This window comes from Ailuropoda melanoleuca, chromosome 20 (assembly GCF_002007445.2).
Source record: "Ailuropoda melanoleuca isolate Jingjing chromosome 20, ASM200744v2, whole genome shotgun sequence".
NCBI lineage: Eukaryota > Metazoa > Chordata > Mammalia > Carnivora > Ursidae > Ailuropoda > Ailuropoda melanoleuca.
The window spans coordinates 26,287,106-26,349,057 of record NC_048237.1 but is presented as its reverse complement, the minus strand read 5'-3'; the positions used below and the strand labels follow the sequence as shown (position 1 = coordinate 26,349,057).

The 61,952-nt window shown below is 39.2% G+C and overlaps 1 protein-coding gene, 1 long non-coding RNA gene and 1 other non-coding gene across 4 annotated transcripts; 1 reads left to right on the top strand and 2 right to left on the bottom strand.

Moving 5' to 3' along the window:
- Positions 1-2,540: 2,540 nt before the first annotated feature.
- On the bottom strand, positions 2,541-17,616 carry TMX1 (thioredoxin related transmembrane protein 1). Of its 2 annotated transcripts, none has more exons than XM_002930393.4 (8): positions 17,376-17,615; positions 14,279-14,394; positions 12,652-12,697; positions 10,035-10,163; positions 8,031-8,076; positions 7,829-7,930; positions 7,424-7,490; positions 2,541-4,305 (listed from the first exon to the last, which is right to left on the bottom strand). In XM_002930393.4, exons 1-8 carry the CDS (start codon positions 17,525-17,527, stop codon positions 4,127-4,129), a joined length of 837 nt encoding a protein of 278 aa, XP_002930439.1. In that variant the 5' UTR covers positions 17,528-17,615; the 3' UTR covers positions 2,541-4,126. The 2 variants fall into 2 exon arrangements, with proteins under 2 accessions (XP_002930439.1, XP_034504355.1); XM_034648464.1 differs by lacking the exon at positions 2,541-4,305 and adding an exon at positions 4,320-6,855 and having other exon boundaries at positions 17,376-17,616.
- LOC117797337 lies at positions 14,045-14,178 on the bottom strand. Its single transcript, XR_004622267.1, has one exon. It is a non-coding gene; the product is annotated as a small nucleolar RNA SNORA70 (small nucleolar RNA).
- Positions 17,617-17,832: 216 nt separating the features above from the next.
- On the top strand, positions 17,833-32,566 carry LOC117797219. The gene is made up of 3 exons (XR_004622134.1): positions 17,833-17,915; positions 18,637-18,739; positions 32,273-32,566. It is a non-coding gene; the product is annotated as an uncharacterized LOC117797219 (long non-coding RNA).
- Positions 32,567-61,952: the final 29,386 nt, after the last annotated feature.

Below are 61,952 nucleotides of genomic sequence, written 5' to 3'. Positions count from 1 at the left end.
TTAAACCTTGCTCATTCAGGGTTTACAGATTATTGAATGGATGATTAGAAGTGTGACATTGTTGAGTTTTTTAAAAAGNTTTAAAAAACCAAACTAATTCTTTGAAAATGTTAAAAGTATAATATGTTTTTTTAAATTCGAGGAGTTGGTCTTAGGGCAAGCACATGAAGGCCCAGGGGGCCCGGGAAAAGGCTGTTATTACTGAGTATGTTCAGATCTACTTAGGAAACAAGTATGACTTCTATTCCACTTATTTTCAGAAAGAACTTGTGTCAGTTAAAAGTACCACACAAAATAGTGCAGCTCGGAGGAAAACAAAACAAGCAGCAGAGAAAGAGCCACCACCCCCAGGGGCAAAGAACACAGGCCACAGAGGCTAAGCTCAGGCCCATTTGCAGTCTGGAGACAACCAGTCTGAGTTGTCAAAACACAACCAAAATAGGTGTAAAAATAATGTCACACACAGCCAAGTGGGTAAAAAGGATAGACAGAGCTGATTTCATTAATACTGATATTACCAGCATTTGTAATTAATGAGTTGAAAGAAACAATCATTGAAAGAAAGGATATATTTTAGATCTGTTCAAGTATATAATTTGACCTTACTACTTATATATTATCAAAGTTCCAATTTAAATGTATTGTTCTAGTTTTAATGGTTTTAAAACAAATGCAAAAGTTGCTAGATATACAATACAAATCTAAATCTACAAGATACTTAAAATTTTACTTTTACAATTATAAAATTACTTAGTAGGACCACTCAAATTCCACCCCAAGTCAATTATTTTATTAATAAAAGAGCCTTATCAAAAGTAATTTGTTTTTTTAATTCATACCTCAATAAAACTGGAAAAAATAATTTATTGAAAGACTTCTACCTAATCTTGTGATGGATCAGAATATCCTGTAACACTAAAATGAGTAAAATGTTTATTTCAATGTTAATCTCATAATATAAGTGCATCCACTATTTCTGTGATGCGCTCGGCTGAATAAGGATACAACCAACTTGACAGAAAATTGCTTTCAAAAGCATCATTTACAAACGAAACCGGACTACTTTCTCATACCACACATAAAAAATAAACTCTAAACGGATTCAAGACCTAAATGTAAGACCTGAAAACATAAAACTTCTAGAAGAAAACATAGGCAGTAATTTCTCTGACATTGGCTTTAGCAACATTTTCTAGATGTTTCCTCAGACAAGGGAAACCAAAGCAAAAATAAACTATTGGAACCATATCAAAAAAAAAAAGCTTTTGCACAGCGAAGGAAACCATCGACAAAATGAAAAGGCAACCTACTGAATGGAAGGAGATACCTGCAAATGATCTAACCAGTAATGGGCTAATTTCCAAAATATATAAAGAATTATACAAGTCGACACCAAAAACACCCAAACAATCCGATTAAAATGGGCAGAGGACCTGACCAGACAATTTTCCAAAGACAACATCCAGAGGCCAACAGACACATGAAAAGATGCTCAACATCACTCATCCTCAGGGAAAGGCAAATCAACACCACAATGATGTATCACCTCACACCTGTCAGAAGGGCTAGACTCAAGAGATAACAAATGTTGGCAGGAATGTGGAGAAAAAAGAACCCTGGTGAATGGAAGCTCTCATTCCATACACAGGACTCTTCATTGTAACTCTTGTCATTCTTGCTGATTATCTAGGTGGTATGTGGGAGAACTGCATTTCCATGGGAGTGATCAGATTTACACTTCCAGGGTAGCACTGAGTAATTAGTGGGAGTGGGAGTGGGAGCAGCGGGGCGCAGAGTTCTCCAGGATGCTGATATTGCACCTTAACCTCTCCTAAGCTGCCATATGGAGCACCCTTAGCCCAATAATGGAAACAAAGGGGTCTGTTAAAGGCAAAATCATCCTGTATAGTTTCCGTGCACTACTGGTGTGAAAGAAATTGATCATTCAGATGTCTAGAGTGACTGAAGAGTCACTGGAGAGATGCAGGAGTCCTGATGAAATACAAGATCTGTTGTTTTTTTTTTTTTAAAAGATTTTATTTATTTATTTGACAGAGAGAGAGACAGATGTGAGAGAGGGAACACAAGCAGGGGGAGTGGGAGAGGAAGCAGCAGGCTCACAGTGGAGGAGCCTGATGTGGGGCTCGATCCCATAATGCCGGGATCACGCCCTGAGCCGAAGGCAGACGCTCAACTGCTGTGCCACCCAGGTGCCCCCATCTGTTTTCTGAAATATCATGGCTCTACCTACTCGGGCTACTTTCAATTTTCTATGTATATAGTATTTTCTAAATCACTTAGAAACTTAAAATCTATGTCGTGTATACCAGAATACTAGAAAACAGCATGGCTGATTAATGAATACTATTTTCCTCTATCATCTCAAGTAACAGAAAAAGATGTGTATGACTCTAGCCTTTTGACTGTACAGATCAAGAACACACACAGTGACACAATTATTCATCTGAACATCGTTAAATACAAAGTAATTAAGCTTTTCTAAATATGCAACCAGAAAACACACTTGTATCCAGCTCTGGTGAAGTGCTTAGAAAAGTTTATTTTGTGCTTAGACTATTTTCCTAAAGCATCACAAAATTATTATACATCCAAAACTCTTCAATGGCAGAATATTTAATATTCTAAAGGCAAGGCCTTTCAAGAAAACTGTTGTACATTATGGTACTGTATAAGTCTAATGGATTCACACAGCAGCAGAATCTAGACAAAGGGGACATTACAGAAACTGTCTATTACATAAAGGACAAATGATTCACTCTGAGTTACGGTTTTTCCCCTTCTCAGAGATAACACAGTTCTTACTGCCACCCAGCACCCTTCCCCACTTTTGCTGTAAGGTGAAAAAAACTGTCTCTAACTCTCTGAGGAGTAAAAACTTCTTACATGTCCCATCCTGCTGATGCCCACCTGTGAAATACTACACAGTAAAAAGTACAGCAGAATACGGATTGTGTGTGTTCAAAAATGTAAGAATGCTATGATTTTTAAACATCAAGCATATACAGACCTTGTAAAATTAATTAAGAATTTCCTGTGTGAGGATGAATATACACTGAAAACGTACACTATAAGATACTTTCTCCTGAGTAAAATACTAACTTTATTTTATATCAAATTAAGTTTCTATGAACTTTCATAATTTAAAATATCAAGGCTTTTCCACAACATCAAATAAAAATCAGGAATGTTCACCTTCATATCCAAAAGAAAAAAAAAGTTCAAGCAGAGGTTCAACAGAATGATATAAAATCTGAAATGAATGGCCAAAATTTAAGTGATCAGTAGACAGCTCTTCAATTTTAAGGATTCCTCAGTAAACTTCGGTTTGAAAAAACAAAAAGGGACTATTTATTAAAGAATGAAAAACACTTCCAGAAAATTATCCAATTTGGAAAAAAAAAAAATGTAACCCATAGTTAAGTACAAATCATACAGTGAACAGAGGGGAACAAAAAAGGTAACTGACCTTTACAGGAATCAAGACTATACCATGGACTTATATAAAAACTTACTAAATCAGTAGCATATCCTGTATTATCACATGTAGAAAACTGTAATTAAGCAAGGTAGTTCTTATTAGTTGCATAATCTAAAAATATGAAGAAATTTTGGACTATATCTCTAAAATGACCAGAGTTGTCACTGAAATACACACTTCTTGAGACAATGGGCAGAAAGTTCCCATTTATGGGAAATATGTTTTTTTCACACAGTGAAACTGAGAAAAATTATATCAAATGAGAAATCTTTTTCTCCAAAGTAATCTCCTTAAATACCTCAATAATGCAATATTTGGGAATGTAATTTTTCAACTAAGAAAACTTGAAACAGATTACTAAACAAACACACTCAAATCTTATTGCTTGGCACCAGATTTTTCAAAAATTAAAGAATTGCTTAAGCCATCATACTGCCATTCTTATATCCTATTTCAAACGTTTTTACGTAGTGCTACTTTTATTTTCTGAAGGTAGTCTGTTCAATCTAATGATAATCTAGACTGAACCCTGCAATGTACAAGCATGTCACAGTTCACTTCAAACCAAAAGAAATGATCAATCTTCTCTTTTTGCCAAAATAATATTATGATATTAATAAAAATTAACTAGGATTTATCTGTGGCCAATGAAGGACCCACAGGACGTTGTCTTATGGCATTCTGTGCAAAGTCTTTCTTTGTTCGTTCTTTACTTCCTGCTTCCTCTTCTGAAACATCTTCTTCATCAGCCTCTTGTTCCTCCTCCACTTTTTGCAAAGGTTGAGAAGATTCTGGTAATAATTTTTCTTAAAGATAAAGACCAGAGGGAATTAAGAGGTACGAACTTCCAGTTACAAAATAAACGAGTCACTGAGATGAAAAGTACAGCATAAGGAATATAGTCAGTAATACTGTAATAATATCGTATGGCAACAGACAACATTCAGGCTGAGCATTTAAAAAAAAAAAAAAAGATCAAGACCAAAAATGGGGCTTTTTTGTTGCTGTAATAGATTTGCACTAGAATAAAATCAAGACACAATTCATACGCCCATAAACTGCTTTGCCACTTATTTATCAATCATAAGGTCAGATTTCCAAAAGGAAAAAGTTATCTTTAAGAGTGACGATATAAAAGTGAAAATTGGTTAGAAAGATCCATTTTACTTACCAAATTTATATAATTACCTGCCTGTTTATAAACTGAACTGAAATTAATAAACGAAAATTAATGCTGTGAATGAGGATGCTGTAAGAAAATACACTGCATTCAACAGAACCATTTTAATTTGCTATTAAATCTTCCAGTAAACAAGTACAACAGAAACAAACTCCAACACTACCCTTGTTTCAGTTCCCAGGTGAACAGGAATCAGACATTTACAACTGAAGGTTATATTCCTACCCAGGTTGTTTCCAAAGAGTTTCACAAATGTTCTTCCTTACATATATAATTTTATTAAGACATAATTACAAATAATAAAATGTACAAATCTTAAGTGTACAGCTCAATGAATTTTAACTCTGTCCACACATAAACACCCTTTCCATTTTTTTAACAAGGCCTACTGATAACTTAAACTTGGAACACACCGCGTTACTGAGAGATACAGAACATAGAATTGGGCCAACGAGCTTCAGCCTGTTCAGTGATCCTAGACTGCCCCTAACCTCAGGCAATCCAGAAGAGAGTAGGGAGACGCGAGGATGCAAGGCAGAAGAAAACACTGGAAGCAACTACCACGTAGCTGTAGACAATATGTCGTTCGGTCTGGCACCCCTCTTTCTGTTGGGTTCCCTGTACCACATCCCACGTAGCTGTGGACAACCTGTCGTTCGGTCTAGCACCCCTCTTTCTGTTGGGTTCCCTGTACCACATCCCATGTAGCTGTGGACAATCTGTCGTTCAGTCTGGCACCCCTCTTTCTGTTGGGTTCCCTGTACCACATCCCACGTAGCTGTGGACAACCTGTCGTTCGGTCTGGCACCCCTCTTTCTGTTGGATTCCCTGTACCACATCCCACGTAGCTGTGGACAACCTGTCGTGTGGTCTGGCACCCCTCTTTCTGTTGGGTTCCCTGTACCACATCCCACGTAGCTGTGGACAACCTCGTTCGGTCTGGCACCCCTCTTTCTGTTGGGTTCCCTGTACCACATCCCACGTAGCTGTGGGGAGCACTGGAGTTCACAGCAGTGGTTCTCCTCCAGGGGGTGACTGCTGCTCACTCCACCACCCCAGCCAAAGAACAGTCAGCAATGTCTGGAGACATTTTTGGCTGTCACAACTAAGAGGAGCGGTGTTACTGCCAGGCAGTGGGAAGCTGCCAAACACCCAACAATGTAGGAAAGACAGTCTGTCACAATTAAGAATTAACCGGCCCGAAGGTGAGAAGTGTCCAGGTTGAGAAACGGCAGTTTACAGTGACTACACCAAACAAGTGAGCTCTCTACACCAGTGGAGTGCACCAGAATCTTTCTAAAAGATAGATTGGTGCAGGGGAAAGTGTATTTCCTTCTTACTCTGGATTGTGACGTACAGCTTTCTTATCACTTTATGCTAAGGACTAGAAGGAGCCAAAGATGGCTTTCCAAGCTATAGCATGGAAAACTAAGCAGTTCGGAAACACAACACCTTAACATGTGAGCCCTAGGATCCAGCCATCTCTGCCCTCAGACGTCCTCACTACCTGAAGCAATAAACTTCTATTTCGCTTAAAGCTGGACTGAGTTGGGTCTTTCCCTAGCAACTCAACATCTAAGCTAAATACATCTTGGAAAACGCAGATCACGTGGCCTGCTATAGAAGGGGTGGTAACCCATTCAAGTATGGGTTACTATCAGTCGTGCCACAGATTACTTAAGAGACAAATTTGTTGTTAATGTTTTTCAAATCATGTAAATATTAAACGTACATTCAGCAACTTTTAAATTGTCTTTTAAGTAATCTGTGCTTGCATTTTTTTCCCTACAGGTCAGTGGCTCTTGTTGGATAAAATGATTCCTTCCCCTGTATATGTCCTTTTCAGTATTGATGTAATGATCTAAGAAATGAGAAGATAACCTGTTATCAGCAATCTCCACTGAGTTCCTTTCACGAGTTCTGACCTCAACATATCCTAAGTCATGAAAGGCAGCACAATGAAAATGTCATGCCAACAGTCTAATTTAGGCTCTATTCTCCACTCTGTCACTTCTGTGTGACCCTGGAAAAAATAGTTCATCTCTCTGAGCCTTTCTTTCCTCGACCACAAAATGGAAGAGTATCACTTATGACATCTAGAGTGTTACGGAAATGTGAATGGGATGGCACAAAGTGAAAGTTCTTTATAAACAGCAAACAGGAGGGCTTCCATAACCTGCAATTTTCAAGATTAAATGCATGTTTGAGAGGCAATTATACTAAGACAGACACCAGTGAATACTTAATTATATAAACTCATCTGGTAGTACAGTGTCAATGCCACTCCTAAATCAGCTATGGGAATTACTTTTCCCAATATCCTACCATAAAAACTTAGACTTGGCTAGCATACGAAGAAAATTCTTCAAATGTGGTCACTATAATAATGAATGACTTCAAGAGCAGAACATATTCAACTTCTGATTTAAGTAAACTCAAATGGATCCAGGAACATGATGGTTCACATAAAATGACATCAGATCAATGTCATTAAATACCTACAAGTTATATGCAATGTTAAAATTCTCCACACTACAAAAACCAAGAAAATAACTATGCTCCAAAATCCACCAGGTTGTCATTCTTAAATGAAATAAATATCCCTCTACCCCTTTCAAAATAACCTACTATTCCACATTTAGAAAGCTAAGCTGGAAGGGGAACCTATTACATGTGTGATTGCATTCACAGAAATGAACAGAATTACAGTGAATAAAAAAATAAACACTAAAAAATATACTTACTGGAAGGGTATGGCTGTGGTCTGCGCCTTTTTGAAGGAAAAAGGCAATCTGCCACAAATATCATACACTGCAAAAATAAACACAAGAAATCTGAATGTAGGGGCGCCTGGGGGGCACGGCGCTTAAGCTTCTGCCTTCGGCTCAGGGCGTGATCCCGGCATTGTGGGATCGAGCCCCACATCAGGCTCTTCCGCTATGAGCCTGCTTCTTCCTCTCCCACTCCCCCTGCTTGTGTTCCCCCTCTCGCTAGCTGTCTCTATCTCTGTGGAGTAAATAAATAAAATCTTAAAAAAAAAAAAAAAAAAAAAGAAATCTGAATGTATATGAAAGAACTAGTGTAACTATATTAAATTATCGGATGTAAAAGTTTTTTTCCCCTAGTACTCTGAAAAATGAAATACTTACAAGTCCTAGTAACAGTCCTGAAAGCAGAGTTGCTAAAGCAAAAACTGTATATGATCCCCAAACTGGTAATCCAAGGTCTTCAATAAAATAGTTATGGCAAGTCTAAAATCAAAAGAAAAAAAATAAATTAAAAACCTCATTGTTTAAAATAAACGGGTAGTGTCAAAAATATTTAAAATAGAAATAAAACTTTAGCCCATACCCGGATCCACATAGATAGCTGAAAGAGGGCAGACATACTACTCATCCTGAAAGAAAGGAGAGAGGACTGAAAAACTGAGTAAGACACACAACTCTGAAGTAAAATGTGCTATATCTTCTAGTTTTCAGTCTACAATTTCCCCAATGTGACAGATTTTATTACTGGTATTAATCAAGATTAGTGATACATCACTGATTTCAAGAAGTCTTGTTAATGAAAATTAAAGTTTTGAATTGCTGTCACTATGTGATGTCCTCATAAATAAAACCCTTGGTAACTTTTTCCTTTTCCCTACTGCTTTGATATTAGCCTTTTACCTTTCACCTGATGATTTCTCTAATATACTCTGAATAACAGCTTATAAGCTCTATAGAACCAGTTAAAGTCAAGTGTACTATAAGCAAATGGCAACTCTTATTGACCCTTAAAATTCTCCAAAGAATGAGCAGAGATGGGAGCCTGAAGGAAGAACTGAGAGCACTTGTTGAATTGATCCTTCCCACCTAAGAATTACCCTTTTGAATTAAAATTTAATAAAACTTACAATAGCATTAGTTTGATATAGTTTAATGATATACAAACAAATTACACAGGAAATAAATACTAAGGAATAATATAAATAATTATTATTTTAACATACACCCAATAGTTTAGACGGGCAGTTAGAAAAAAGGCATGCTCCAGAACTAAAAAGGGTTTGTGGGTTCCCAACTGTTTCCCCTCTAGCTCAAGCGCTGCCACCAACACACAAACTAATTCACACCTAAGCCAAAGTTCATGAACTCAGGATGACCTAATTCATTGCCCATCATTGGGTGGGTGAATGTACTAACACTGGAAGTAGCTCTTATTCAGACCGCCAATACGAAAGGCATGGACTGCTGAACCCCTGAGGACTCAACAAAGACTTACAAGCAACTCCTTCTTCTGCTGGAGAGGGGAGAAGTTATTTATGCGACTTCAACTTAATAAAAATCAGACGTATTTTCAGTTTAACATAGAAAGGTGGTTCAATCATGTTACTTCTGTTGTTTAAATTGCAAAATGGGAACAGGAACAAGAACTGAAACGTAAAGCACTGTGTAGCCTCACTACAGTCAGCACTAATTAGGCTCTATCAGGAATATTAAGTGCCTTATCTGGGTTGGCATGGTGGTTCAGCAGACGGAATCCTGACAGATACAGGACAATTCCATTCAGACATTTTCACAGGAAGAGAGGTTAAGGGAAAGGTGCTAAAGACAAAATTCTATTTCAAAATACCGCTTACGGCTGACCTTTCCTCCACTCCCAGAATCCACAGTATTTTTAGCTCTTATACCATTGGTGTAACAACCCTACATTCTCCAAGAGCAAGTGTGGTGAGGAGACAGGAAGAGATAGCTTAGCCACACCAGGATGAGTCCATGGGGACCTCAGCAAAACTCAGTATTTCCAGATGGCTCTCAAATGACCTGTGAGGCCTTACACCCCCGGAGCTAGCAGGAAATATGCTAGCCATCTCCAATCCTCACTACTCCATATATCTAGCTATATATAAAGCCCAGTTGTTACTCATGCCATTAAGGTCACTGTTCAACCATACCATTCAACCAAAAAACTATCAGATGGGTAGAATAATTCAATCACATTAAGAAGTGAAATCTAAAGGTAGCCAGAGGAGGTATATGTCTGAGGCTTCTCATTCAAATATTAAGCTCAAATGATAACTTTACCCTTATATTGCTCATGAAGATTGATTCGTTTTTGATGATAGAAATGACCATGATCTACAGAGCTAAAATATTCCTGAAAAGGTTTTCAATTCTAGTGAATGCCTCCTTCTAGCTTGACAAGAATCAAAATATCTGACTTAGAAGAAAAAGTCAACCTAAAAATATCACAGTAAATATGAATGTACCTTAAGGGTCCAAGAATTAAAATCCAGTATAAATGCTTTATTTCCACAAAATTAATTGGTCCAATTAATTCTGAAATAAGTAAAAGAAAAATCCTCATACTTACAGAACAGAACCTGGACCAAACCATGATGAAACAGGTTCAATACTCTTCCACTCTTTCTCACTTATAAAGTTTATGAAGTCCTTCTTAGTCCTTGGGCCCTGATAGCGCCTAAATTCACCACCTTTACAACTAAAAAGGGTCAGAATCACACATTAAACGGAACCAGATAAATAAATTATGTATTTGTTTTGCTATTTCTTAAACCTCATTTTACAGTCAATCCTTACATTCAAAATCATTAGTAATGCATAAGTAACAAATTATACTAATTGCCTACTCAACATCTTAGATCCAAATTTGTTTAAACAATGGGGTTATAAACAATCATAAGCCTTAAGACTGTTATTACCTTTACAAATAATATAACAATGAAACACAGGAGTTATACGTCAATTTTAACTCAATAAATGTGTAATGCACATATCAAAAGAATAACGACATGAAAAGTCACTAGAATAGTGTCTGGCACTTATTAATTATTAGCTATTTTTAAGCTACATAGGTTAAAAATTTAAGACATTTTTCTGGTATTTTCAGTCCTAATCACATCATCTTAACCATGCTACTTTGAACTGCTAGAGGTATCTGGTCGGATTTCCTTTCCTCCTATTTCAGTGATTCTATTTTACAATCTACTTTGCATTCTTCCTGACCAACCCCTCCCTACCTCCCATTCCCAACGTATGGAGTTCTCATAGGTTCAAAAATGCTCTGTCTGCTCCCACATCTTCACTATTTTCAAACTACCCTCAATAATACTGCCAGTCTAATCCCATATAATACTTCTATTTTTACTGCTTAAGTACAAACACTTTCAAGAGCTTCCTACTACCTATAGTAGGGTTAGAGGATCCTTTAGCCATCCAGAGCCAAAGACCACAAGAAAGCCCCCACTCAAAAAAAAAAAAAAACAACGTTTTTGTAAAGGCAATGGCATTTGAGCTGTTTTTCAAGAATAGGTAGGAGTTCAACGGGCCAAAGATCGGGCATGATCAACAAGTGAGTTAAAAAAAGGACAGGAAATTCCATATAAGCTCAGAGGATGTTAAGAAGTGAGAAGGAAAATGAGAGACACAATCAGAACCAGGTAAGGGGCATGTGGAGAAAAAGATTGAGTGAAAAGGGACAGTCCTACTTATGGTGACAGAGAATATGCATACGAATAGACACAAAGGGAGTAGGGATGAATACAAAGGTAGAGAGAGGAGCGCCTGGGTGGCTCAGTCCTTAAGCATCTGCCTTCTCTGCCTTCGCCTCAGGGCGTGATCCCGGTGTTCTGGGATCCAGCCCCACATCAGGCTCCTCCGCTGGAAGCCTGCTTCTTCCTCTCCCACTCCCCCTGCTTGTGTTCCCTCTCTCACTGGCTGTCTCTATCTCTGTCAAATAAATAAATACAATCTTTAACGACAACAACAAAAAAACCCCAAAGGTAGAGGGAAATAGACATAAACATGAAAAAAAAAAAAAAAAGAAACAAAGAAAAGCAAGATACGGACACACAAAAAATTGCCAGGTTGCTTCCAAACTTTAAATGAGAAGTACCTCCTGGCATTCAACCCACCAGCTAGATGAACTTTAAGGTATAGGGCAGGTACAGGCCTACCTCAGAGATATCACGGTACCACCCCAGTAAAACAATTATCACAATAAAGAAAGTCACAAGACTTTGGTTTCGAGTACATGAAAATATTTACTACACTGTAGTCTGTTACCTATGCAGTAGCATTATGTCTAAAAAAATTTACATACCTTCATTTAAAAATATTTTATTGCAAAAAAATGTAAACCAACATCTGAGCTTTCAGCAAGTTGTAATCACTTATTATGGGCCACCATAAGAAACAGAGTATTGAAAAAGTTTGAAATACTGCAAGAATTACCAAAATGTGACACAGAGACACAAAGTGAGCAAATGCTGTTGGAAAAATGGTGGATTCGCTTGACACAAGGTTGCCACAAACCTTCAATCTGTAAAAAACTGCAGTATCCGGGAAGCACAATAAAATGAGGTGTACCTGTACAGATCTGAGATTTCCTATCCCCAGTTTAGAAGATAAATTCAAACTAAAAGACCTGATACTGAAGACTACGCAGTCTTGCTCATTCTGACTTAGCACTCAATCATTTCACCTGCTACTGTCCAAAGACTGCGCTACAGCCCTCTCTTAGCTAATTTTTGAACATACCATATCCCTATTTATGACTGTTAGTGAGATTATTCCAAGGATGAAGCACTTACTTCTGCACTCTTCTGAAAATCCAGGGTTGTGTTTACATCCCCATATTCTCCAGGAACCACCCTAGCCCAGTGATTTTTCCCTTACCAAACTTTCTACAGACTTAACACTTTAACTCTGGGCTCATAATCATTTAGCATGCTATATGGTATCACACTATTTCATGTGAACACCACCCTCCAAAATAATTACAAAGCTCTGAGACCAGGGGCTGTTTCATATCTCATCCATCTACCGAAAGACACCTAGGAAAACGCAAAAAGCAAAATAAGTCTTACTGAATATAACATTTTTTAAGCATGATCCAGGCCAGAGGCCTAGTATTCTGATTATACTATGCTGCATTCTTCTCCATAACTACAGAGTATTTAAATACTTACTGATAAATAGTAGGAAGAGCAGTTATGATAAATCGTCCACTCAGCCCTAAAAATGATAAAGATTAGAAATAAATACAAGAAAGAACACACAGCAGGTTTTATATGAGCCAACAATCACCACTTAAAAGTTGATTCTGGAATTATTTAAATACTAATAGGGAAAGCATATGAAATCATACCTAAAAATAGCTGAGCTCTGTAGCAAACAATGAAAAAAACCCCAGTTATGTAGTGAAAGCAACTTTTAAAAAATCAACCCTATTGCACATTATCTCAACTAAAAGTATGTAAAAGCTTGAATACTGAAGATATCTGTGAAAATATATTTATATATATTAGCATTTGATCAATTATACCACTGTATGATAAGACTATTAGCAATGAGTAATGGGGCAGCACACTATAACAGTAGTCTTAGAAAGGTCTTAAAATCATATGAAATTGCATTTGACATTCAAAAGACAAAGGCAGAGTCTAATGTGTTGTTAAAAATGGAAAATATTTTGAACCTTTCATAAGATGAGCAATAACAAAAACAACATTATTAACCATGTGTTAGGCAATAATATAACTAAGGGTTATTCTCTCTATGCCTCAGTTTTCTTATCTGTAAAATGGGGGATATTACCTATCTCATAGGGTTATAGGATTGTATAGGATAAATGCAAAACACCTGGAGCAATATCTGTACTAGGTAAACACTCAATAAATATTAGCTATTATTACTATCTGGGGTGGGAACGGAGTCAACATTCCAGATTTATTGTGACCAAGAACAAGTAAGATGAGGCTGGTCTATGGGGCGCCTGGGTGGCACAGCGGTTGAGCATCTGCCTTCGGCTCAGGGCGTAATCCCGGCGTTGTAGGATCGAACCCCACGTCAGGCTCCTCTGCTATGAGCCTGCTTCTTCCTCTCCCACTCCCCCCTGCTTGTGTTCCCTCTCTCGCTGGCTGTCTCTATCTCTGTCGAATAAATAAATAAAATTTTAAAAAAAAAAAAAAAAAAAAAAGATGAGGCTGGTCGAAGAAAGGAGCATCCTTAAGAACAGGCCTGCCACTTATTCAGGGGGCCAAGTCAGGAGTATATGTGACCCCACAACTATGAGGTCTTTGTATTAAAAGCATGTCCTCAAATTACAAGTATTAAATCTGAAAGCCAATTAAGAGACTGGGATCACTCGTCAGGGAATGTGCCCTTGGCTCTATAAAGAACCTCAACTACATGTTCCTTATTCTGAAGCTTGGTACGGATGCAAATGATGGCTTGGCCAATGTCCATCTAAACCACATTATTCTAGGACTTCTCAAAGGCATTTTACATGCTAGTCTGGGGTCTGGGATACAAAGGAAAAAAAGATCAGAGGCAGTTAAATGGGCAAGAATGGGGAGAGGGCAATGTCTCCAAGGTCCCTCAGAGCAACACATAAAAGGAATGAGCTGCATATACAACCATGGAATCTGCTTTCTGCAGCCACAGCACAAGGATCCCTCATCGGAGAGGTGGATGAGTCAGCTTACATACCACAGTTATGTTTTCAAAACATAATGAAAGGCAGTTAAGACCAAATGATGTGGCAAACAGGATGAACATATGAAGCCAATCTGCAAAGACTAACCACAGACTTACCTGGCTGCTCTGTGACATCTACTTTTGCAACATTAACCTCAAGGTCTTCTCCCCATTCAGCAAAACTTTCCCATTCTGGTTGAAGATTCTGACAAGCAGGACACCACGGAGCATAACTAAGAAACAGAATATTTAAAAACTTAAAGCAATCTAATATGACCATATGGAGATAAAAATTCTAAGTATATAATTTATGAAGAATATCTTATACTAAAAACAAAATAGCAAAATGATTAATTTTGTGAAGATGAAAAAGCTTTAACTGTGGGTCTAACATTCTGGAAATGAAAACTAAACTAACTGATAACGCTAATCACAGAAAAGTAATTCTGAGAGTAAGTTCTTAAGACACAAAAATAAGTTCGTAAGTTCACATGCAAAACAGCTCTTTAAAAACCTTTGAATTTCTCGGGGTGCCTGGGTGGCTCAGTCGGTTAAGCACCTGTCTTTGGCTCAGGTCATGATCCCAGGGTCCTGAGATGGAGCCCCAAGTCAAGATCCCTGCTCAGCAGCGGGGAGCAGCCTTCTCCCTCTGCCCCTTCCCCCACATGTGCACTCTCTCTCTCTCTCAATAAATAAATAAAGTCTTTGAATGTCTCCAAAAATATGTGGCCACCAGAAACCTCAAAATCAAATCCGGAGTTCACCAGTTTTAATATTTGCACTACAGGAGTCACAAATGAGAAAAATAGGAAGTGCCCAGGGCTGAGGTGAACAAGGAAATGCATGCCCTACTTCAGAGGGGAACCATCACTCAGCAAGACCACCAGGAAGGGATTTACAGCTAGGTAGCAGGCTCTATCTTATTTAAAAGAAGCTGAAAATCACCATTTTTATGTTAAAATGTTACCTCAAAACTTAACCCAGAAACAAACACTAGGCAAGCCAAACAAAATTCCTTTGGCCGGCCTTTGGTCAGCCAGTTTCTAAGAACTCAGGTTTACAAATGTATGGGTAAATTTATTAGCTTTTTAATTACTCCTCTGATATTCCCGCATCTTTCAAGGCCCTGACTTCTTCCTAGGATTTCATTCTTCGCTTTATTGTATATCATCTTTTAATGTGCTTCAGTTTTTTTTTAATGGAGCCAAGAAGAATAAAGCATGTACTTGCTGAACACCAGAGTACAGTTTCTACATTTCATTATATTTGAACTTTTTTTTATGAAAATAAAATTCCTAAAAGTAATCAGCCCTGTGGAACAAGACTAGTACCATACATAAAAGGGAAAGTCCTTAACAAGATATTGTATTTCAATGAAAATATCTCTGTTACAAAACTGATCAAGATGGATGTAATGCAGATAACAGACTTGTGATAAGAGCAGACTATCATTAGAACTAGTACTAGATCCCTCTTTCAAGTTCCTTTTGTTTCTTTCTTAGGTGCTTTTTAAAGTCTCAACCTCAAACTCAGTAAGCTAAAAGAAGAAAAAAAAGAAGCACTACAGTATATTCCAATTTCACAGAGTTGTTCCAATTCAAATCCCTAATAAATTTTTGACCACTGTATTTACACAGTTTGATCAAATGTGTTTAAAAAAAAAAAAACCTCCTTATTACTTGGCTGTATTTTGCATATAAATTCATAATCACTATTGTTTAATATTCATGAAGCTGAATATTTTATTGGCACAGTCTAAAACAAGTTATTCACGACAATAAAAAATAAATGTTGTCTCTGGTTATATCTCCTCTCCACTGCAGCTTCAATGGGTGCCCGAAAATTCATTTCACTAAGTTACAGATTATACGTATACTACTTAAACATTTTCCCCATCTTTTCCTCCATATAAATGTTCTGTGCCTTTTTTGATTTTATGACTCAAGAGTTGATTTGGCCTTTTGCGCTCTCCCTTAGGGACATCCACCTCCATCCATTAACTGGCAACCCAAGCATACAGGAAAACACTCACCTGAACTCTGTTAAAGAAGGGGGCTGTTCTAACAATTATTGCATACCTACTCTTATTTAGGCTTTGAAAACAGAAAGGAAGCCAGTATAGCAATACCGGGCCAGATTAATTAAAGCCTTTAGGTATTTCTCTCACTTGTAAAATGCAGGAAATAATACCCATTTATAGAATCTGTAGAGAATTAAATAGGATAATGTATATAAAGTGCTTAGCAGTGTTTAGTACAGTGAACACTCAATAGTGGTGTTTGTTACTAATACCGCTACCACCACTATTACCAATAGTACTACAACCATCATCACCACCACCACCAATTTAGCAACTAAAACAAAGACAGGCAGTTATTTTCTACCCACACAGAAGAGACATTATAACAGAATCACCACAGATACATGATTTCCTCTGACCAGTAAATGATGACCTACCTGGTGGTCTTAAGAGTTTATACTCGCACTCATACATTAATTTTATTTTTTAATGCAATAACACTTGGACGTAAGAGTAACAATCCACGATATTCAGTACTTTGCAAAAACACACATCCAAAGAAAAACTGAGATGCGGAAAAAGAGAAAAGAAAAAAAAGGATAAAGAAAATTTAACAATAATTCAACTTGAATTTATTCAGCAGCTAAAATAAAAATATACCCAACCCATAAAATAAAATTTAAAAGACTCTCAAATTCCAACCCTGCAAATGGACTTTTAAAGGATAATTAGACAAAAGGAGAAGGGTTCTGCTCATTTCCTGTTTTGTAAAGTTTGGAGAAAAGTCAGTCTAGAAGTTTGTGAAGGATCATTCTAAAATAAGTAACTGTATAGAAACTAGTCAGACGAATCACCTCCACCCCCAAAGTCATGAAAAGTTGAGAAAATTCCAAACTGAACGCCGTCTCTTAGGAGGAGTACAGCGCTAGAAACGAAACTAGGGTGCACACTTCAGAAGAAACTTAACATGCCCCGGTGAGAAACGAGGAGGGGTGGGACCAAGCTGATCCGAAGAGGAGTTTAGGGATCTCGCGGAGTCAGGGGCGCCGGCTCCACGGCACGGAGAGGAGTACTGGCGAACCTGGGACCCGCAGGTGGTGGTGAAGGGAGGTCAAGTCGGGTGTCCAGACCTGGATCTAGGACACGGACGTTCCGGCCCACCGAAGGGACCCCAGACAACCGCCCCACACTCACAATTCTATCATCCACTCTCCTTCCAGCAACTCTTTCCAATTCTCGTCCGTGATGACGCGCACGTCGCTCCGCCGCCCGTGGGTCCAGGGAGCCCCCCAAAGCAAGAGCAGCAACACTGCCACGGGAACCACGGGACTCCCGCAGGGCGTCATTTCTGCAGCCTGCCCACCCCACAGCAAGCGCGGCAGCCCCCACCTCCGCGCAGCCTCTCCTCACTTCCGCCCTCGCGGGCTTATCTGCTCATGCGCCTGACCGCGCGGCGCAGCGCGCGCGCGTGCGCTCCTGGGATCTCTGAATGCGCATGACAAGGCCGGGTTCTAGTGAGTTGGTTTGTGGAAACGAGGGAAGCGCGCCCATGCCTAGTGCGCATGACAGAAGAGCGGTCCCTTTTCACCCGCTGGTGAGCCCCAGAACTTTTGAGGAGAAAAGCAAACAGGGGGCGTGGCGTAGGGAGTGGGGCGGGGCTTCGGAGATGACTGGCTTCAAAATTGCTTCAGCATTTTGGCGCCAAATGATCGCTATTCATACTTAAGCCAATTGGTAAGTTTACAGAAAAGCAGTTTCCAGTTAACTGCCCTTTAGAGTTTTCATTTGTTTCTTTCGAAAATTTTTGTGGTAAAGCTAATAAATGTTTATGTAAATCAGAATATTGGTTTACTTCTCGGGGATTACAGACTGGAAAGGTGCACAAGGAAAGTTTAGGGGAGGCTTTTCACATTCTTTATCTTGGTCTCCACAGTTAGTTACACGAGCGTACACATGTAAAGACCATCAGGCTGTGCATGTTGAGGTGAGTGCCCTATATGCACTTCAGGATGTACGTTGTCCCTAAATTTGTTTTTAAATATAGTAGTTACAGAGATGCGAGATCTGAAATTCAACATGGGAACACAACACATAGGCTTATAACAAATATTTGGGATTTTTTTTCTTTCAAGCATTTTAAATGCAAATCAAAATGTGCCCTGTCTCTAGAAAGTATTCGTCCAACGATAGGTTGCTGTTGCTGTTACATATCCTCACCTCACATTCTTGCTTAAACTCACTCCAGTTGGCTGACTTCCTCACCCTCCCTCCATTGAAAGGCTCTTTCTAGGACACTAGTGATCTGCATATTAACAAAGCCCAATGTTTCTTCTCAGTATTCATCTTACTCCACTGGCCAGCAGCATTCTACACTCACGGCACCCTCCTTGAAGCTGCTTTACTGTCTTGCCTTCAGTTGAGCCTCACTTGATTGTTTTTTCTCCTTCCTCACTAGCTGCTGCTTCTTGGCTGGTGTGAATCTGTGTGATTCCTAGACATCGGCTTGCCCCAGGATGCTGTACTGGCCCTTCCTTCTCTTTGTATCCGTACTCCACCAGGTAACCTCAATCTGGCTGTATACCTGTCATTCCCGCTCTGACCCTTCTGGGAACTTTGGACATTTGTATTCAACTCTTTGCTGGACATCTCTTGGATATCAAATAGGCAGTTTAAACATAACGTGGCCAAGAAAAACACAATTCTTGATTCTCCCTCTCCTAGTCTTCCATCTCAGTAAAGAGCCCCAAGGTCCATCAGGTCGCTCAAGACAAAAATTTACATTTTAATTCTTGTTGCTTTCTCTCTTCATCCTCCCTCCTGTACTCCATCAGCAAGGACCAAAAACTCAACCTCCAAAACATAGCATGAATCTGACCACTAATTTCCATCTCCACAGCCAACACCCTAGTCCAAGTTTCTATCATCTCTTGCCTCTACTATAATAACAGATTCCTAACTGATCTCCCTGTGTCCTCTCTTGCTTCTCAAAATAAGATCAAGCCATTTCTCTTTAAAACCCTCCAAGTGCTCCCCACTTTACTTAAAATTAAATCCAAATTTCTTAAACTCCTTACTATCACTTAAGAAGTCCTGCATGATCTGAAACCTGCCTAACTGCTCCCTCATGTAGTACTTGCTCTCCTCCTCCTTACCCTGCTACCCCCAGTGTTTCCTGAAGATGCCAAACTCATTCCCATGCTAGAAAATTGGCATTGGCGTTCCCTGTGCCTAGACTACTTATCCACTAGTCTTCATGTCACTCCATTTTGTCATTGATCTCAAATGTTACCTCTTAAAAGTCATATTATCCATCATATTACTCCACTCTAAATCTCTGCATAATATTAAACTGATGTCCTTATTTATGATTTCATTTCTTTCCTCACTCAATAAGAATATAAGTTGTGGGGTGCCTGGGTGGCTCAGTCGGTTGAGTGAGTGACTTGATTTGAGTTCAGGTCATGATCTCAGGGTCGTGGGACAGAGCCCCACATCTGGCTCCACATTCAGTGTGGAGTCTGCTTATCCCCTTCCCCCTGTTCTTTTCAAAAATTAAAAATGTTATTTCACTGAAAGTTCTTCTCCATCTCTATTTTCTATAACTAATTTCTTTTATTGCAGAGTACTCATTAAAAGGAAAGTTGATCTATTTCCATTAGTAAACATAAACATAAACCAGATGTATATGATTTCACACCCTGGCAATAACAGTTGAGATTCCAGCAGGAAAATCTTAAAATATATATATATATATATATATATATATAAGCTTCATGACAGTGGAAAACTTCTCTATTTTGTTCACTACTATAATCTCTAAGGTATAGAGCCCAGCCACTATAGAACTTGGTACATAATAAATGCTCAATAAATATTTGTTGAATGAATGAATGAGGAAAATCATAATTGTAGATATGCCATGCTTTTATTATATGAGCTGTATTAAGAAAGAATGTAAATATATTCTTATGTGTAATATAGAGGTAACACCTGCTGTTTATATCCACAGGGTTAAGAGGATAAAATGAGTATTCTTTTTAAACTGTAAGTCATTTAAGGTAAAATTTCATTTTTTTATTTTTTTATTTTTTTTAAAAGATTTTATTTATTTATTTGACAGAGATAGAGACAGCTAGTGAGAGAGGGAACACAAGCAGGGGGCGTGGGAGAGGAAGAAGCAGGCTCATAGCAGAGGAGCCTGATGGGGCTCGAACCCATAATGCCGGGATCACGCCCTGAGCCGAAGGCAGACGCTTAACCGCTGTGCCACCCAGGCGCCCCAAAATTTCATTTTAAAGGAATTTTGTAGATTACAAAAAAATGCACTTATGACTAAAATGTGCAAAGTACCAAAGACTGTAAAGTGAAAAGAAATACCCTCTAAAATCTTTTCCCATCTCCCGTGAGAATTTGCACCCCGTAGGCAACTGCTATTAACATTTTTTTTGTGTAGTTTCAGAATTTTTCTATGCACATAAACTATTACAAAAAAAAAAAAAAAACCCCACATACACAAGGGCGCCTGGGTGGCTCAGTCAATTAAGCATCTTCCTGCAGCTCAGGTCATGATCTCAGGGTCCTGGGATCGAGCCTAGGGATGGAGCCCTGTGTTGGGCTCCAGGCAGCAGGTATTTACCAACCAAGTATTTCAATATTTTAACAACTGGTGCAGCTTCACTGTCACAATGTAACTGAAGACTTACCCCAGGCTAGGGCTGTTCCTCTTCCTCTGAGAGCTAGTTTTCCACTGTTCTGGTTTATTTCATTCGGCTTAGGGGGGAGGAGCCGCTGATGATCTAGCCTCACTGCTACGGGCGGCTCACCACAAAAGCTCTCAAAGAAATACTCTTAAATCTAAGTTACCAAAACCAGATTAACCCTCCTAACCAATCAACCATATCATCAAGTCCTGTTGGTTTTAACAACTAAATTCATCTCAAATCTATCTCTTCATCCCACTGTCACAGCCCTGATATAGGCCATCATCTTTTTTCTTCTGGAATCTTAAAGGGTTTCTTTTTTCCTTTTTTTATAATAATCTCATTATTGATATGTAATTCATGTACCATACAGCACAGCCATTAAAAATGTGCAATTTAATGGTTTTTAGTATATTCACAGAGTCGTGCAACCATCACCACAGTCAAATTTAGAACATATTTATCACCTCACACAGAAACCCCGTATTCATTAGCAGTCGTTCCCCATTTCCACCCAACTACTCTTTTGCCGGGCTCTAACAACCACCAATCTCCTAGTTCATAGAAATGGAATAATATAATATGTGGTCCTTTGTGACTAACTTCTTTCATTTAGCTTAATGTATTCAAAGTTCACCCATGTTGTAGCATGTTTCAGTACTTCATTTCTGTTTATTGCTGGATAACATTCCATTGTATGCATAGAACATATTTGGTTATCCATTCATCAGTTGATAGACATCTGATTCGTTCTAGTCTTTGGCTATTAGGAATAGTGCTGCTATGAACATTCATGGACAAGTTTTTGTGTGGACATGTTCTCATTTTTCATGGGCACCCACCTTGAAATGAAAGTGTGTATGATACAGTATCTAAGAAACTATTGCCGAATCCAGGGTTACCTAGGTTTCATATAAGAATTTTATAGTTTGGGGCGCCTCGGTGGCTCAGTTGTTTAAGTGTCAGACTCTCGATTTCAGCTCAGGTCGTGATCTCGGGGTTGTGGGATTGGTCCCCAGCATGGACCCTGCTTAAGAGTCTCTCTCTCCCTCTCCCTCAACCCCTCCCCCACCTCTCTCTCTCCCTCTCTTAAAAAAAGAATTCTATAGTTTTAGCTCATTCATTTAGATCTTTGATTCATTTTGAGTTAATTTTTATGTATGGTGTGGGATAAGAGGTCTAACTTCATTCTGTAGCATGTGGATATCCAGTTGTCCCAACACCATTTGTTGAAAAGACTATTCTTTCACCATTGAATGTTCTTGGCAACTTTGTCAGAAATCAGTTGGTCATAAATGTATGAGGTTGTTTTTTTTATTTTTCCCTGAATTTTCAGTTCTGTTTTATTGATCTATGTGTCTTCCTTGATGCCATTACTATATGTTTTGTTTTTTATGTCATTACTATAGTTTTGAAATCAGGAAGTGTGAGTCTTCCAACTATGTTCTTCTTTTTTAAGATTGTTTTAGCTATTCTGGGACCCTTGAATTTCCATATAAATTTTTAAATCAGTTTGTTGATTTCTATAAAAAAACAACCTGGAATTTTGCAAGAAGCTACATGAAATCTGTAGATCAATTTGGGGAGTATTGCCCTTTTAACAATATTAAGCCTTCCAGTCTATGAACGTGGGATGTCTTTCCATTGATTTATGTCTTCTTAATTTTTTTCAGCAAAATTTTGTAGTTTTCAAATTATAAGCTTTGTATTTTCATTAAATTTATTCTTTATTCTTTTTTTTTTTAAAGATTTTATTTATTTATTCGACAGAGATAGAGTCAGCCAGCGAGAGAGAGAACACAAGAAGGGGGAGTGGGAGAGGAAGAAGCAGGCTCATAGCAGAGGAGCCTGATGTGGGGCTCGATCCCATAACGCTGGGATCACGCCCTGAGCCGAAGGCAGACGCTCAACGACTGTGCCACCCAGGCGCCCCTATTCTTTATTCTTTTTGATGCTAATATTAATGCAATTGTTTTCTTAATTTCATTTTTGGTTTGTTCATTGCAGCTGTATAGAAATGTAATAGAATTTATATTTATCTTGTATCCTGCAATTTTGCTGGATGTGTTTACTAATTCTAATACTTTTTAGTGGATTTCTTAGGATTTTTTTTTTTTATATATAAGATTATGTGATCTAAAGGTAGAGATGGTTTTACTTCTTTTTTTCTACTCCAGATGCCTTTTATTTAATTTTCCTACCTAATTTTCCTGGCTAGACCTCTGGTACAATGTTGAATAGAAATGGCAAGACTAGAGAACTGTCTTGCTACTATTCTTAGGAGGAAAGCATTCAGTTTTCATCATTAAGTATAATGTGAGTTTGGGTTTTTCACAAATGCCTTTTATTAGCTTGAAGAGGTTTCTTTCTGTCCTAGGTGGTTGTGTATTTTTATCATGAAGGAATGTTGAATTTTGTCATGTGGTTTTTCTGCGTTTATTGAGATGGTCAATAGTTTCTGTCTTTTATTCTATTGATATAGTGTATTATATTAATTGATTTTAGGCAACCTTGCATTCCTGGTATAAATCCCACTTGGTTATGGTGTTTAGTTCTTTTTATATATAGCTAGATTCATTTGCTAGTATTTTATTGAGGATTTTTGCATCTATATTCATAAGAGATATTGATCTGTAGTTTTCTTTTCTTATGATGTCTTTGTCTGGTTTTGATATCAGAATAATACTAGCCTGGTAAAATGAAGGAGAAGTTGTTCCCTCCTTTTCTACATTTTGGAAGTGTTTATAAAGAATTCTATTCTTTAAATGTTTGGTGGAATTCAACAGTGGAGTCATCTAGGCCTGGGCTTTGCTTTGTGGTAGTTTTTAAGTTACTAATCCAATCTTTTGTTATAGATCTACTCAGATTTTCTGCTTTTTCTTGTGTCAGTTGGGTAGTTTGCATCTTTCTAGGAATATGTCTGTTTCATATAAATCATCTAATTTGTTGGCCTACAGTAGTTCATAGTATCCCATTATAATCCTTTTTATATTTGTAAGGTCAATATTGTCTCTTCTTTCATTCCTAATTTTACTGATTAATAATTTAATAATGTGAGTTTTTTCTCTTCTTTCTTGGTCAATTTAGCTAAGGGTTTGTCAATTTTATTGATCTTTTCAGAGAACTTTTAGTTTCATTGATTTCTTCTATTTTTAAAAAATTACTTCTCTTTCATTATTTCCTTCCTCTTGCATCTTTGGATTTAGTTTTCTTCCCCCCTCCCTCTAAAGTATTTTAAGGGGGAAGATTTGGTTATTGATTTGAGATGTTTCTGCTTTTTCTAATGTTGGCATTGAACCCCTAAATTACCCTCTAAACACTGCTTTAGCTGCACCCCGTAACTTTTGTCATGTTATATCATCATTTTGTTGATGTCAAGGTATTTACTAATTTTCCTTTTGGTATCTTCTTTGTCCATTGTTTACTTAGAACTGCGTTGGTCATTTCCACATATTTTTGAATTTCCCAAATTCCTTTCTGTTATTAATTTCTAATTTCATTCTATTGTTATTAAAGAGCATACTTCGTGTGGTTTCAGTTTTTCCTAACTTATTAAGATTTGGTTTATGGCCTAGCATATGGTCTAGTCCACAGAATATTCCAGCCCTTGAGAAGAATTTGCATTCTTCTGTTGTTAGGTGAGTGCTCTATAGATGTCTATTAGGTCTAGTGGTGTATATTGTTTAAGTCTTTTAATTCCTTGCTGATCTTCTTCCTAAGTGTTCTATCCACTATTAAAAATGGGGTATTGAAGTCTCCAGCTCTTATTGTTGAACTGTCTGTTTCTTTCTTCAATTCTGACAGTTTGTATTTCACGTATTTTAGAGCTCCGTTGTATATATTTTTATAATTGTTACACATTTCTGATGGATTGGCTCTTTTATTATTATAAAATTTCCCTCTATATCTAGTAGTTTTTTTGTTTTATAGTCTATTTTGTCTGATATTAGTATAGATACTTGTTGTGACTTTGTTTAATTATTACTTGTTATCAGATGACAAGTTGCAGTTTAATAAAAGACCACAAGGGAAATTGAAATAGAGAAGTTTATTACTTGCAAGTCCTGGAAGAAGAACACAGTACGCCTTGAGGGTTGGTGGGTTGAGTGCTTTGGGTTTCCTGGGGTAAGGTCAAATTTGTCGACTCACACCAGAAAAAGCAGGGTTTTGTAAATTTCACAGGGTTTTTATCTAAGGGGATGCACAGAGTGGAAGTCCTGGGAAGAGGGTGGGGGACTGTTTATCACAAGGGCCATTGAGGGAGTCATATCAGGAACTTACATTTATCTATGACTCTATGGGCTATTATCTAGGGCATACACTCACAGGAGGGCCTACTGCCAGCTCAAGGCCCCTGCAGGCTGCCTCCCTACCCCAATAGATGCCAAAGGAGTAATATTATGGAGTAGCTTAGCTAAACTCTCTGACAACTACACTGTCTGTGAGATAACATCCTTAGATGGTCTCACAGCTCTCTAAGCCAAGATTAGGAAGATTAATTATTCTCCTTTCCCATCTAGATGCAGAAAGGCAAATGTGAGGACCATTCTAAATTTATGAGGTTGACTTTAAAATTTAACTTTAAAGAAGCATATTAAATATTTCATAATGTTCTCATTCATGCATAAAATTTTTAAATGAAACTAGAGAAAATTCCAAATGTTCAAAGGGATACCATCACGTAAAACACTAAATTAGAGTTAAATGAAGATTTGGCCATCTGAAGGATTATAATCACTGACATAATTACTTGGCAAGTTAGAGGGGATTTGTAGCTTGAGATTAGCTTAAGATATATATTATTGCAGATGTCCACAAGGCATGAGGAAAGCTAAAGCCACAAACACCAGACTTAAATTTTGAAGTCTGGTCAATTTCAAAAGAAGAAGGAGAAGTGTGTTCATTTAGCTTGAAATCTTTGACACAAGTAGCAGCTCTTTCTGCACAGATGGACAAAGGCAGAGAAAGGATCGTAAATGACGGAGTCAGGACAACAAGAAATGCTTGAACTGAACCTGCACAGAGATGGTTAAGTATCAAATTTCATATATGTATACTGATATACCACACTTACACTTAAGTATCTCTCTGAAACTCCGCAATTATAGAAAATGACCTCTTAGTTTTTGTTATGGACTAAGTGCTTGTATCTCTCCAAAGTTCGTATGTTGAAGCCTTAAGCCCCCATGCAATGGTATTAAGAAGTGGGGTCATTGGGAGATCATTTGGTTTAGATAAGTTTATGAGAATGGAATCCTGATGATGAGCTGAGTGCTTTTATATGAAGAGGAAGAGACACCAGAGCTAGTTTTCTCTGCCATGTGAGGGTACAGCAAGAAGGCAAACATCTGTAAATGAGGAAGAGGGCCCTCACCAAGAACCAGAAGTGTCCACAACTTAATCTTAGACTCTCCAGCCTCCAAAACTGTGAAAAATAAATGTCTGTTGTTTAAGCCACCAAAGCTATGGTATTTTCTTGTAGCAGCCTAAGAAGATTAGGGACAGTTATTTTAAAAAATTAGAAGGAGCACCATATGCACCCCAATGTTCATAGCAGCTTTGTCCACAATAGCTAAATCGTGGAAGGGGCCGAGATGCCCTTCAACAGTTGACTGGATTAAGAAGTTGTGGTCCAGGGGCGCCTGGGTGGCACAGCGGTTAAGCGTCTGCCTTTGGCTCAGGGCGTGATCCTGGCGTTATGGGATCGAGCCCCACGTCAGGCTCCTCTGCTATGAGCCTGCTTCTTCCTCTCCCACTCCCCTGCTTGTGTTCCCTCTCTCGCTGGCTGTCTCTATCTCTGTCGAATAAATAAAATCTTTAAAAAAAAAAAAAGAAGTTGTGGTCCATATACTCAGCTATCAAAAAGAACGAATTCTCAACATTTGCTGCAACATGGACAGCACTGGAGGAGATAATGCTAAGCTAAATAAGTCAAGCAGAGAAAGACAACTATCATGTGGTTTCTCTCATCTATGGGACATAAGGAATAGGAAGATCGGTAGGAGAAGAAAGGGAAGAAGAAAGGGGGGGTAATCAGAAGGGGGAATGAAGCATGAGAGCCCATGGACTCTGAGAAACAAACTGAGGGCTTCAGAGGGGAGGGGGTTGGGGGAATGGGATAGGCCGGTGATGGGTAGTAAGGAGGACACGTACTGCGTGGTGCACTGGGTGTTATACGCAACTAATAAATCATCGAACTTTACATCAAAAACCAGGGATGTACTGTATGGTGACTAACATAATATAATAAAAAAAACGTTAAAAAAATTAAAAGGAGCAAGTCAATATGCATTTGTTTTTTGTTTTGCTTTGTTTTAATTTTACTTATTTATTTGAGAGAGAGAGAAAGCATGAGTGCACAGCAGAGGTGGGGAGGGGCAGAAGGAGAGGGAGGGGCGTCTTGGTGGCTCAGTTGTTACGTGTCTGCCTTCGGCTCAGGTCATGATCCCAGTGTCCTGGGATCCAGCCCCGCATCAGGCTCCCTGCTCAGCGGGAAGCCTGCTTCTCCCTCTCCCAACCCCCCCCCCCACTGGTGTTCCCTCTCTCACTGTGTCTTTCTCTGTCCAATAAATAAATAAAATCTTTAAAAAAAAAAAAAAAGAGAGGGATAGAGAGAATCTCAAGCCGACTTCGTGCTAAGCATGGAACCCAACACAGGGTTTGATCCTGTGACCCTCTCTCACAGTTTCTGTGTGTCAGGACTTCAGGAATGACTTAATCCCTGGTGGTTCTGGCAATGACTTAATCCCTTGTGGTTCTGGCTCACAGTCCCTTGAGCTTGCTGACAAGGTGTTGATCGAGGGACATTCATCAAGGTTTAACTGGTGCTGGAGGATACACTTCCAAAGTGGCTTTCATGTGGCTGACATGTGGGAGGTACTGGCTGGTGAGAGGCTTCAGCACCTTTCCATGAAGGCCTCTCCATAGGCCACTTCAGGTTTTCATAACTGGCTTCCTCCATAGTGAGCCATCCAAGAAAGCAAGGCAGAAGCAGTGATGTCTTTTATAACCTGGCCTCAGAGGCTACTTACTGTTGGTCACTTCCACAACATCCTATTGGTCCTAAAGGTCAGTCCTGTTCATTGTGGGAGAGGACCACATGAGAGTATGATACAAACAGGCAAGGATTACTGGGGGACGTCTTGGAGGCTGGCTACCACACCTAACAGATCCATTTTAATGGTCATGGTAGCTTAGGTCTGGTGGCTAAGAACCTGGTTCTGGAGTCAGACAGACCAGTATTCCAATATTAATTGCACTACCTACTTACACTTTCCAGTCCTCTGTTTCCTCATCTGTTGTATGGAAATGATAGATCCACCTCATGGGTTTGCTGTCAGCATTAAATGAATTAATGTCCGCAGAATAATCCTTTCTGTCAGATCGTGTCATTTCCCAACTCAAAATCTCCAGACTTAGAAATTCAGCTGGTCTACCAGATCCTGAGCTACCTGCACCTGACTTAGCTACTACCACTATTACTGCTACTACTACTGGCACCACCACTAACTGATGTTGTATCTTCTTACTGTCTCCTTTCCTCACTCCACTCTATCCACTGGTCTCCTTAGTCTTCAAACATGCTAAGCACTCTCCTACCTCAGGGCCTTTGCACTTGCTGTCCCTCTCCCTGCAACACTTTTCCCTTATGTTTTCATGGATCATTTGCCCACTTCATTCGGATCTCTACCAAATTGCTTCCTCCTCAAAGACCTTCCCTGACCATTCCTTTTATCCCTTAATCCTTCTTTACTTTTCTATTTATAACATTTACCACTACTTGATATGTTTCCTTATTTTGATTATCATGGCTTTCCTTTATTAGTGTGTCACTTCCATGAGGACTATGTCTCATTCACTATCTTATCTTTAGTGTTTAGAAGTATGCCCAGTTTACTACAGTAGGTGTTCCAAAAATATTTGTTTAAAAATTAAATAATGCGTATGAATTACTCAGCACATTGCTTGACTCATGGCATCATGAAAATTCAATAAATCTTAGCAGACTTCATCATTATCAACATCTCATCAGCAACATCCTTCCCATCATCCCTTGACCATCCTAGTCTCTCACATATATATGTACTTCACAGTTTTCAAATTCTTTTGTTATTTATAGAGAATATGTTATAATACTTTTAAAGCAAAGCTGTAATTGTGTAGGTATAGTTTAAATGATTTGACAAGTAATAAAACTGGGAAGTACAAGGGGAGGGTTTGTCTCCTATATGTGACTTTTTTTCAGATGGCCTTGCCTGAGAATTTGTCTCCCCATCCCCCATTGCCCCCCCTGCAAATAAGCAGGCTTTCCTTAGGACAAATGAGTCTGTTATGAACAGATCATTTTAAGTTCATTTAAGATTTGACTCTTAAAAGAGTCTTTAGTGATTAAGTAGTGCCCTGGATCTTTCTTGGCCAAACTTTGATGCAGAGAATCATGTTGTATGATTCTTTGACCTTGGAGTTGTCCTAGAAGCTTAGTGATTTTTTTCTATACACTAACTATCCCCTTCATCTACCCTTGCCGTCCCTGGCAAATCAGATCCCCATGCAAGGCTGCTTGCCTCTACTGTGCCTTTAAGTTAATTAGGAAAAGGCAAACTTTTGTCCTGGCAAAGAACCCCGCAGGGGACCTGATTTAGTGTAGACAATAGCCAGAGCATGTGGCTTTGCCAAAGCACAGGCTGAATTTGAGTCCCACTCAACCCTTGGCTGGAGGCCCTAGAGCACAGTGGCAGGCCAGGGACATCGCTTGTTCCCTCTGTGCTGCTTGCACGCTGCATACATCTCCACTGCCATCCTAGGAGGTGATCACCCTGATAAATCATACTGAGTACAGCAGTCTTCACTGCGAGGTAATCTAGCACAGTGGGGACTGCAGAGCAAAACACTTAAGAGTGAGGGTTCCAAAGTCAGATGCTCTGGCCTTGAATCCTGCCTCTACCAGTTAATAACCTGAGACCTTAGGCAAGTGATGTAATCTCTCTTGCCTCAGTCTTGTGTCATTGTGAGGCTTACATGAGCTAATATATAAAATCCATACTCAACACATGTTATTTATTAAGATAGGGTAGACTAGAAAACCTAGGAAGCTTGTTCAAAATGCTTCCTCATGCATTTAGGAAAATGCAGTTCCAAGAATGCTTCACTTCAGTGCCTTCCACCCACCCTTTCTGGACTCAGCGTTGAGTCATTCAGCAAGCATCTGAACACTTACTATGCACAGTGATAGACAAAAACATTTGAAGAGACAGTCCCCAGCCCCAAAGTATGCTCCCGAATTCTCAAAAAATCAATGAAAAGAAGAAGATGCTACATAATGTCCTAAAACAAATGTGACCATATCAGGAAGCATGGCATATGCCTTCTGGTTTACTGGCATGGAGTCATGCTTTAGAGATAGATCATCTTTGAATTCAGGCTCCTTCACTTATTGGCTGTGTGACTTCAACTAAGTGACTTAACTTCTATGAGCCTCAGTTTTCCAATAGATAAAATGAGGGGGAAAGTTTCAAGGGTTATTGTAAAGACTGAGATAATTTTAGAACAAAAGGGGTCTGGCACATGGGAGGCGATTATTTAGTGGTAGCTTTCATCCTTACAGTATTTTCTGCTGTCAAGTTCTATGATGGTTCCTAATATCCCACAGGTTAGAGTCAAGACACCTCATATTCCAAGCTTTGGGGAATCGGACCCCACCCACCTTTTTACCCCCATCTTTCACCTTGAATCTTGTAGCGCAAATATGTAGAATGGCTTGTGGTTTCCAAAACCTGGTATTACATATACCCAGCCTTTGCATCCAGTGTCCCTCTGTCTAGATGACCCTTTTTGCCTCTTTTGCCCAATCGGTATTACATATTCCCAGCCTTTGCATCCAGTGTCCCTCTGTCTAAATGACCCTTTTTGCCTCTTTTGCCCAATCAGTACATATACCCAGCCTTTGCAACCAGTGTCCCTCTGTCTAGATGACCCTTTTTGCCTCTTTTGCCCAATCAACTATCATTTTTACATAACACATATATAATTAGTTTAAAAAAGAGTAATAAAATAAACATTTTCTTACCCCCAAGTTAAGAAACAGAAATAGAAGTCCCCTGAGCATCCCACATTTTTTTTTTAAATCAGCATTTGTGATATTTAAATTTTAAAAGCATGGCAGAGGGGTGCCTGGGTGGCTCAGTCAGTTAAGCATCTGCCTTTCTTCTCAGGTCATGATCCCAGGGTCCTGGGATCAAGCCCTGCCTTGGGCTCCCTGCTCAGCAGGGGAGCNGGTGGCTCCTCTCCCCCCCCCCCCCCCCCCCCCCCCCCCCCCCCTTATGCTCTCTTGTTATCTCTCTCTCTCAAATAAATAAAATCTTTCAAATAAAATAAAATAGAAGCATAGCAGATAAAATCCTTATGTTTATGTACCACCTGTGCCATGAAGAAACCAAGGAATTTAAATGTGGCATAAAAGCCATAAGGACTACTAACCTCTCTGCAGAAATGCTGTTAGCAATTAAATATTCAAATGCAATTTGACTGATATATTTTGGAGAAAAAAATATTTCAATATTTTAAATTTAAGCAGTTTTTTCCTACTATGTATTGTTTCTTTTGAAAATCTACAGCACGATTCCTTTGTTTAAAATAAGTATGGTGGGGTTTTTTGCTTGCTTTTTGGAGGTGGGGGTAGGTGACTTTTACATTTTTCTTGACTGGTCATAAGGAGCCACTAGGTGGCAGAGGGTACTTTTTTTACTACAGTGAGAAAACATTGAAAAAATTTCAGTGGGAAACAGGTTTTGGAAAACACAAAAAGCATCATACTATAGACTTCATAGGTTAGCATGTTGCACTAGGACCCATGGCCTTGCAATTAGCAATTTTGGCTTATTGGCTATATTTTAGTAACAACCACAATAACACCAAAACCACAAAGATTTATTGAATAATTACTGTATACCAGACTAAGAGGTGCCCACACATTTTGCTGTTTAATCCTCACAGCAGCTGGAAGAGGTCAGATTCAAACCAGGTTTGTTGGATTCCAGACACTGAGGGATTAACAACTTTGCACTCTCAGCACTGGGAGAATATTTAAATCTTTTTAGAAGGATTAACTATGATATAATTAGTTTTAGACATGTGTTGACTTCAGATATTTTCTAATATTTTAGAAGTCACATCAATATCTGTGAGCTTAATCCTTAAAGACCTTACAAAATAAAAAGTTTATTAAGGACTTTACAAGTGGGTAGGCCCAATCTCTTATCTCTTCCCATTTAGTGACCATTTGAACCCAATTCCTACTCATCATGTATTCCCTCAAAACCTCCTTTCCATTTTACCTGTATGCCAGGAAAAGGCAATTTATCAATGAAAGCCAATTTTTCCATTGTTTTGTAGATATTTCTCTAACTTGTTGGGTTTGGCCAGCAAACCCTGAGACGGCGAATGAAAAGATTACCCCAGACACCTCAGTAGGAGAAAGGAGAGACCTGAGGACCAGACACTCTAGCAGCGAACGGCCTCGAACCAAGCCTTGTCTCCAGTGTTACTGGGGTCTTCTCAGTACACCAGGCGCAAGCGCACAACAAGGAGGCAAGGAGTCCATGAGGTACGTGACCGCCCCAGGTGCCTGTTTGTCTTCAAAACTGGAACATTGACTTGCTAGACGAGAACCTTGAGCCTCAGTAAGAATCTGGCCGCTTCCAGCCAAGAAACGTCAAAGGAGGCCCAGCGTTCCAGGCACTCCTCCTTTGCTGTTTTCAATTAGTCCCATCCAGGGAGGCACATACAAGTCAGATGTCATCTATCCAGGTGCTGTGAATTCCCACATTTCCCCCTTTTTTCTTATTAATAGAGCGAAGGACTCGTTGCATCTGTGGCAGATATAGCTCCTGGGTTTTTCCAGGTTGGGAAAGCGCCTTACTCCGATTTTGCAGGCTGTGCAAAGAAACACCAAAGTGAGCAAGACAATAGATAGGCCGGTAAGTCCCCATTTGGTGGGAGAAAACCAATTTCTGGGGTTCAACCATTGTAAATTATCTGAAAGGACACTCCAGGTATCTCGGTCATAGTCATGTTTATTATTAGCGGGAAGGGAGGCTAAAATCTGCTCCTTGAGATTGTGAATATCCAGGGTTAAATTATCATGAAGAGAACCTTGAGGGTGTTTAATTCTTTGACCAATCATGTAATGAATTGTTCCAGAGCAGGAATGTTACACAAATGGCCTTATGGGCCCAATCACAGTTAAGGTTTTGGTGGAAGGTGAGTGCTTCCTGTTTTTCTCCCAGATACTCTATTGTGGCCTCCAAAGTTGGAGTCTCCCTAATATTTTTTTGGTCAATAGTTTGCTGCAATGGGAATTTTTGGGTCATGTTATAGGCTATTTGATTGACATATTGAGCCGTTTGAATAGTATGAGTAAGGGCACCAGTAGCTATTAAAATGGAGACAGCAAGTTATGGTGCTGGCTATAAGCAATCCTAGAAACCTACATGGTGTTCCTAATTCACTAAGGGCCTGATTAAGAATGTAGCCATAGTTCCTGGAATAAGACAGTAAAATATACCCACCATGACAGAAGTTGTACTTATCACCGACAGCATGGCCAGAAACAGGTTTTCGGGTGTGTAGGCCTGTCCTGTTATCTGTAGGATTTCTTCAGCCTTTAGAGTCGTTTTCTATAGGTTTCCCCAAGTGATTTGGGTGGCATGTTGTGTCTTCGGCAATGAGAGATTCTGGGGTGGAGGCTCGCCCAGCATTAGCTGATTCATCTGGGACTTGGGCTTGATTCTTGCCAGGATTTGATCCTTGCCAGGCCATGATATGGCTTGATGTTCTGCGCTGGAGCCAAAGTGGTCCTGTCTGTGAGGAGACACAAGCATAGCCTTTGCCCCAAGTGATGAGTTCATGGGGACCTTGCCATAGATTAGAGTTGGGGGTCCCTCCAAAGGACCAAGGGGCACAGTCCTGGGAATTTTTTCGTAAAGTGTTTTAGGGCAGGAGTTAGAAAGTGATCATTCAAGTTGAAAAGATTTAAAGTTAGGAGTGCTTTGTGTAATCATGTGGCAGGGTCTGGATTGCTCAGGCCCATAGTCCCCCTTTTTTGTTTATTGAACATGTTTTTGAGGGTAGAGTATGTACGTTTAATAATGGATTGTCTTTGTGGGTTATAAAGGATGCCTGTATGATGTGTGATTACCCAAAGAGTGTAAAAATTTTTTAAAGCTTTTTGGTCAAATTTGAGTCTATGCATGTCTTTCTCAAGGAGGACATATTAGTGAAAGCCTTGGTAAAATAACCAATGTTTTTAATGGTGTCCTGTTACAAGAACAGGTTGTTATTGAATTTATATAAATGATTAGGATTGTCATGGAAGAAATATTGAGACGTTTTAACTAAGTAATCAAAGACCTGAAAAGACAAAATATAGAAATGGTGTTTTGGGCAGACAAAAGAGGGAAAAAAAACCCCTTTGTTATATATATATATATATATATATAATATATGTATATTTTTATCAATAGTAGACCGGTAATTTAAAACTTTTTGAACAGAAAAACGTGTACTTTTAAAATCCCCTCATTTTGGGGCGCCTGGGTGGCACAGCGGTTAAGCGTCTGCCTTCTGCTCAGGGCGTGATTCCGGCGTTGTGGGATCGAGCCCCATATCAGGCTCCTCCGCTATGAGCCTGCTTCTTCCTCTCCCACTCCCCCTGCTTGTGTTCCCTCTCTCGCTGGCTGTGTCTATCTCTGTCAAATAAATAAAAATCTTTAAAAAAAAATAAAAAAATAAAATCCCCTCATTTTAATCTTAGTCCTTCCTGACCATATGTAAAATTCCTTTCCAAAGATTTCCTTTCACAAAACTTTTATTTTTTTATTTTTATTTTTTTGCATTTAGATTTTGTCCCAAAGCCATTTTTTGCAAACAACCAGTCTTATTTAGGGCAAAATTACCTTCTTTTACCTTCAACAAAAATGCATTTCCATTCCTTACATCTTTTTTATATATCTCCTACTTTTCTACATATAGAGTTGCTTTCTTTATTTTTATTAGTCTTACTTATACTTAGCAGAATTCTGCATGTTTAGAAGCCTTAGTGTCCAGTGAAAACTAAGTGGTAACTAATTGTGAACTCTTATACCAGAATTCTTTAGATGAAAATTTAAGAATCAGTTAAGTATAAAATATGTTCACCAACAGACTCAAATATCTTTAGTTTCTTAGTTGTAAGAAGTCAAAAGCACAAGCCTATGTCCAGTAATCAATGTTTTAGTACTTTATCCTGTTTGGAAAAGACCTAGATGTCCAATGAATTTAATCCCATTTATCATCCAAGCAAAACTTTAAAGTTTCAGGTTACCAAAGACTTTGAAAGCTATCTTAACAATTACTCATGAAAACTTGGAGACAGAAAATTAAGTTATCCTTTTGCTAACAAATTGCAACAGGGATAACATGAGCTTATTTGACCTTTAGTAAATCTTGGCAGAAAAAGTTTTACTTTTAATGTTGATAACTTTACAAACATTTTTATTTTAATTAAACCAACGAACTTAAACTAGTTTAGATAGCAAATTATATTTCACTTTTAGAAGTCAGTTTGTTTCCCATTGTCAGTTTTCATCTGAGACACTGGTGAGGAAATCTAAAGTGAGCAGTGGTACGTAGGCTGCACCCAAGTGGTGCAGAAACAGGAGGGGGATAGAGAAGAGGTGGAATGCTGCCAGAAAACAGAGAGAGAAGTTTCCTGGTTTAGAGCCTGTCAGCTCAGACAGATAAGGAGACGTAGATTTTTGTTTGTTTTCTCACCAAAGTGGAAATAAGCAGTCCATGTCGGGCCAGAGAAGACGGGGAACTTCCCCAAAACAAAGAGAGTTTTGGCAGCTGCTTGGAAATATTCTGTAAAGTCCCTGTCCTGAGGTAGACTAACCAGAGACAATATAATTCTAATTATAGCCATAGCCCAGGAAAGGAGGGAGAAGCCCCCACATCTATTAGGAGGAACAGAGAGAGTCCCCTGTTTAATATTAGCAAAGAAGCCCTCAGCCACAAAGGCTGTGGTGCCTAGTAATTATCTTTAAAGCAGATTACATATCTTTTTTTTTTAAAGATGAAGTACAGAGAAGACTATGAAAAGTAGTGAGAGAAAAGCATACCATTAAAACAGAAACATAGGTTGTGATGTTTAAATTTAGAGAAAAGTTGATTTTGTTGATCAATCATTACTGGGAAGGTAGAGAGATTCCCTGTAAGTCCTGCTTTCCCAATGTAGCCCCCGAGTAGTGATCAATTAAGTGGGGGGTAAAGGGGAGATGGTGGTGGAATTTCTTATTTGGGAATTCCTTCCAGCTTAGCCTGCTGTGGTGGGGAGCTAACAGGAGGGATTGAGGAGCAGGGAGTGTAGGGCCAGGAGTTCTCTTTTTGTTTCTTTTAGACCCATTGGCATATCTTCAATATGTAATGGAGTTGAAGCTGGTCTCATCAGCCCCCACAATGTAAGGGAGGCGAGAGGTACCCTCTTTCCTTGCTCATGACTCTGTTTTAGATTTTTTTCCAACTCTTTGCCATACTTCTAAATCTCAAGGTCCTTGATCCGGGAACCATAACTGTTACTGTTATGTTCAGTAACAGTCTTTAACAAACCCCAAAGTTGGCCCTCTGATACAGAGGCCCCACTCCCCTTAAGGAGCTGCTTAAGCACCTTAATGTATTGCTTTTGTTCAGTGGAGAAATGCTGACCCATGACAGAGATAGGAATCCCGAGCCCGAAATTTCCCTGGAACTCTGCAAACCCAAGCGGGCTTGCGATGACTTATTGCGGAGTCCTTTCCTTTTCATTTCCGAGGGCTCTGCCGCCACCCATCACAAGTCCTCACAGAGGGCACCACTTGTCAGTTTTGGCCAACAAACCCTGAGAGGGCAAATGAAAAGATTACCCCAGACACCTCAGTAGGAGAAAGGAGAGACCTGAGGACCAGACACTCTAGCAGCGAACGGCCTCGAACCAAGCCTTGTCTCCAGTGTTACTGGGGTCTTCTCTGTACACCAGGCGCAAGCGCACAACAAGGAGGCAAGGAGTCCGTGAGGTACGTGACCGCCCCAGGTGCCTGTTTGTCTTCAAAACTGGAACATTGACTTGCTAGACGAGAACCTTGAGCCGCGGTAAGAATCTGGCCGCTTCCAGCCAAGAAACGTCAAAGGAGGCCCAGCGTTCCAGGCACTCCTCCTTTGCTGTTTTCAATTAGTCCCATCCAGGGAGGCACATACAAGTCAGATGTCATCTATCCAGGCGCTGTGAATCCCCACACTAACCAAAAGTGTTTAAGTTCCCTGCTACAGCGTAATTGACAAGAACAATATTATAATGGTGTCGATAACCACATGTAGAAAATAAGTGAAATCAAATAACACAGTCGTTAATAGTTTTTGCAATCCAGTCTGTTCATCTTCGGAAAAGCACACCGTGTTCTAAACGTTCTAGCTGACATAAGGCATCAAAGAAGCATTTTTAAAAATGTCCTAAATAACACTTAATAACAGTCTTAAAGATATACACCTGCAATGGGAAAAGGGAGAAACTATAGACAATATTAGTTAATGTTAAGTTTTGTGGCAATATGTGACATTTCAATCTGAAATGGGGCAGTGATCATGTAGAAATTTCATAGAGCTATGGCTGGTCCTCCTTCTAATTGGTAAAATTTTACTTAGTGTCTTTATCCTTGTGTTTCTTTTGATGTTTTCTTCTTTGGAAAAAGAAAAGATCAGGTGAGGGGGAGGAGTGAAGGTGATATCCCTTACCTACACAGCTGTTATTTGAATCAAAGGAACATCTTCAAATCTTCATGTTCTTAGACATGAAGGTGGGAGTGCAGGCCAACAGAAGGAAGTTTGAGTCTCATATGTCTTTATTACTTGTTAAATTATGATATAATCCTCAAATCATCTAGATTGAACAGTGATATTTTACATTACATTCATAAAATGCTTTATAGTCTAGAAGATGCTTTCAAAACCATCAGCTTATCCTTTGAAACAGGGAAGGGAGTGAAGCAAACAGATTAGAATGGCAATTAGTAGTTCATTGGATGTTGGTAGTTTGTGGGATGTTAAATATAACACTTATTTGTCTTATTATTAAAGCTAGATTTTAGTGGTTTTTATTTTTCATTTTGAAGATCTTCCAATTATAATAGGCAAAATGAAAATTCAAAAATAATACTCCTCTTTTGTTTTCCTTTTAAATATTCAAACTTTATGTTGGTCAAACTTAAATGTCTACTATGGCCGTACATTTTAAATGTGCCACTAAGTTGTGAATGTATATAATGAGGAATTTCTCTAAAGACAAAACAAAATAGATTAATAGAACTTTTAAAGAATCCAGTATCGTAGGAATTTGGGAGAAAAGATTCCTATCATGCTGATTATAAATTTTACTTGAAAACTTTTTAATATTACTATTTCTTTAAGTTAAAGAAATAAACAAGCATGTTAGGAATTAGTGGTTTATGGCTATTTACTGTCGCTTACTTGATTAATTGATTTTTCATAAGTGGTTTACAGGCTCCTTTTTTCCTTTTTTTTTTTTTTTAAGAGGTCATGATTACCTACAGCAATATCGAAAGACTTCTTATGTCAAAAGAAATCTCTCTTCTAATTTTACAATTTAAAATACCATGCATTTAGGGGTGCCTGGGTGGCACAGCAGTTAGGCATCTGCCTTCGGCTCAGGGCGTGATCCCGGCGTTATGGGATCGAGCCCCACATCAGGCTCTTCGCTATGAGCCTGCTTCTTCCTCTCCCACTCCCCCTGCTTGTGTTCCCTCTCTCGCTGGCTGTCTCTATCTCTGTCAAATAAATAAAATCTTTAAAAAAAAATACCATGCATTTAGAATGTAATTATCCTGCATAATATTATTTTAGCCTACTTATTTCCTCTAGCTGTTAGATAACATTCTACTCTATCCATTAATTGTTTAGGAAGAGATTACTGCCTGCATTTTTATGTTTTGCATGATTTGTGTGTGTGTGTGTACGGTTATACAATAAATCGCTAAGAGTCAGACTTTTTATTCGTACCTTTCTCCCTTTCTCTGAACCTCTGTAATGCCTTTTGTCTTCCTACTAAAAATAGCTATTTTTAGTTACCCAATAAGCATCAGGAGCCATCTCTCCATTGAAAATGGTAGTGTAGTTTTAACAAACGGGGGCAGCCTTGGCAAAAGCAACAGAGATAAAAAATTTCATGTTATATAAGACTGCTTCCCCTCTCCCAATATACTAGAGTAAGTAAAGCTAGCTGCCATGACAATCAAATCTCCAAATGTCAGTGACTTAACACAATAGAAGTTTATTTTTTGCTCTTGAGTCAAGTCTAAGGATGTTCTCGGTTGGAGGACAACCTTCAGTGTAGCCACTGAGGGAAGCTGTCTCCCTCCCTTGTATGGCTCCACCGTCTGCTAGGATCTCAGACTTCACTGCCGGATGCAGAGCATCCAGCTGCCAAACAGGGACTGAGATGTAGAGAATCACTTAGGAAGTTTGTGGGACAGGCCTGGAAATGGTCAACATTGTTTGGCCTTTGTTCCATTGGCCATCACTGAGTCATGTGCAAGGGAGGCTGGGAGATGTTGTTTAGCCGTGTGAGGGAGGTAAAGGAAAGGTTTTGTTAGGCATGTGACAATCCTTGCCGAGTCCATGGTAGTAGTCCTATGAAAGAAGTTACTTTCAGCAACTCTCATGTCTACCTTGTGCAGAAGCAATTTGAGTTTGGAACTGCAGGATTTTCAAGCCACATCCTTGCCCTGCTACCATGCCTGATCTTTGAACCTTTAGAGTAGACTCTAGTGAAATCTGTCACTGAGGGGCCTCACATGTTATATGGCTCACAGAGGCTTTAAAGTAGACAGTGGTTAGGTAGAGACATGAGAGAGGGAAAACGGACATCCAGTAGCTGAAGCAGCGGCTCAGATTTACCTGACTCCACTGAGGGCAGCACCCAACACCATAATGAGAGCTCTACTGCCATCTTTCCAGCTCTCCTCCGAATCCATTTTCCAGTGCCTCTAGCGTGACCTGGCCTCCACCTCTGACAGCCAGAGAACTCATGATCGATGTGGCCAATATCCATTAGTAGAATGAAATCTGAAAAACTAGACAAGAAAATTAGTAGGGTTATAGGTTCATTAAGCAAATCTATTAATGCATAGTTTAGTGATATTTGCAATAGACTAAAACATTGTTTTTAGCCTTATGCCATGAAGGACTTGTGCCTAGCACTGAATTTGGTAATTGGGTTGTTGGTTGTTGAAAATTACATCCAAGTATATTGATCACCTTTTTAATCTTTGAAGCTGACTGATTGTAAATTTGATTTGATGGCTTAAATTTGAATATGTCATAAAAGGGCCTTAACCTCTTTTATGGGGATTAAGAGAACCTCTTCTGTTAACTTGTTTTATTGTTGTTACTATGGAGACCACAGGAGACATATAAATGTATAAATTCGTAACCCAAATGAATTAGCCTTCAAGTAATGAATGTTCTTGTACTTTATTTGCTTCAAATAATTTTGAAATGATTTACATTTTTCTCAAAAATGAATATGGATTTTTTTTTTACTTGCCTGAGTTTCATAAATATGCAGGCCAGGATCATAGGTTATAAGTATAAAATTAATTCACTGAAATATTCATTTTATGAGCCTAAAGTTATGAATTACTTCATCACAAAATGTCATAACAAAAAAAGCAATTTATTGGTATCACTGCTTTTATCAGTTGCAGATCATTAAAATGTTCAGTTGTAATGAAAAATCTTATACATAATATCAATATTAATGTCAATATTCTATTTAAAATTACCTAATATTCTATAGGACATATATTATTCTGTTCTAAATCTCAGACTAATAATTATTATTCAAAATATATACATAAAATGAGAACCACTAAAAGTCATGCCAGAAAGTAATTGACTATTTTCAGTGTAGTGTTAGTAATGGTTATGACCAGCAATATTTAATTAATTCTCATAACAAACTCTTTGCTTGAATGGTAACATTTTCTTCCCCTAATATTGTGTCTTTCTCATTTGGAATTATGACTGACTCAGAAATCTCTACGAGGATTCTAAAGAAAATATGGATTTAGCCTAAATGACTATTATGAGTCTATAAATTCATTCATCTTAGCCAGAAATGACTTCTATAAATTTAAGAAGAGTAACTTCGTGTTGCTATTCTCCCCAAAAAATATTCCACAAGATTCTGCATATTAGCCTGAGTTCAGACACAGCCTCCTGCCGGGGTGCAAAGGAGAGAAGAAGCACTCCTTTTCAGCTTCTTGGGGTCTCCTTCTAACCAGTCTTCTACCCATCCAGGCTGGAGAATCATCCACTTGTCCCTACAATTATCCTCTCCACGAAAGATCTACAAAATAGTTTTGCCACAACCAGTGATAGAATGTAAACAGAGGTGAATTTGGGGCATCTGGGGGCTGTTGTAAGTCTTTACTTCCCCATCAGAGAAGAAGGAACCCTTTGGAGCCTAAATTTGCAACCCCGGCTCAGCCATTCACAAATCATGGAACCTTAGGCAAACCACTAAACTTTTACTAAACTCTGTTCCTCAGTTTCCTCTTAATGTAAAATGGGGATAATAAGAGTACTTACTTCACGAACAGTGGTGTGAGGGTTTATGTCTGTTTACAAAAGCCAGTTGTTAAATTTTCGAGAATTTTCCATGTCACTATTAAACACGGTCCCTATTAAAAATTAAATTATATAATTTAATAAATGAGTCATGTTAAATCAAAGGTAATCCTCAAAACTTATCATTTCCTAGTTATTTTACCATTATCTATGTTTTTAAAGTTACTTGTATCTATTGTATTTGTATGGCCCCAAAGCATTTAATGGGGGCTTCTGCAAATTTCTGCCGAACTTCTATGTTCTGTGACATCAGATTTGTTGCTTGAAATTGGCTTTGGTGGCAGAGTATTTACACATGGAAATTGAGAAATGTTACAAATCAGGCCTTTTTTTAGGGAGCTGGTTGTTAAACATTTATCAGTACACCAAGACATCACTCTTCATAGTGTTTTTAGGGTTTGTCATCCTAAAAAACATTTGTTAAATATATGTTATTAAATATATAATATATAGTATAATGTAAAAATATTAGATTTGTGTGTACATATAAAAGCAAAATAGCATGCTGGGCACTGTAAGTTTTCAAAATGGGTTAGCCATTATTACTCCTGAGTTGTGTTTATCTTATTAACGGCATCTACATTCTTTCCTCCCTTACTCCTTCAGCTCTACTTCTTTCTCCTTCGCTCACCCCCAGACCTGAAGCACAGTGTGTGGGGAGATATGACAATGAATGGCAATCCTTGTAGTTCCGATTCTTTCCTCCTAATCTCTACTAACTTGACTTTCACCCCAGCTGCATCAGATCAGAGACTACACGTATCTGCTTTAGCACTGGATCCCCTGCACCAAACAATGAGCCTGCCAAGTAGCAGCCCTCAGATAATCCCAGCTATGTAGATCTACCTGGAAGCTAGCCAGGAGACTGTAGTTCTAGAAGTCAAAGCTGCAGTTAGAACGGCTGCATGTCAACACTGTTGTCCTTCCCAGACTACTCCCAAGATTCACTAGAAACGGTTTAGAAAATGTCTTCCAGAGTAGATTTGTTTAAAATGACCTCAGGCAGTTGTAAACAGCTGTAGACTACTCTGGGAAGAAGTATGCAAATATAATGATGTAAGATTTTCCTTTGTCCTCAGTTCTGGCAGCCCTTCACCTTTGCCCTTCATCCTCTATTTTATATGTCTAGTCAAGAGGTTTTTGATGTGGTGATTGTTATCAAACTGGCTCTGGTTTTGAGAATCAGATATTCATCCTGTTTGTCGATGTAATGACCTTCTTTAGGGCATTTTACAATTAGAATTCCCTCTGCCCCGTGGCCTAATTCAGTCTTCATTACTTTGCCTTTTAATGAAGAACTTTTGAGTTTTAGTTTTTACCATGTCTTGGCTGTGTTCTATTTTAAATTATAGGTTACCATTTTGTCCTAATTCAAACTAACAGTAAGAACTGAATCCTGAGTTGCAGTTGAGTATGTAAAAATACTGATTTGCTATGGTATAGCTAACTGTAATTATACTTTTAGTAAACAGAGTCATTTATAGATTCTCAAATTCAGAGAGAAATCTCCGGGGGATTTTTATGCATGACTTTTGCCACAATCCCCAGTGATTTTCCTAATGTTCTTTATGATCAAAATAGTTCAGGGATCTGTAACTGGCTCTTTTATTTGTGCCACTGGGCCAATTTATCTAAATATGTGAACCTATATCTTCAAATATTTGTAGATTAAAAAAATGAAATTCTAAGATAAGAGCTTTTTTTTTAATGACCTAGTCCCTTAAATGTTTTTTAAAAATCAAATACTTTTATCTCAATTTTGCGGCCCAAATCATCTTAAATAGGCTATGGATTGGCATTAACCCACCATCTGGGGCTATTTGGTTGCTTTTTAGGTTAAAGGTGGCCCTCTGCAGGGCTAAGTTATTTGTCTAACGCAACCCCTGCTATTGTCCCAGCTGCAAAACAGATGGTGCAGTGAGCAGAGGGCAGCTGCGTTGTGCCTGCCCTCCATTTCATCTGCTTACAAGCCACAACACACACTCTCTCACTCTACTCTCTCTCTCACTGTCTCAAAAACATTCTCTTCCATCTCTACCTCCCCAACTCCAAATAGATAAATGAAATATTAATTTGTATGTATGTGTAATAAAAGATCATAGAATGACTTCTGCACAAAGTTGAAAAAAAATTCCTTGAGTTTAGGAGAAGGCCTGGGTTAGAAGTCCCCTAAAGAACAGGTGTTGCAGTGTGTTTCAGTGGTGGACCATCTGCTAGGCTATGGGAACCTGCTGGGTACAGCTGGCTGCCTGACACATAAGAATGTCACTGATTAATACACAACATGAAATACATTAACACCATAGTTGTAAGAAATGGTGTCCAATGTGGTATGAAGCTGAAATTAGAAAGAGAGATCTGTAACTTGTTGGTTCTGCTTGGTGTGGCCTAACGTGAGATTTAGTGTGTCATATTTGGGAGTATAGGTAATACCCATTCCATTCACTTACTACTTTTTCTTATATACCATGAAGATACAGTGGCATTAATCTTTTAAAAAGTAAAATACCGTCCTCTATAAAATACAGTGCAATCAGACAATATTGTACCTGAAAGCACATCTCCCAAAGATCAGATTCTCTCTTTAATGAAAGATTCTTCCATCTTAACCCATATATTTTTATAGTATCACCAGAATTCAATATTCTATTTCATTAATGTAGTATATATCCAAAATGCATTACTTTGTCTTGGCTTCCTTTGAATGACATTTCTGTCTCATGGAAGTTATTAATATTTTTGAGGAAAGTAGGTTTAGAACCATTTGCAGCCATTATATTGTTTTTTGAAGTGTGTTATGTGTTATCTGAGTGATCTGCTGCTCTCACACCTTTCAAACAGGCTGGCAAAATACTAGTAACGCTCTCCATCTCGAAAAACAGTTGACAGAAACTGAAGGAAACACTTTACAACTACTGGGGAAAATGTTATAATCAGATTATAATTTCCCTTTCTGAAGGGAAAATGCCATTGAGACATAGGAAATAGGCTGGGAGATATAAACTGAGCTCAGGAGTAATGGGATCTGTAATACGTTGACAGCTCTTGGTAATCTTCAGTGAAATTAGAAAATCTCTTCTTCATGAAGGAAGTCATATGAAAACAGAGTTGGGGTTTCTGTATTTTCCTTTGTTGGCTCTCCAGTTCTCATAGGAATTATATAAGTGAATCGTAATGATGTCCTAATAGTCCTAGAAACCAGAAGCATCATCAGTAATATTGTTGATTTATGCACATTTATTGCAAGGTCCATATCAAAACTCAAGTCATTGTCTGGGGCTTTGCTTCTCCTTCTTGCAAGGGACACAGGAGCTGAGATCAGACTCCTGGGGTTCGGGCAAGTTGAAGGGTATTTGCCCATTTAAATGCTTTGTGGGCTCCTGTCTTATCATTCTGAGCCTCAAGACACAATTGGTCTGGGCCTTCAGGAAGCAGCAGTTGGGATGAAGAGAGAAGACAGAGAAAGAGAAGGAGACAGGCAGCATGGGCCCAACAGCCACTGTCCATGGGAAGAGCCCATCCTGATCCTAGACAGGAGAGGAGAGTTCTTGCAGTCAGACCAGAGAGGAGGCCCTATTTATATGTACACAAAGTCCACAGAAACAGATATTGACACATTAGCAACTCCCTGCATGAATTAAAATCCAAACTCCCAAACAAAAGACCTGCTCCTCTTCACAGAGGCCTACAGTCTGCCAGCAGATCAGTGGGCTTCCCCTTGCAGCATCAGCCTGTGATGACAGTCCACATTCAAGATACTTGTCATTTGTTGGCTAACAGACACATAAAAAATGTTCAAAATCATTAGCCATCAGGGAAATTCAAATCAAAACCACACTGAGATGCCACCTTACTCCAGTTAGAATGGCAAAAATAGACAAGGCAAGAAACAACAATTGTTGGAGAGGATGTGGAGAAAGGGGATCCCTCCTACATTGTTGGTGGGAATGCAAGTTGGTACAGCCACTCTGGAAAACAGTGTGGAGGTCCCTTAAAAAGTTAAAAATTGAGCTACCCTATGATCCGGCCATTGCACTACTGGGTGTTTACCCCAGAGACACAGAAGTAGTGAAGAGAAGGGCCATATGCACCCCAATGTTCATAGCAGCAATGTCCACAATAGCTAAATCGTGGAAGGAGCCGAGATGCCCTTCAACAGATGACTGGATTAAGAAGCTGTGGTCCATATATACAATGGAATATTACTCAGCTATCAGAAAGAACAAATTCTCAACATTTGCTGCAACATAGATGGCACTGGAGGAGATAATGCTAAGTGAAATAAGTCAAGCAGAGAAAGACAATTATCATATGATTTCTCTCATCTATGGAACATAAGAACTAGGATGATCGGTAGGGGAAGAAAGTGATAAAGAAGGGGGGTAATCGGAAGGGGGAATGAAACATGAGAGACTATGGACTATGAGAAACAAACTGAGGACTTCAGAGGGGAGGGGGGTGGGGGAATGGGATAGACTGGTGATGGGTAGTAAGGAGGGCACGTATTGCATGGTGCACTGGGTGTTATACGCAACTAATGAAGCATTGAGCTTTACATCGGAAACCAGGGATGTACTGTATGGTGACTAACATAATATAGTAAAAAATCATTTAAAAAAAAGATAACTGTCATTTGTAAGAAGTAAAAGAACAGTTTAAAGATTTGTTAGACGCTCCTTTGTGAGATGATGTGATTCTACAGAAATTCTGGTTCACCCTGATGAAATGCAAGGCTTATTAAAATTAGATAAACTAAAAATAGTGCTGAAAACAAAAAAAAGTTTAAGATGCTGCATGCATCTTGCTAAGAACAGAAATCTGAGCTGTGTTTTTGGAGGTATTTTTTACGAAAGTAAGGAGAGAGATACAAAAATAGAAACTTGAGCAGTGGCTCACAGCCAATTTTATATCATTTGGACTGAGAACAAATTGTGCCACATCTAGCATTAGAAAAGAACATATCCTGCCCAAATGGGAGAATGGGTAAAAGTGATTTATGAGGTACTTTTGAAGAAAACACACATTCTGGAAAGCGAATGAGAGACAATCAATGAAACTGCTATAAAAGGTGACTATTAGAATTCAGGAATGGACCCTGTAAACTGACACATGAGCATAAGATGAATAGGTGAGAGAATATACGGTCGATACTCATCTCAGGCTCTTTGTATTCAAATGACCTTAACTAAGTAAGTCTCTGCTCTTTCATTTTCCCAACATATGTAAACCGTAGCTGCCAGTGACCTACACCTGAAGTTATTTCATCTTTGTATGTGTTCAAGAAACAATGCAATTCTCAAAGAAAAATCACCCAGTAAAAGGAGGTCTCTTGGCCACCTAGAACCTTCGAGTTTAGAAACACTGAGTTGAGTTACCTGATTTGCTGTCTAAGGAGATGGTAATGTTTATTAATCTGGAAGCTAGTGCCATCTGCTAGCACTAACTTCTGAGATAACCCAAGAGGTGTGCCTGATATTACATTAGGTATTGAATGTAGGAAATACAGAGTACATCTCCATTTTTCAAGCTGGGCCACAGTGATACGTTCCCTGGGCAGAGTAGATGTGATCCTTCATCACATCCCTTCTCTCCTGCCATCTGTAGCCCATGTGGCCACTGGTGCAGCCTATGTTAATATGGAATTGAAAGCAGCAAAGAGTGAGAAGGAATGAGTTTTAGCGGGGAATGGAGACTGCTACCCTTTACCATATGATTTGTCCCTACTCTTGACCTGCCTTTGGTATGGCTCCTCCTGGGGGAGACTGGCTGGCCCAGAGCAGCAGGTGGGTCTGGCCATCCCAGCCCTCTGCCATGTTATGTGCTGGATGTTGGGAGGCATTCATTCCATGCAGAGGTGTACATTGTTGCCACCATGGCTTTAAGAGATCTCCATTTCGCTTCTATTGAGAGGGGACTGCTGTGCTCAAATACTACTGAAACCAGGGACCACACACAGGTAGCTATAAGCTGACCACCAACATGCTTGCCATGCCCAAGAGTCTACCATTTCTGTTTTAATAATAATTTTAAAAAGATGCTCTATGCAAAAATTGTTTAGCCAAGAAAAGTGGGCATTTCTTTCTCATTATAGAAAAAAAAAAAGAGTGCTGGACTTCAAATGTGATAAATGGATGAATTGGCCCAATCATTAGTTTTTCTTAAGTGACAAAGGAGGGGCACCTGGGTGGCACAGTCAGCTGAGCAACCAACTCGGTTTCAGCTCAGGTCCTGATCTCAGGATTGTGAGATCAAGCCCCACATCAGGCTCTGTGCTCAGCATGGAGTCTGCTTCAGATTCTCTCCCTCTGCCCCTCCTGCTTGTGCTTTCTCTCTCTTAAATCTTAAAGATAAATAAATTAAATAAATAAATAAACAAATAAATAAATAGCTGACTGACAAAGGAAATTTGTGCAGATTAAACTTAGTTTTCACTGACACTTCTTTCTGTTTGGAATTTTCACAAAGAAGTGAAACATCTTAAAATGCATTTTATTAAAGCTTGTAAAAGTTCCTAATACAAATCGTACCGTTTTCTATAAATATAATAAGTGTAATAAAAATAATATGCAATCATTTATACTTAGTTAATGCAAAATAACAGTGACAGACAGCAATTAAATTAATCAAGAGAAATATTAAGTAGGGTAATCATCCTTCAATGAGATGCTATATAAGATATTTATATACTGCGTTCAATTCAAGTTTGTAGGGAGAAATCTGGACTCATTTAAAGGTTTAATTTTCAAAAACAAAAATAAAGCAAACAATAAAAGGAATAAAAATAGAGATTAACTGTGATTTTACATATCAAAATTGAGCAAGATTATGAAGGAATTCCAGAGTCCCTGGTCACAGAATCCAAAAATCAACCTTTCTACTACACGAATATTTGAACCTATATATTTTTTCTTAAAGTACATAGGGGGAAATCCCACATAAATTTCATTTGTAGAGCCTCATATAACAATTAACTGATGACAATTAGTTACAATTTGTTACATCTTAAATTTCAGTATCTTTAGGGAGAGAAGGAAAATTATACAATAGTTTATTCTGCCATTTAATGCCAGATTAGAATACTTTATTAAGGTTCTCTAAATGAAAGAGCTGTAACTTAGGAAATGGGAAGAAAAGATCCTGTATTTTATGTTCAGTGGATTATGCTGCATACTTTTAAAATCATTTTCTTAAAATTCCATAAGTTATGATAAATGAAAATATTATCCTACATACATGTTGACAGAGTCTGTGGAAATCTATCAGCCATTTGAAATTTAGTTCTGAAAGGCTTTATTCAGCTCACCCACACTTCACCTCACCAGGGATAATTAACAAGAGAGCTGGTAAATTCTACATTCACCCACTTACCATTTTTACAGGTCTTTTTTTTATATATATATATATATAACATGGTGTTTATTGTTAAGAGCAATGTTCCCTCTGGAAATAATACATGAAAAACTGTCAAAAATTATTAGCTACAGGGGAGTATTGTATTACAGATAGGAAACCTTAGAGATTTAAAGCCTTCCATGGGGGTTAAACTCTCAGGAGACACAGCCACCTCCTCCATCTTTATTTCCTTCTGTCTTCCCACAAGTTCTGCCTTGCTTCTTCCATCAGGAGAGTCCTGCTTTGCCTCCTGTGGTATATAGATGGGTAAGAAAAGTCTGGCAAGTTTCAAGTTCAATCAGAAAACTATCAAGTAGTTGTGAATATGGGACCCATACATTGTCCTATAGCCACATGTTACCAAAGTCACTCTTGGAAGAATGTCTAGAGGGCACATGGGTGGATCAGTCTGTTGAGCCACCGACTCTTGGTTTCTGCTCAGGTCATGATCTCAGGGGCTCCCTGCTCAGTGGGGAATCTGCTTGTCTCCCTTTCCCTGTGCCCCTCCCCCATCTCAAGTGCATGTGCACACTCTCTCTCTTTCTCAAATAAATAAATCTTGAAAAAGGAAAGTTATATGAAGGGATTCGATGATTACCTGAAAATCTCAAGCTGGGCATACAAAGAATTTCATGGAGGCATGATTGATTATACCCTGAAACTGGCTGTTGAACGAAGTCATGAGATAGCTATCTAATAGAAGTCATTTTTAATATAACTTTTATTAAAAATATGTCAGTGTTTTATGACATAGTAGCAACTTGACTACAGGCAGAAACACTGGATAATGGGTTATCAGATCAAAAGTGGTTTTTTGCAGTAAATATGATTTTGTAGAAAATATCTCTGATCTCTCTTTTTCAAAAAGCCAGGAAAACCTGCCTATGTTCATGAAAGACACTCTAATCATAAAGCATTTGGACCCTGATGGACCTCCACTTTTTTAGCCCAGTTGATTGCTGAATGATTGGAACATGGATTTCTCAGACTGTTTTTTTAAAACATAATAGATTCAAAAAGGGAAAAAATCTTTTTACCATTGGCAAGAATATCTAGCATTCCTCAGACTTATATTTATTCCAATCTATTTTTTATTCATCTAGTCCATTCATTTGCCAAAGGATTATTTCCTAATACGCCATAAAGTATGAAATAAATGAATGAATAATGACGTGAAGATGACTAATAATTATACCCCAAAATATCAATCACAGAAATTATAAAAGTCACAGATTTAAAATCCCCTGTGAGATAAACATTCCTTCCTTCTCCACTGTGTTCCACTACAGAGAAAATTAACATTGTGGGGCTAACTCGCTGCTTGAATCATGACTGGTGTCATTTTTGAAAAGAAAATGCCAAACTGTTTTAAGAAGATTTCAGACAACAGAAGAACCAAGGGAGAATCAGGACTAAAATTGGGGTAGAAAGAAATCCCTGTCACTGAGACACTGATGCTTTCATTCATCTCCTAATTATTTCCATCAGAAATGTCTGTCTTCCATTATACATGGCCTTAGTCACATCAGTTATCTCTGCTCTGGAATTAATATTGAATCCCTCCTACTCTTTTCCGCACATTATCATCCATATATTACTAATTTTATTCTTGGCATCCTTCCAATTACCCAGATTCTGCCCTACGAAAGAAGGTGAGTACTCTTCCCAAGGAATTATCTGGTTCCAATCTATTGCCTTCAGGTAAACAATGAAACCAGCCATCCAAACATTCACATCTTGGTCTTCTTCATACTAATAAACTCTACACTGGGAGAACCATATTAAGTTTGTTCCAGGGTAGGGTCTGATGTTCAAAATTGTGCTAACATAACAGGCTATGTCTGATATGATCAGCTTTAGTGACTTCTAGTTCATTCTTAAGCCCAGCCCTTTGGTATATTTTTAGATTCACAGATTTATTCACCATCTTGTTTAATCAAGAGCCTTTTGTGTGTAGCTTATATTTCAATAGGAGACATAATTTTCTCAAAGTATCTGGAGTAAAGAATAATTTTTAAAAATTTTCACACTGTGGGGCACGTGGGTGGCTCAGTTGGTTAAGAGGTTAAGCCTCTGACTTCAGCTCAGGTCATGATCTCAGGGTCCTGGGATGGAGCCCTGCATCAGGCCCCCTGCTCAGTGGGGAGTGTGCTTCTCCCTCTCTCTCTCTGCCCCTCCCCCTGCTCCTGATCTCTCTTTCCCTCTCTCTCTCAAATAAATAAATAAAATCTTTTTTTAAGATTTTAAAGATTTTTTTATATTTTTTTATTATTTGAGAGAGAGAGAGAGAGAGAACAAGCAAAGAGAGCAGCAGAGGGAGAGGGAGAAGCAGGGAGACCGATTCAGGGCCCCATCCCAGGACCCCAGGATCATGACCTGAGTCAAAGGCAGACACCTAACTGACTGAGCCACCCAGGCTCCCCAGTAAATAAAATCTTCAAAAAAAAAAATGTTTTTCGCATTGTTATAGACCAGTAGTTCTGTGAAATACAAAGAAAATTAATTACTAGAAGATAATACTGGATATTAGCAAAATCAAATTGCTATAAGAAACAGCTAAGATCTTGGGCGCTTGAGTGGCTCAGTCGGTTAAGCGTCTGCCTTCAGCTCAGGTCATGATCCCAGGACCCTGGGATCAAGCCCTGCATCGGGCTCCTTGCTCAGCAAGGGAGCCTGCTTCTCCCTCTCCCTCTGCCCTGTTCGCGTGTGCTCTCTCTCACTCACTGTATCTCTCAAATAAACAAATAAAATCTTAAAAAAAAAAAAAAAGAAGGAAACAGCTAAGATCTTATTCTCAATTTCTGCACTTACCTTGTCATAAACCAGCATCACAACGTAGGCCATGTCTTGCATAGCACTATTCTCGAACATTCTTGTGACTTTATCTCAGTCTTTTGTCACGTGTGTGCATTACTGTCATGCCAAGAGCAGGGATTTGGGACCAGACCACCTGGGCATATGCAATAGAAGTTGTATTGTCTGTAGAGAATTTTTAAATAATCATAAAACTGATTAAAAATCAGCCTGATTTTTGTTATTCACCATTTGATCATTGACAATTCTAAACAAAGTCAGTGATAAAGTCTCCCTGAAAAAGATACTTCTCTCCCCCCAAAAATCTTTTCCACACACACAGAATCTTCAGTCAATTTTAGAACTGTATCGTACATGGTCTCTAGTTTCTCCACACTCTCTGTTAACCAAATAGGGTATACTATTTTATTAAGAGTCTGACCGATTCAGAAAATACTAGAAGACTTGTTCTTGACTGTTCAGACATCAAATTTCTTCAACTATCTCCGTTTTTAACAATATTTTAAACAATAACACTGTCATTGCTAATTAATATTTGGGTTTTGATATCAACTGTTCTTTTTTTTCTCCAGTGTTTAGGCTTAACCTGTATTTCTGTAGGTTTAATATCTGTTTGGAGGGGAGGTATTTTTTTTTTAACTCTTGTAATTATACCATGGGAATGTCTTCTCTTCTAAAATCCACCCATCGTTGAATTAGTCTTGCACTTGGTCTGAGTCAACTTAAAAATAGTTTCTGCTTCCTGGAGTCAGAAGTGACACAGTATCAGGTTAGGTTCTCTAACAGCAGAGCTGGGGCTTGGGTCAAGTGTTTTACTAAGGGAATGCTGTTCAGGAAAAAAAATCTGTGAGGGAGGAGAGAGGCAGGATAGGGAGGGGGAAGGAGTTGAGCGAGGATGTGATCTCAGGTAGTCTCGCTTTGGCCTGATTCATTAGTGCGTGTGTGTGTGTGTGTGTGTGTGTGTGTGTGTGAGAAGATAGAGGTGGGGAGGGGGTTCTCTGGAGTAAAATCACATAGAGTTGTCCTGCCCATAACAGACTATCATTGTGTGTCCCCAGGACACACCCTAGCCATGGGCCTCGATGAAGGCAGAATACATGTGCGGCGGTCTAGTATAAGTTATCCGAGTAGAACACCAGCACCATCTACTCCTGCAGGACTCAGATCCACGGCTTCCCACATTAAGTTCATTCCATCTAGATGCCACTTCTCCAGGGTTCTGGTTGGTCACAATTTCTTTGGAAGCTTTTAAGAGGAAGGTTAGAGGAAGAAAGCAGATTTCTGCTGCGGCATTTGGTCCCAAGCTGTAACTGATGTTCTTTACCACCCTCTAGATACCCCTCGCCCTTGGCTAGTACTTTCACTAGGTGGCTTGCCCAGTGGAGTGCCCTAGATCCACATCATGAAGGGTCTTTGCTCCACCCTACTGTCTTATGCTTGCCCATTTTCAGTTAGAATTGGATGTGGGAGAACCACGGGACGCCTCGGTGGATCACCTGAGTGCCACATGTATCCCTTCCACCCCATTTTGCATCAGGCTTACGTCCTCATAATGAGCAGGGTTGATCATATCTGGCAGTGTGAGAACTCTCGTGTATGTCTGCTGGCCTGCTGGCACAAGGAGCCTTAAGTGACCAGATGGCAGCAATAGCAATAAGTTTAGTGGGTATCTTGATATACTTCCTATTGGAAACATCCTCTAAATGTGAAGGACTTCTAGACCCACAGGGCCAAAAGTTGTGAGAATGGTAAGCACAAAGTCCCCAAGGGGGTCATTGGTAATAATGGAGAGCGGTGCTGTTCCTACTGCTGTCTGTTGGCTTCCTACCCCATGTGGTCTCCCTGTTTGGTACATAGTACTATAAAATGGCTTTGATTTATATCCTGAAGGATAGCACTCCCTCATCACAGAGCATCTATCTCCAACCTGGCATCACCTATGCCTCTAATGTCTTTTTGTGACAGAGGGAGAGGGAGAGAAGCAGACTCCTCACTGAGTGCGGTGCCCGACACAGGGCTTGATCCCAGGACCCTGAGCTCATGAGCGGAGCTGAAATCAAGAGTTGGATGCTCACCTGACTCAGCCACCCAGGTGCCCCCATATTAAATTACCTGTATTGTAACAGACAGTATACAAAATTCCTTGAGTATAAAAGATCACACACAAAGTAATCACAAAGGCCATACGTGATGGATGAGACTTGCCTTTAGTAATAGCTTTTTAATTTCCATTCCACAACTCAACACCATAATAATTGCACTTTTCATTTTATTATTCCACATAATCCTGAAAATACTTCAGTTTCAAAAGAAAAAGGCAAGGGAAAACTTTCTCAAATGAAGTACATCTGCTGTAATAATTGCGTTTTTACCATAAATGATGAGATTATGCCCATATCTCTTTGGCCTTAAGAGCTGGAAATGGAAATTGAACTGCAGTTATTGCTGGTAGGCCAGTCACATAATAAAAGCAGATTTTAAAGTGGGTTAAGACCAGGGCCACCAGATAAAATATAGTTTATCCAGTTAATTTTGAATTTCAGATAAGCAATGAATACTTTTAGCACAAGTGTGTCCCAGATATTACACGGGACATACTTATAGTAAAAAATTATTTGCTGTTTATCTGAAATTCAGACTTAACAGTGTGTCCTATATTTTTGTCTGCTAAATCTGGCAACCCTAGATAAGAAGAGAAACCAAAAAAGTTCTCATCTATTTGTTTTTCTAAAGCCTCGGAATAATCCCAACCACTTTACCAAAGAAAGAAAACGTAACCCAGATAAAAATAATTGGCACTAGGGGTGCCTTGGGTTGCTCAGTTGGTTGGGCATCTGACTCTTGATTTTGGCAGGGGTCCTGATCTCAGGGTTGTAGAACTGAGCCCTGCATTGCCTCCGCTCCACGCTCAACAGGGAGTCTGCTTCTCTCCCTCTCCCTATGCCCCACCCTCCTCTCTTTCTCTCTCTCTCTCTCAAATAAATAAATAAATCTAAAAACAAACAAACAAACTAACAAAAACTGACACTAAGCTGGGAGTCTTTCCAGATGTTACCAGAACTGAAATTAATTGGTAAAAATGGAAGAAACAGATTAGGGGAGTATCCCAACCCTAGGAGAGGTAGAGGGGAAAAAAGAGGGAGAAACCAAGAAGACAGAAGATAGAAGGAAATACAAGGAAGAGAAAAGAGAACAAGAAAGAGGACAGAAGAGGAATGACAGAAACTAAAAGGAGGAGGATGGAGCCACCAAATGGTTGGTGAAGACACAGCCATTTCACTGGCTCAGCAGGAGGAGAATGGAGCCCATGCCCGCCGAAAGGGAAATACATAGCCATTCCATCTCTGACTCCAAAACAAAGCCATCACCCATCTCAAAATTCATGATCCGATGCTTATCAGAGGAAGAATCTGATAAACTTGGTGATCCAGCTGGCTTAGGAAATTATTGTAATAAAATGTACTGGGATAGTGCCATAATAACATCCCAAAAGATCCTACCAAGAAATCAGATATTTTGATACCGTATACCACAAATAATATCCTAGAACTTAAGTTTCCCTTCATAAGAGAAGCATTAGGCACTCCATTTATATTGTAATAGTAACAGCAAGCAGACATTAACTCTGGCCGCAGAATTTAAGCAGATGAAGAAACCGAAGAATATCACAGAAACTTTGGAAAACATTTGACCCAAACATATTTCTCCTAACAGATAAAGAGATTAACTACTAGGTCAACATCTTATGTAAGTCAAGTTTTAAGAGTTGTTAGGAATCAAGGTAGCAGACACTCTTAGCGTTCTACCCACAGTCCCTGTACTCACCAAGTTACTCTAGCATGATTTCCAACTGCCAGCACCTCCATTTCTTTACTTGAGGACAAGAACTCTTACTACTAGAACCAGCCAGATGAAACTTTACTATCCACTTTGCAATAATCAGCAGGCAGGAAAATGAACACTCTCTGGGAGCAGCCCTCAAGCACTCCCTCACTCCTTAGGTAAGATAACTCTGAGGTGTGTGTGAGATCTAAGCTGGCTCCCCAAGTTCCTCCAGTGTGATTGAGCTCAGCCTTCCACATTGATAGCTGGCTTGATAACACATCCTTTATTAGCTGCCCTCCCTTCTTTGTCTCATTTCTTCACTCAGATCAAATCAACTGTGTGTACTTAAGTCATGGTCTGCTATTGGGCAACCCAAACTAAGGCAAAGTTTTAGAATTTCCTGTATCTCCAAATTTCTGCTCAATATAACAGATTATTTGAATGCATTTGGTTAATAAATCTCATTTTATTATACTTTGATAAAATGGTATTGTGCATAACAATAATTGCTATTTTAAACACTTAATGTTTTCAAAGAACATTTTTTATTATGCTCAGTGTTCCTTCATTCATTTATATTTTCTCTCTTAGATGAATATATAAATTAGTAAAACATCAATAAGAATACTGAAATTTTACAATCAGTAGGTAGCTATCAGTAGGCTCTAGATGAAATGACAGAAAGAAAAACATAACTGCCTTTTTTTTTTTTAAAGTGAGGTGAGGAGGACAGAGGAGAGACTGGAGTCCATTTAAAGATTCTGGCACCATTTAGGTTGCTAATTACTTCTTATAGCAGCTAAATGGGCTAAGTTACCTTTGTCTGTGTCCTACTAAGTCAATGCCAAAGAACTGTAGAATTGGAAACTTCCAAGGTTTCTTTGAAATCTAGAAATTTCTTCTTAATCAGCCATTGGAAAGTCATCTCAGTACCTCAGACAATCTACTTCTCAGGCTAAAAAGGATTTAGGAAAGTTAGAAGGAAAAAAACACCTTATTCAAGCCTCCATGGGGTAGACGGTTAATATATTTTTGGCTGCCCTACTCCTTGGAACACCCTTCCAGTGTTGGGAAGTTCTCCATTTCTTGAGTCCTGTCCTTCTCATGACAGGAGACAGAAGCTCTTTCCCACCTTGCATGCAGCCAGGCTCCAGCATGTGAGAAAATGGTAGAGGCCACCACAATCAGAAACATGTGACACCACAGGTCAGAAACTGGTGCCCCACCTAAGCTAGTGCTATACAGATTCATTCTGGGGAATGTGACTGCAAAGACGTGGGCATCCAGAGGCAGCCAGGGCCAAGGTTCAGCTATAAGCTAGTTTGTTTTCGCAGGTAGCAGTGAGCTGTGGTGTTGCCTCCATCTGGTAAACCCCACAGGACCATCCTGTGGTAGGATTTGCACATCGCTCCAGTCTGCGTAACCTTCAACCCAATACTCTGGCCTTCGGGAAGAGTATGTATGCTACTCATATCATTTGCTACCTTTATTTTCTGCTTAAACTAGCTAGAGTTTGCAACTCTGTCCCTTGCAACTAAGAACTAACCGCCTCACCCTTTATAAGCAAAGCTACAATGCAGGAAATTTCAAAGTTTATATAGCACAGTGGAGAGAAAAAAAGTAAAGGACCACAATATACAGTAGACTCTGAGAAGGCAGAAGACTATTGTAGCTAAGAGCAAACCCTTTGGAGCCATTCTACCTGGCCTCACTATTGTTTACTTAGTTTACCTGGACAAGTTACTTAACCTCTCTGTGCTTCAGTTTTGTTTTGTTTTGTTTTATCTGCACAACGGGGTTAATAATATGACTATCTTACATGGCATCATGATAGAGAGTCCTGAGTGTCTTATCACGTCCATTCTCTTTCTGGGCACATAGCTGATCAACTAAAGATTATATTTTCAACCCCCTTTAGAACCAATTCAGTGCACCTATATGACTAAGTGTTAACCAGTGGAATGAGGGCAGAAGCAGTAGGTACAGCCCTGGCTTTACTTAGTTAAAAAGAAATTCCTTGTCCTGGACTTATACTGAGTCTTCCCTTTCCTCTCAGCTGTTTGCAAATGGTGATTACTGGTGATGAGTGGTAATGGTAAAGCTTGATGTGGAGGATAGCAGCGCCATCTTGCTAGCCTGCATTCCTGGATGACTCTGGAGAATAGCCCATCTACCATCATTGCATTGTTGTAAGAGAAATCAGTGTCTATGTTAGTCAGGGTTCTCCAGAGAAACAGCCAACAGGGTATGTACAGATATATAAGAGGAGATTTATTATGGGAATTGGTTTGTGCAATTATGGAGGCTGAGAGATGCCATAATATGCCATCTGCAACTGGAGAACCAGTTTTTAGTAATTCAGTCCAAGTCCAAAGGCCTGAGAATGGGTGAGGGAGCGCACTGATGTAAGTCCAATTCAGTCTAAGTCCAAAGGCTTGAAAATCAGGAGCTCTGATGTCTGAGGGCAGAAGATGGACATCCCAGGGGTGCTAAAGTGGCTCAGTCAATTAAGGATATGATCTTGATTTCAGATTAGGTCGTGATCTCCAGGTTGTAAGATCGAGCCCCATGTCAGGCTCTACACTGGGTGTGGAGCCTGCTTGGGATTCTCTCTCTCCCTCTCCCTTTGCCCCTCCCTGCCTTGCTCTTGCTCTCTCGCTCTCTCTCTCTCTCAATAAAAAAAAAAAGAGAGAGAGAGAGAGAGAGAGAAGATGGACATCCCAGCTCAAGAAGAGATAGAGAATTTGCCCTTCCTCCATCTTTTCGGTCTATTTGTGTTCTCAATAGACTGGATGATGCCATTCCCATTAGCGAGGGCAGATTTTCTTACTCAGACTGCTGATTCAAATGCTAATACCCTCACAGACACACCCAGAAATGTTTTACCAGCTCTCTTGGTGTCTGTTAGCCCAGTGAAGTAAAACTAACCATCATGATGTCTTTATTCTTTAAGCCTCTGCGTCAGTGGGACTCTTTGTCACAGCAACTCTGGCTTTTACCCTATGGACTATAGTTATTACAAGGATAAAATATATACATTTTATATAGAGCTTAGAATAGTACCTGGCTTAAAGTTAAGTACTATACACATTTTAGCTACTATTCCTTTTTTTTTTGGTCATATGAGGAAACTGAGGCCCAGATGGATTAAGCAGATGACCCATGGCTACACTCGAAGTGTCAAAACTAGGATTGAAACCCAGGTCTGTCTGCCACAGAACTATAATGAGTTTCAAAATACAAGTGTCTGTTATTTAAACAAGATTCACACTTATATAAAAATGAGGCCCTAAGCAATATTATCATCCCTGAGAACTTATAATTATTAGATGCCCTTGAAGGTCAAGAGGGGTCCTTTCTATCCCAGTCTTCCATTATCCTCTTTTAACACTGAAATGAGCAATCAGGGGAATGGAAGGTAGGTGGCATTGTCTCTAGAGTTGAGGCAAAGGGGGGCGATCATGAGAGAAGGAGTCTAAGCCTCACTGAAAAGACTGTTGGTGGGGTCCAACCAGGTAGGAAGACAGTGAGAGCCAAAGGACCGAAGGGCTTTGAGCCCAGGAACTAATTGCCTGTCCCTCTAGGGATATAAAGAAGAGGAGAGGCACAGTGAGGGCTGGGAAAGAGAGAAGGGTGAGAAGTAGCGGTCACAACAGGGATGAGCACAAGACTATTTCAACCTCTGCCTCTATGGCATGTACACATTTATTTTTTCCTTCCATTTTTAACAGTCAGTGAGGAGGAAAATCCTTTTATGTTAACAGCTCGTATCATTTCACTATATTCTGCCTGCAAAGGATTTAGTCATTTAATGGTTCATTTGCTCAGACTATTTAATATCTCTACAGGTAACTTCTCCAGACTTGATTGCACATGGATCTAAGGTGATTTTGATTGACAGCTCCGCCATACAACGCTGGTGGGGCCTCTAGGACTGCAAGGGAAGGGAAGGAGAACTAGGGTTTATTGAGCGCCCACTATACATTTGACATTTTAAGCATGTACTTTGCTTGACTTTTACTAACTCATGACATTTTATTAACCCAGTTTTTAGAGACTAGAAACATGAAGTTTAAAGAGGTTACATAACTTATCCGAGCTCACAGATTTAGCAAGTGGAGGAACTGGTGTTCAAGTTCACCCCCCACCCCCGACTCCAGAGTCTACGCCCTTGCAACTCTCCTGTGTGCACATGCCCATGAGGATGCTGCCATTCACGCTGAACTGAACTTCCTCTATATAATGGGGATAATAAATACCTCATGGAACTGGATAAAATGAAATAATGTATGCACTAGGCACAGTGCCTGGCACATGGTAGGTGCTGAATGTGCTTGAAAACACATACCATTCTCTGCATGTGATCATGAAACGATATCGTTTTAATGGCATTTAGTTTTGCACTGAAGCCAGAGATCTATGAAATTTCAGCTTGTTGAGCCTCCCTGAGCTATGAGGAGACACTTGGGTTAATTGTTCCATTTTGGTAGTAAGTGAAGAATTATCATGTGAAGACCAAAAAAGTAGGGTGACAATTGACTTTCCTTGGTTGCTGTAGAGGGTAAACAAAAGCAAGTGAGTGGACATTACAGAAAGGCAGACTCCAACAATATTTAGAGGAGAAGTCCAGTTTTTAGATGTTTCTAAACATCTGACTGAACATGTCCAGACTGACTGGGGGACCACCTGACAAAAGAGCCTCCTGTACTGGGCAAGACACCAGGCTACAATGTTCTGATCCAGATTCTTGGCCAAGTTTCTGTGGCTTTTTTGTAGGTTAGGAAGAACAGACTATTTCCTCCCTGGGTAATTTCAGGACATCCCAACTTTGAAATTTATGTGAATTATGCTTGATTCAAGACTGTGTTCTTCTTCAAAAGCCACTTTTCCCATTTGTCTTTCCCTGCACCTTTTGAGGGAGGAGCCGTGTTGAGCATCTGCTCCCGGATTTCTGTCCTGTCCTCCAGCGATGAAGAACACCCCCGTGCCTGTGGGGGCGGGAGGCTTGGCTCTCCTTTTAGAAATTCCCTTCTGTACTGCACTAATCACACCCTCGGTACATTTTACATCTTATTTTTAGGAGCAAAGTATAAAGACTCCTAGCACCAACAGCAGTTTCTGTGGCAACCTGCATCGCCCCCTTGATTGTCCAGCTGTGTAGAATTAAACCCTAAAAGAGGCCGTTTTACATCATGTAAAGGAGATCCACAGTGAAGGTGCTTTTTAAATGAAGGTTTTCTTCTGAGTTAAGTGGGAACTAGCTTGGAATTAGGTTGGGGGGGGTGGGTGAATAAAAGAAACAGAACCTTTACTTAGAACTAGAACTGTTATAAAGTCCCAGGTGTTCACAGCCATGCCCTAGTTGCCCTGATTTTTTTCCCACAGGGCATCATTTTAGACACAAATATAGCACTTAGACCAGTGAAAATTAGGTTTGAATATTAATATCAGAGGAGTTTGTTGATAAGCTCCCCTTCCCCCTGCCTCCCCCACCCAGGGTCTTCCTGAAAAACCTTCTAGACTAGACTAGATTATAAATTAACATGCTTTCTACATTCATCTTGAATAGCTCTTTCAAACCAACTATCCCAGCTCCCAGGAGGCCTTTACCAAACTTTCCCTACCTAACAAAGGCAAAAAAAAAAAAAAGGCAGAGTCTACCTGGGCCAGGCCTAAGAGCAGACCTATTTAAGGCAGCGCCCTGAGACTGTGATTTGGGGGACACCAAAAACCAGCAGTCCAAAATAGTCTCCAAGGCCATGTCATGCCCCCCCATTATCATAATAACCAGTGCTTTGTGTTTAGTCATTTGCTGCCATGTGATTCTGGGAAATTGCAAGTATGCTTCTGGGAGGAATAACATTTTACAATCAATTTTATATTTTATATTACATTTACTTCTAGGAAAACATGAGGGGGCACATAATAAAAAAGACATTACTCCTAAAACCATTAGTATAGAGACCACAGAAAGGAATAAATAAATATGCCTGAAACCTAGACTATGCTTACACATTGATTGAGCTCCAAGTTTCCAGAAACAAATCAAATGAATTTTTTATTACGATTCATTATTTGATTATCGCCTGTTAAAAGACACCAGTTTTTCAGGAGAGAGACATTTTTCTGATACTAAATTTTTAAAATAAACCCCTGTCTTTAGGAAACAGAAAGGAGAACTCCTTTTCTTTCTTTTTTTTCTTAAAGATTTTATTTATTTGAGAGAGAGAGAGCACATGAGAGAGCACAGGCAGTGAGGAGGGAAAAGCAGGCAGAGAGCCTGATGTGGGGCTCAATCCAGGACCCTGGGATCATGACCTGAGGTGAA

Excerpts from the sequence above, each read along its gene's own strand:
- TMX1 (XM_002930393.4), bottom strand. The coding sequence starts at position 17,527 with ATGACGCCCTGCGGGAGTCCCGTGGTTCCCGTGGCAGTGTTGCTGCTC. Across the intron at positions 14,395-17,375 it reads GGAGAGTGGATGATAGAATT|TTATGCTCCGTGGTGTCCTG; the intron begins GTGAGTGTGGGG and ends TCTGTTTCTTAG. Across the intron at positions 8,077-10,034 it reads TTTGGTCCAGGTTCTGTTCT|GATGAGTAGTATGTCTGCCC; the intron begins GTAAGTATGAGG and ends CCTTTCTTTCAG.